The 71,478-nt window shown below is 42.9% G+C and overlaps 3 protein-coding genes and 1 pseudogene across 4 annotated transcripts; 3 read left to right on the forward strand and 1 right to left on the reverse strand.

Moving 5' to 3' along the window:
• The first annotated feature begins 12,383 nt into the window (after positions 1 to 12,383).
• LOC131571687 (post-GPI attachment to proteins factor 4-like) lies at positions 12,384 to 20,924 on the forward strand. Its single transcript, XM_058824469.1, is given in 5 exon segments — positions 12,384 to 12,780; positions 12,783 to 13,385; positions 13,388 to 13,426; positions 13,429 to 13,517; positions 20,898 to 20,924. Coding segments are annotated over 5 exon segments (1,155 nt in total).
• Positions 20,925 to 21,417: 493 nt separating this feature from the next.
• On the forward strand, positions 21,418 to 22,772 carry LOC131571457 (large ribosomal subunit protein mL50-like). Of its 2 annotated transcripts, none has more exons than XM_058824174.1 (2): positions 21,418 to 21,531; positions 22,253 to 22,772. In XM_058824174.1, exons 1-2 carry the CDS (start codon positions 21,443 to 21,445, stop codon positions 22,680 to 22,682), a joined length of 519 nt encoding a protein of 172 aa, XP_058680157.1. In that variant the 5' UTR covers positions 21,418 to 21,442; the 3' UTR covers positions 22,683 to 22,772. The 2 variants fall into 2 exon arrangements, with proteins under 2 accessions (XP_058680157.1, XP_058680158.1); XM_058824175.1 differs by having other exon boundaries at positions 21,443 to 21,531; positions 22,283 to 22,772.
• Positions 22,773 to 25,989: 3,217 nt separating this feature from the next.
• Positions 25,990 to 36,202, forward strand: RIOK2 (RIO kinase 2). The gene is made up of 10 exons (XM_058824010.1): positions 25,990 to 26,154; positions 26,645 to 26,783; positions 27,349 to 27,465; positions 28,279 to 28,454; positions 30,000 to 30,088; positions 31,220 to 31,411; positions 31,796 to 31,888; positions 32,837 to 33,373; positions 34,274 to 34,370; positions 35,952 to 36,202. The coding sequence occupies exons 1-10, from the start codon at positions 26,089 to 26,091 to the stop codon at positions 36,111 to 36,113; spliced, it is 1,668 nt and encodes a 555-aa protein (XP_058679993.1). The 5' UTR covers positions 25,990 to 26,088; the 3' UTR covers positions 36,114 to 36,202.
• Positions 36,203 to 44,943: 8,741 nt separating this feature from the next.
• LOC131571414 (ketosamine-3-kinase-like) lies at positions 44,944 to 49,821 on the reverse strand (annotated as a pseudogene).
• Positions 49,822 to 71,478: the final 21,657 nt, after the last annotated feature.

The following is a 71,478-nucleotide window of genomic DNA, read 5'->3' on the forward strand; positions in this document are numbered from 1 at the left end:
GTTCCACAAAGCATTCTGGTCTTGGGAGTCACTTTGCATAACCCCCCCCACCCTCTCAGGTGTCTTCACTATTCTGGGAAAGGTACAACTTAGCCTTGGGAAGGTCCCCACCCGTTACAGTCTCAGGAGAAGGGCCGTTAACTCGCCCCAGCCAGGGCTTTTACTAATACAAAAACAACCATTAACGACAACGACCCGTGATTACAATAACAAAGGCAGCGGCCCAGCAGCAGTGGTAACTTTTTCTCACAGAAAAAAATATTAACTGAATTTCTGTTCATAACAGGTATGACATGGCAACATCTGATCTCCAATCAAGTTCCAAGAAAGCAGTTTCCACCGATAAATGGCAAAGAAGAGCTGACTGATATACTTTGCGAGGGACCAGGGCTTGATGTAACCCCCAAGGGTACAAAAGACTGAGGATCCATCTTGAAGATGAACTGGCCATGCGGTGTGCATGAGGGGTGTTTCCCAGCAATGTAGCTTTTTCCTTATGTAGTCCTTCTGTTGTATTTTTGTTAAAGTTTAATAAACCTTTTAAAATTTTCAAAGTGAGCAGTTGTCTCTCACATATGCAAGGGATATTTGTGCATGCCTTCTTTCTACCTATCCTAGATACCCCAGACTGTCTGACAGCCACAGTACAGAATGGGGGGGGGGGGGGGGGTGAAGGAACTATGGGAGAACAGAGGACATCTAAACAACAAACTACAATAACATAATTATACATCAATAAAGCTTCTCTTAAAACACGCACAATATTCATCCCTTAATTGCAAGAGAAAATAATCTCATTCTTTATGTATAACACTCTTTACAATTTTTAAAGGTTTAATAAGGGAAAATACGGGATAAGCAAAAGTAACAGCACTGGGTGCATAGCCAGAAGCACATGGTTAACAACTCTTATATACTTTTTCAACAGCTCTTATATACTTATATACTTTTGCATTAGTCAAATGCATATTTATGAGAATTACACATATTCAAACATTCCTTCGAGTTTACATGTTCCAGGAATTCTTTCTCTTAGTTCAACCCCTGACTTCAACTTCTTAGAGTACATGCAACAATGCAAATGTGATTTTGAGAGTCTTGTATTTTATTTCCTCAAGAGGCCCCCTGGTGTGTGGTTATAGTTATTGATAACCAAAGGGTCACTGGTAGATTGCTCCTTGCTCTTTTGGTGTTATGTGCCTGATTCTTTTCAAAGTTATCCTATCACACAGATGTTCTAGCCATTTTTACGAGTACTTCCAATCAACATTAGCTATTTCATTACTTGTCAGTTAGTTACAAAAATAAAGGCATTAGTTATTATTTCCCAGCTACAATTACTTCTGCAAAAGTTAATGTTATAATACACATTATATAGCCAATATTTTGTCAAGGCCTAAACTATAATATATATCACACCAAAGTATACTATCTACACAGGGATTAGGATATTAACCATAAAAGCCTGACAAATTATACTATATCTAAAGCAGTTAAATAGAGATTACAAACTGTACTACATCAAAATAGTTTACTGAAGCCAATAATAGTAAAAGCCAATAACTACATAAATTATTCCTAACAATCAGTTAACAAATGGTTTCTGAATATGAGATTGTGAAGGCAGTGCACTTGGATGGGGGAAGCTCATTTTACAGGGGGATCCTTCAAGGGATTATGGCTGCTTTGAGATTTCAGTGGGACCTCCATATTCCCTGGCACCCTGAGAATTCAGGTCAAGTATGAAAAAATGCATATTTTATGATTGGCTTTTCACAAATATTAAAATGAATATTATATGTGTTATGTTAGAAAGTTATGCTGTAATAATTCTCTTAACTAGTGTGTTAAATATAGTTTTAGGTTATAACATAATGTTAAAATAGAAACTATGCTATGTAAGATACTTTTCAACTAGCTCAAGAAAAGGATGAGATAATCAAGAAATTCTTTGCACAGAGATAGCAGCAACAAGACACTAAAAGAGAAAAATTATTGCCTCTTTATTGTGAAGAACTAGTCTTCTTGCAGACTCAATAGAGTCTGACCATGATTTACAAGAAGAAGGAGAGGAAGTTGACAATAACCAAAAAACACCCTTTGTTTGAAAAGAATTTTTGAATAATGTATGAGATGTATGAATATACAACAGGCTCTTGCTTTTAAGAGTTAATCCTTTGTTAGCGAGCTATGCTTTCAAGAGGAAAGCATCCAAACATACATAATTCTTTGCTTTTATCATCCTTTATTGTCCTCTGATTGTCGAAAATCTTATTGCTCTAATTTGTATTACTGTTTTTATAACCATTTTAGTACTATTAAACTTTTAAAATTTTAAAACAAGTGATTGACATTTTTCACAAGCAGAAAGGACGAACGGAGGAATAAACACCCTTTGAAGCTGGTGACAGAACTAAGATGCCCTGGGCATGGCTTTTGCCATTAGCTTTGGCAAGAATAAGAGCCAAAGCTGAGGGAACATGCAGTTATTCCCCTTTTAATTGTTTGGGATTCTTACCTTGTTCATTTTCAAGCTAGCAGGGAGAAGAAGATGTATATTTAAACCAATGTGTGGCTGTGTTTGGTGAAATCTCTATTGACACAATGCCCAGTTAGCACAGACACTGCCTTTGGACTTTGCAGTTCATAACATCCAACCAGGACTGCAGAGAGAGCAGCCAGGAGAGCTGAACTCATCCGCAGATGGAGGCGCAGGCGGAGCCGCCCCCACCCACACGTGGCCCCGGCAGAGCGGCCGCCTCCCTTCTCGCCCCTGGATGGAGCCATGTCCCAGCTGGTGTGGGTGGGAAGGGCATCCCACATGGTGAGTGTGGGCAGCATGTTCTGTGCCAGCCATGGTGTGGCGGCAGGGCCAGGGCAGTGATTGTCCCCCTGCATTCAGCAATGGAGAGGCCATGCCTCGAGTGCTGTGTCCAGTTCTGGGCCCCATAATCCAAGGACACTGAGGGGCTGGAGTGTGTCCAGAGGAGGGAATGGAGCTGGAGAAAGGTCTGGAGCACAAGTCCAATGATGAGTGGCTGAGGGAGCTGGGGGGCCTCAGCCTAGAGAAAATGAGGCTCAGGATAGACCATGTTCTCAAGAACTCCCTAACTGGAGGGTGCAAACAGGGACCAAATGACAGGAAAAGAGGAAACAACCTCAAATTGTGCCAGGAGAGGTTCAGGTTGGGCATTAGGAAGAAATTCTTCACAGAAGGGGTGATGAGACATAGGAAGAAGTTGCTCAGGGAGGTGGTGGAGTCACTGTTCTTGGAGGTGTTCAGGAAAAGACCAGACGTGGCACTTAATGCCATGGTGTGGTTGACAAGGTGGTGTTGGGTCTTAGGTTGAACTCCATGATCTCAAGGGTCTTTTCCAATCTAAATGATTCTGTGATTCTGCGGAAAGTGTGAAACAGATACATGTGCATACACTAGACAGGTTAGCTAAGACTGAGCTAACAGATAATGCAAGTCTGAAGTGAAATTTTAGTGGTTAGGTTTATTATCCTAATCTTTGCAGAAAAACATGAAAACACCTGTCAACAGCATCAGGTTGACAAGGTTCCTGATTTATTTGCATTTCCCAGAGATGCTGGAGATGTTCCATCCCTGGAATTGTCCAGGGCCATGTTGGATAGAGCTTTGAGCAACCTGGTATAGTGGGAGGTGTCCCTGCCCATAGCAGGGATTTGGAAAAAGATGAGCTTTATGTTCACTTTCAACCCAGACCATTTTGTGATTTGATGTTTAAAGTTTGAAATAGGTTTGCACCTCCTAAGCAGCACAAGGTTTTTGAGGAAGTACAAAGTTTGCTTTCACCCAGCTCCACTGTAACTGTCAGCACTGATAATGCCAAAAATAAGTACAGTGCCTGTGCTGCAAATCACAATATAACTTGCTGCTATGCCCAAGAGCCACAGACTAACTGAATAATACACAACAAGACTTCAGGCTGGATAAACATCTGAGTTGCAACACAGCTGTTGCAACTTTGTGAGTAAGTGTGAGAGCAGCTGGAACATAGATGTTGACTAGCTTGGCTGAAATCTGTTTTTACACAATACTGTCTAAAAATAATAAATAAAATAAAATAAAATAAAATAAAATAAAATAAAATAAAATAAAATAAAATAAAATAAAATAAAATTCGTATAGCAGGGCTGGAAAGCTGGATACCTTGGGGATTTCTTAAAAGGTTGTATTCAGACCTTCACTAGTTAAAAAATACAAGCCACAACGAATTACAAAACATTAGCAAACATGTTTTCCACCTACAGCATTTCTTTACAGCTGGAGATCACTTACCTAAGTCAGAAGTGGTTGATAAGTGATTGATTCTTAGTGCAGTCAGTTGTTGACCAAAATGTTTGAAATCAAAAGGTGCTTTTATGCTTCATAAAATGGACTCCAAATGAGGGTTTCCATTCAGCACACCTTTCAGTTCTTGCTTTTTTCTTGCCCTTTCTTTATATTTGTTTTTCTGTCCTGCATATTTTTGTCTCAGGTGTAGGATCCATGCAGAATAGATTTATGTCCTTTCTGCAAAGCTCTAAGTGAAATGGGGACAGCCACGACCTTTTATTTAATTTCATGCCAGTGTCTTTTATCTCTGTGCACCTTGGCATTTCCTCTATTTCCTGCATAGCACTCCTACCCTCGTACATTCAGTTCCATATCTGTCTTAATCACCATGCTTTAGATAAGCATACAAACAGACTTTGAAGCCACATTTTTATACAGCACATACCACGGACCAAAGTGTTTGGGGAGGCCCTAAAATGGGACTTAAAAGGGAAAGTTCTAGCTGCCAGCTGGATTGCGATGCTAAAAAACAAATGGCTATGCTGCAGGATACATGTGGATTTTCCACACAGCCTGCAAACTCAAGACTGAGGCTCTTGTATCCCTCCAGTAGCAAGAATGTTCTGCTTTCCTCAGTGTTGTTGCTAGATTAACTGTCACCTCCTTGCGAATTGTTGTGCAGAGATAACACAGCAGATGAGGGAAAACAATACAAGAAAAAACTGAGTGGTAAAGAGACAAAGAGAGGGATTAATAATACTTGTATTAATACTTGAGATACTTTTGTGAAGAAGATGGGAGAACCCAAGCAATCCAATGCCAGTGCAGAGGAACTGCAGAGAAAGTCTTGCAGCAATTTGCAATTACTTGGAGTCAGGAGTGTGACAAATGCGGCTGCTTTTTCCTGAACCTCATAGTCCTTCACTTGCAATTGCTACAAGAAAGAGTGGAGCACTTTACAAAATTACAGTTGGTTAAGAATTGTAGTGACTGAAGCAGAGTGTTTCTTGGAAAGGATGTGCACATGTTTTTAGCATAAGCAGAGGGGAGCCTGGTATTGAGAAACCACCAAAGACCCAGAGATGAACTGATCTTGTGTAAGGAACAGCCTACAGAGGAGACAATTTTTAGCTTGCAGTGTTGGTGTGCTCAGGCTGCGGCCACAAAAGGAGACTTGGATGGACTGAATCTCCTGTAAACAAGAAATGCACAGCCTTGTAACCAGGGTGTGCTGAGCATCACCCATTAGCTGTTCCAAACCTCTGTTCCAAATTAAAAGGACCTACAATACCTCAAATACTGTCTTTCCCTCAAGATGCAGGAGTAGTAGTAGCCACCAAATTTGCTATGAAAGCCCAACACATGGGTGTGAAATGCATCCTCTTTGGTAAGGTAGGGAGGTAGAACACAGCATTATGAACTATTCCCATATTACCCAGATATGTCTGCAGATGTGCAGGTAAATTTGGAGCTTTTGCATACCTGGGATGGTACCTAAAGTGATCTTTGATCTAGCAGAACTGTGCTGCTTCCAAGAGGAAAGGCCCTATGGGAAATGGTCTGGGAACTGATCTCTCTCTCACCTGTTGCTGAACCTGAGGTTATCTTGAGCAGAAGGCTCTGCCCTGGAGGGCAGAGGGAAATCCTCTCTTTTGTGAAAGATTTTGTGTGCCTGGAATCTCCTGAGGAAATAGCAGAGCACAGATTTCATCCCAAAGGTGGGAACAGAAGAGCTTTCGCCAATCAGCTCCAGGTGCTGTCAATGGCAGATGAAGAAAGGGATTGCAGGTTGTAGGCTCAAGGAAAAAGGTTGGACAAATGGGCCCAAGAACACAAGAAGCAGCCATCCTAAGATAATAAAGAGAAAAAGTGACATTTTCAGGCAACCAGTGACTAGGAAAAACAAAATAGCAGACCAACTGTGTCGCAGACATTTTTAATGTAAAATCCTTTCCTTAGGATTTTTTTTCCTCCTGAGAAGCTGAGAGGCCTCAGGGACAAAATGTAAACAATGGTTATCTGCTGCTGTGGAATGAAACAGGTGGATCTTTGGTTGGCCCATCTTGGATGTTTATAATTAATGGCCAATCACAGTAAAGCTGTCTCAGAGAGAGTCTGAGACAGCTGCTTTTATTATGATTCTTGCTGATTCTATTCTTAGCTTAGCTAGCCTTCTGACATGAAATCTTTTCTTCTATTCTTTTAGTATAGTTTTAATGTAATATATATCATAAAATAATAAATCAAGACTTCTGAAACATGGAGTCAAATCCTTGCCTCATCTGAAAACCCCTGTGAACACCTCACAGTTGGTGACTCTGAGTGAGGAAATTCATCACTTGGTGAGACCCCAGATGAGCTGCTATACTGGGTAAACCCCGAGTGTGTGGCATTGATGGTCACCTCACAAGTGACCACAGATGTGGATTTGCTGTGATGCAGCAAAACATGAAGCGATGCTTATGTACACTACAGGTTCCTGGGCTGGCTTCTCCCCTGCAGTCACTGAGAAAATAATTTATGTACAACCATTAGGGCACATCAGATTCAGCAAGCATTTGCAAGCACAAAAGCCAGGAGGAACACCCTCCTGCACATGTGAAATCTGCTGATTTCTTGTCTGTCCAACAAGGGCATTACTAATTGTACCACAGATTATTTTTCAGCTTCTGCATTTACCTCATTTTCTCCCCTTGGGGCTCAAGCAGATCACCAGGATCCCCCAGAACCAGGGCATTCCATTCACCACACCTTCCCGTGCAGCATAAACACTCTGGCTCTTGCGCTGTGGGAGGAGGGGAGGAAGAGGGTGTATATTCCTCACGCACAAGTGGTGAATACAGGGAAATCAATAGTTTAGCAATAGTAGAGAGTCTTTTCAAAGAGGAATGCTTTTTATCAATATGATGACACTTTTTTCTTTCAAACAGAGTTTGAATCAGAATACTCTGGCTGTTGTCTGGTACAGTTTTGCATTTTGATTGTTAAATAGCCCGGTCCCAACTGGAAATTTACAGGTGTGTTGTCAAAGACCTTTGTTCACAAATATTCTGTTTCCTTATTCCTGTGCTTTATTCTTCACAGTCATAAACAACAGTAAAGCTACAACATCTGCTACAACATCAGTGTTAGCAGCCATCACCACATCTGTTTCGTTTTCTCTCCCTGCATTCTTACACCTGCAACTCTACTGGCACAGGTGAATTTTTAAGATAATTCATCATTGTGGGAATAACAAAAAGGTGTTATTAATGATTAGATAATAATCAAATTATACTTAATGATAAAAAAATGCAGATTGTGATTAAAGAATAATTGAATTATAATTTAACGGTGATTTAACAATAATTAATAATTAAGCTGTAACTAAATGGTAATTAATTGAACCGTGTTTTAGTTTCTGATTTCAACAATGATTTAAACCGTGATTTAAACTCTGCTACTTACTACACTTCTACACCTAAAGCTATAGCTGGCTATATAAATGTCATGAGGATACAATATACATTTACACTAAATGTAAAATGTGTTACCTCATTATAGACATCAGGTGTTGGGTAAGGTGGTCTTAGCCTCCAGGAGTATCCTTGAGCAATGTCCCAGCTCACGGGGTGATTTCCACCTGGCCACACAGGAGAGCTTGGTGGGCTTGCAGGGGTCACAGGAATCCACAGCCCACAGGGACTGAGGGAGCCAACACCTCTTTTGTATAGGTGCAGGGGTGAAGCTGTTGCAGCTCCAGTTTTGTCTAATCCCAGCTTAGGTGGGTACCTTTAGCTCCTGTAAAACATGGCCTAGACACCTGAATTCCTGGGAAGACAGGCCTGGCACAGTCACAGAATGAGACAGCTTGGAAGGAACCACAGTGAGTTCCAAGTCCCACCTCCCTCCTCCAGCAGGGTCATTCCAGGACACATTGCAGGATTGTGCCCAGGTTCTGAAATGTCTTCAATGAGGGAGACTCCACAACCTCTCTGGGAAATCTGTTCAGTGCCCAGTCATTGCACAGGGAAGACATTCTTCCTTACATTCAGGTGGAGCTTGCCAGACATCAGCTCCTGCCTGTTCCTCTTGTCCCACTGCTGGACCCCATGTCCATCCCCATCCATCCCCCAGGCCCCTCCCCCAACCTCTCCCTGGAGAAACTGACAGACGTGGATCAGGTTCCCTCTCAGCCAACTCTTCTTGAGGCTGAGCAGCCCCATCTCCCTCAGCCTTTCCTTACATGAGAGATGTTCAAATCCCTTTATCATCTTCTGGAGCACAGGTAGCTTTTCCTCCAGCCTTTCCAGTCAAAGGGAAGGGGATTTGAAATCTGGCAAACAAACAAATGGTCACAGGATTGGTGTCACAGCCAGGGGTGCAGCTTGGACCATAGGAAGTACTTGCAGAAACCTGTTGGGACTGCTGGGGTCCTTTGACACAGAGAGGTAATTTCAGTGACAGACTCACCAAGTTGGTAAGGGCCTTAATTTAAACCTGCTGTGGCAGGGGAACTTCAAGCATTTCAGTTTAAAGCCAGGGCTAGCAAGAGAGGCCCAGAATATGGGGAAGGATCACAGATCAGCAGGAGGGCATCTGAATGGCAGCACAAAGGAATTCCAGCCACTCCAGCCACTACTTTGCCTTCATCAGAGTCCAACTTACCTGCCTCTGTGCCATGGCATGAGGAATGAATATGGGAAGCTGGAGTCACAGGCACACCTGCAGGGCTGGCAGCTCCTTGGGATCATGGCAATGTGCTGGGGTGGATCCTGAAACTGCAGTGGTGGAATGGAAGGATACAGAATCTTTAGCAAGGGCAGGTGGGGGAGATAAGGAGGGGTCACTCTCTATGCCAGTGACCAGCTGGAGTGAATGGAGCTCTGCCCAGCGTTGGATGAGGAGCTGTCCAACAGATGATGAATCAGGATTAAGGGAGGACAGGGACAGGTGACTTTATTATGGGGGTTTGCTACAGGCCACTGCACCAGAACCACCGAGTGGATGAGTCCCTCTATAGATAGACAGACTCTTGTGATCACAAGCCCTGGTTCTCTTGGGGCACCTCAACCCCCATCCACACCTACCAAAATCACAGATGGTCCTCCAAAGTCATTGCCTTAAGTCTCTGTGTTTAGCTATTACCTTGCAGACCTCTTCTCAGGCTCTCCACTCCCAGTTCCATCTGATCTGACTGCTGGGTAGCAGCAGAGGGAGCACTGCTTTCTCATGGGATTGCCCTGCAGGGAGGCAGCCAGATGAAATGGCTGTGCATGTTTATGTGACAGAGGAAAATCAATAAACATGAGAAACAAGACAGAAGTTGGGGAAATATCTGTAGTGAATATATATTGAGTTCACAGCTTCTTTCACTGGTGGCATAGTCTTATCCTTTTAGTTCAAACAAAATGGGCAAAGTGTCATTCACCTGCCACAGCTATGTCCCTTGTTTCTTAGTTCAGTAGCTTTCAAACTGTGCTTCATGGATCTCCAGGGATTTATGAACAACCTGTAAAAGTTAACTACACTCTGATGAGAAAAACAAGCCAACCTATGACGGAATTTACATTCAAGTTTTAACCCTGCAGTTTCCTGTGTTACCTAATTGGTCACGGTTACACCCTGAATATTTGTGCATTTTTACTGTTCCAATAGTGCTTAAATTCCATCTCCTTGGACAGAGGAGGTCTGTACATTCACTGACAGGCCTTGAGGAATGGCAGATCAAAACAGACAGCAGTGCCTTCAATTTCTATCTCATGCACCACATAATTTTTGCAAATGGCCACGTCCTCTGCGCCTCTCTAGCCACTTCTCTTACGCTTCAAGCTGTCATTAATCTGTTAACTGTGACAGTGTTACATCTATAGTACACAGACCATAAGAAACAAAAGTTCTGAGAGAGCTGAGAGCTTAAGTGCAGGAGCCCTGATCTCTTCCTGGTTTACCTGATGATAAGATGATAGATGCCACTCATCATCTACAAACAAGCAAAGAACAATTGCTTTCAGCAGTGCTTGAGGAGGTGAGAGATATATTTGGTACCTGCCACTAAAATGGAATCAAATACCTACTGGTCTCTTACCATTAAGGTTCCTCTGAACATTTTTAGTAGCACAGCTATTGCTGGGATGGTTGTATTTTCTGGGGAGTCCAGCTCCCAGTTTGGCATGGAAGTGCAGCAATCAGATCTGTGGATGCTTGGCTTCTGCTGGACACTAGTGTTGTCAAGGGAGGCCTGACACATTGCAGGAATATTATCTGGCAACTGACCTACTAAAAGCTGTCAGAAAATAAAAGGAATTGCAGATGAGAAAAGCTGGCCATCTGGCCCAGTAATAGGGATCAGTTCTTGGCAGGGACCTCAGGTTTTGGAATTTGAAGATATCTGTACAGTCCCTGTCAGCATGCCCATATGTTACAGGAGATCTCTCTATGGCTCCTTGGGAAGCTTCCACTGACTTCCTCAGATTCGAGCAGGACATTTGTCACAGCACCACAAAGGCCTTATCTCTGCCAGAGAGGGTTCATCAGCAGGGGAGCTGGTCCTGAGCTGGCAGCTCTTCTGCATGGTGTTAGGCTGGGGTGTAGAAAAGCTTTTCACACAAAGGTTCCAGCTTGGGTGCTGCTGTAGGTTCAAAAGTGTAAAGCACCATTTGTGTGAGCACCATTACTCCCACTACTGCTATGGCTGAGCTGGGACTGTGACAGCCCATGACATTTCCATGACATTTTCCAAGAGCCTGCCTTTGTTTCCCTCTTTCATCCCTTTGTAGAGAGATGACTCAATGGCTCTGACCAAATGACTTCATCCAGCTGTTTTTATGTTAGGAAAGAAATGGCTTTTCCCACTGACACTGAGAAGAAGTGTAGATAGGCCAAAAAGAGCCATTTAATAATGTAATTGTACAGGAAGAGTTGTGTCTCTGTCTCATGGTGCAAGAAGGAGAAGGCAGATGGTCTCTCTTATATTCTGGAGGAATCTAAAATTTTGCAGCTTTGAAACATAAAGGGAACATTTTTTTTCCAGGAACAATCCAGCAGGTTAAAAGCAAGATTAGTGACATAAAGGAATTCATGTGAACAGTCTAATTGCCCAAATTTTTGTGTAAGCTTCTGAAAGCCAGGCTGTGAGGTGTTCAGGGCAGCCAAAGAAACAGAACAGAAAAGGCAAATATGGCAAACTCTAACTTGTGTGAAGGTGAAGGTTTGCTTAAAGTGAGTGTGCTTGTATGTGCGTACAAAAATATTATATATTTATAGAAATGTTTCAGTTTAAAATTCAAGGCATATACTTTTAAATTGCATTCTTTTAAATAAGAAGTAGGAGTCAATGGCTTAATTACATGTTCATGTTGCTGTGCCCAAGTATTTCACAGAGTCTAGTAAGGAGGAGACATCTGAGAGAAACAGGCACACACATTATCCTTAGCATACATAGACCCATGCTTCAGACTTTGGGGAGGAGAGTGAAAAAAACCACATTTGGAAGTGTGTGAACAGCAACAGGGAAGCATGTATGTCTCCAAAGAGGTAAAAGTTTGTCTCTCCTATATGTGCTAGACTAAGATACAAGAATTCTGGCTTTGCTTTGTGGCTGTGATCTAAACATTATTATGTCACTGTCACCAGAGAGGGGTACCTAACCTTTAACAGAAAGGGATTTCCACACACCCTGCATCCACCTTGCCTGTTGTTACATGTTTGAAGCACAGTAACAAACACACTAAGTCCTTTTGAGCTTGGTTAGATCAGAGTTCCGATGTGCTAAAAAAGCCTTAGGGGTCTATTGCCGGAAATTAATTTTGGCTCATCTGTCCTCAATGTCCCAGGACTATTCTGTGATGCCTCCACCATACAGGATTCCACAGGGGCCTTGTATTTTAGCTTACCCAGAGACTAGTCCCCTGCTTTCTATTTTCTCTGTCAGTTCCTATTTCACTAACCATGCTTTTTCTTCCTTTCTAGCCTTGGACAACCTGTGCAGGTTTGGCAGCAATGGCTCCAGTGGTATCCTGCAGTCCAGGGAGAAGGATGCATTGGAGGTAAAGGATTGAGGGCATGAGCAGTGCAGGAGTGCTCTCTTTCTGCAGTAGTTATGTTCCACCGAGCCTGGCAGCTCTGTGGGAAGTGGTGCCATTGGTCCAGCCCTTTCATTCATCTCCTCACCCTGACTGTGGTGACTTTTGGTGTGCTGGCACCTTTGATCTGCCACCTGCGGTGCTGGCACCTGAACCCCATGAGCCAGGAGTTCCTGGAACAGAACCAGCTGGAGGGCCAGGATGCTCTCCATTACTTTGAGAAGATGCAGATGCCAAATGCCTCCAAGGCCTCTGGCAGTGACACCTTCCAGCCCTTGCTGCTGACCACCATTATCACTGTGCAGAGGCAGAATGTTTTCCACTACATCTTGCAAGTGGCCTCCCATTTCCACTGCCTCCTCCAGAAATGTGGGGCGCATTGCCAGAGCCACCGCATGCTCCTCAGTAACATGGAGGTGGACCCCAGCTGCTGAGCAGCCTCTTTCCTACGGTCAGTCATGACAGAACGGGAGAGAATCCTGACCCCGGCCTGAACCAGTTTGAGAAGGAGAAGCAGGACTACATTTTCTGCCTGGAGCAATCACTGTTGATGTACAGCCCAGAGTACATCCTCTTCATGGAAGATGATGCCGTGCCAGAGGAGGAGATATTTTCTGTCTTGCAGCACCTCTTCTTGGCCCAGTTCTCCAAGCCCTACCTCAGAGACACTCTCTACTTCAAGCTGTACTGTCCTGAGAGGCTCCAGCACTTCATCAACCCTGAGCCCATGAGGATCCTGGAGGGACTGGGCCTGGGCATGTTCCTGGGGCCGGTGCTGAGCTGCGTGTACTGCCGGGCTGTGGGGCGGGCGGGCCCCGGCTGGTGCCTGGTGGCATTCTTCACCCTGTACAGCATGACACTGTCGGAGCTGGTGGGGCAGCACTACGGGCTGGAGCTGCGCCGCCTGCACCCCATGGTCTACAACGTGGCACTGGCCAGTGAGTGCTGCATGCCCGCCATGCTCTTCCCCACTGCCTCCGCCCGCCGGGCCTTGGGATACCTGTGGGGGCTGCACTGCCACAGGGCTTTGCCAAGGACATCGCCCTCTACTCACTGCTGCAGGGCAGGGTGAGAACGTTTTCATGGTGGAGCCCAACCTGGTGCAGCACGTGAGGATGTACTCCAGCCTCCGACTGAACAGCGACCCTGCTGTAAGCTGCTCCTGCCTTGCTGCACAACAACACCCAGCGCACTCACCATGGGGCAGAGGGACAGGTGCAAACTCAGAGTCTGTGCTGCTTGTCTTCACATGGACAAAAATAACTCTCTCTAAAAGTACAAGTTTTCTTAAAAAATCAGCTTTTGTTTATGGAGACCCTATTTAATATGATCTTGGAATTAATGCATCACCATGCAGCACCTGGGAGGGAAGTGAAGGATTCCAGCTTACTCTCCTTAGCCATTCCAAAAGAAAAGCTCTCACACCAACATGCACAGCTTTCCTGCCTACTCTTCCTGGACAGTGGTTACAAAAATCCTCACCTTAGGGCAGCAGCAATGTTGGACAAAGTGAATGTTTCAAATTTAAGCTACTGATGAGGGGAAGGCCTTATTTCCCTGTCCTTACTAAGGTCTTATCTGTGACCTGTCTCCGTTTCAAAGCTGTGGTTTTGAGCAGACCCATCAAAAGCAGAAGTCGTTGCCGGAACTTTCCCACAAATTCTGCCTAGATACTTCAAAGTTTTGAAGTTACTGTCTCCCTATCTGTGCCTTCACCATTCCCACTTCTTTTACTTCAACCAGAGGCTTTTAAAAACAAAACCTCTGCTGCTTCATTAAAGGTCACCTCTGAGAGTAGGGATAGGAAAACAGAATCAGAGCCACTGATGTCACACAGATGGGCTCCAAAGGCACATTTTCATTGATACACAACACACATTCTACACAATGTTTACTGTGTTGGTCAGGGTCATCACTCATTGTTCTGTATCCATTAAAAGAGGTCTTGTCAGCCATTGAGTGAACTTATACATTCAACATGAATTTACCTTGACTTTCCATCAGCACAGAGGCAAAGGAAAGATTCAGTCAGGTGCTGTTGTGCAGGATCCTTGTTCATTCTGGAGCTGTAATTCACAGCTCAGCTGGAGTGGTTCATTCACTACTCCTGGCAGAAAGCAAAATGATGGTGGGAAACAAAGACAGCTGTTCACAAGAGCAAGCAACAATAGCACAGCACATCAAGGGGCTGTCACTCTGACAGTGACCAGTCTCCTGGTTGTTAGGCATCTGGGAGAGGTACTTTGCACCAGGGCTGTGGGCACAGTTAAATAGAAAACCTTGCAACAGACAGGAGATCTCATACTGAATAAAAAAAGGCAAAAATTGGGTGTATCTGATGAATAGCCTACTTTGGCTTTAGTTAGTTTTGAATCAAATTCATTTTGAGGTGGCATCTGGTTGAACAATTTTAAAAACCATATTCCTTGCTTTGGAATGAACCAAGAAAATATTTTTGTTGAATTTAATCAATGGGGGTTGTTTGGTTTTTTCTTTTTGGTAATGGATGGGGTCTGCTTTGAATTTTCTTGTCCCAGCTCTCTCCCAGGTGACTTATGCCTTAAGCTCTTAACAAGTCTGATTGTAGGTGAGAAATACCTAAAGCTCGTGAGAGATGAAACCAAAGAAAATGGCAACCCTCCCTGTATCAGCACGGTGGGCACCAGTTACACAGCACAAAGGCACAGAGCAGGTTATCTGAGAAACAGCATCACAGCAGTGCTTTGCTCTCCACTAATCAGCTGGATACTTTCAGAATATCTTTGGAAATTAGAGGGAGTAAAAACTGCTTGTGGGTTCCATGCCATTCCAAAGGCCCGGCCTTTAGGCCTCCTGGCAAAAGACACCAGGAAAATGGCACAGGCAAAACCACATTTTGTTCCCAGCCACTGGAAGCCCCGGAGATGCCAGGGTAGTCACACGGTGGCAGGTGGGCAAATCTCTCCTCTGGCTTCACGGCCAGTGAAGAGATTTGTAGGGTTTGGGTGTCAGGATTTGAGTGTCACTGTGTATTTATTCCACCAAGTACCTGCTGATACAACCGGTTTCTGGATCTTCAGCTATGAATGTTTCAGAGCTTGCTTTTCTCTCTTTAATGTCCTTGTACTGTAAAAATCCAGGACAGTGCTCTGTTCTTTCCATTCATATTCATTCTTACAAAGAAAATCTCACAGCAAGAAACGGGACAGACAATGCAAAAAGGAAGAGGGGAAAGCAAGCAAGCAAGCAAGCAAGAAGCTGTATCCAGATAATAAATGTTATCTTGTGAGGAAATGATTTATCCATTTGTCTCAAAGTTATTTTCCTGTTTGTCCAGTAGTACTTAATTTGACATTTCAAAAGTCCAGGAGAGGTCAATAATTTCACTAAGCCTCGTAGCTGAAAATTAGGAACATAAATTTGAGGCATCCCTTCTAAACCAGAAGACAATTTTCATGGCATAAGAGGTGACAGAATTTGACTGCGAGACCAAACAATGTGCAGAGGGCCCAGGGCTTGAACTTTCCAGTGTGAGAGTTTCAGATAAACCAGGTGAGAACAAACCCCTTTGTGCAAGAAGCAGGTTAAGAAATTCTTTATGTCCTTCTGGGACAATTTCCTAAAGTACACAACTCACCTTCACAACAGAGGTGCTGCTTTGCTGAGCCTCAGGAAGCTGTTCTGAGTTACTCAGGTACTTGCACAGTGCCCACCCTGCCAATGGAGCATCCCAGGAAAGGGCTCCTGCGGCTGCCTTCCAATCTCCCAGAAGCAGATTGAGTCTTCTTTCTCTTTTCTGTGCTGCATGTTTTACTAGAAATTAGAAGTCAGAGAAGTGCATGTCACACTCAGAACAAAGAATGTGAGGCTACGGTGAATTCTTAATTCCTGTTGGATTCCTGTTGGATTTTGTTCTGCAGTTCAGGCTAAAAATGCAGTATTCAAACCCCAAAAGCCTTTTCCCTCTTTTTTCTGTGAGAGGAGCAGAGCTGAGCTGCCCCATCTCAGACTACAGAAGCTCAAAGCGTGGTATTTACTCCCTGAAATGTGGCCTTAAGAGCTTCATTTCTTTCACTTTAAAACAAGCTTAGTGACTATTTTGAAACAAACAGTATGGATTTGCTTGGGTATTGGTTCGTTCCCAATAGTTCAGAGACTTCTTCAATGCAACAGCTGCTGCTTGCACAAGAGGAGTCTTTCTTGATGGGCCATCAGCAGGACCCAAGGCTTTACTGTCCAAGATAGTTCAGGGGGAGTTATTAACTTAAACAAAAACTACATTTGTTTCCAAAGCATGTCCAACGTAAGCATGACGCAGGCAGAACACAGGGCATAAACTGACAGGTCTGTACTAGATCAGAAGCCCAAGAAGATTTTCGGACTCCAGTAGGCATCAATGTCGTAGTCAGAAGGCACTGAATTTGAAGAGAGAAAAGCCTTCCTTCCTGTGTTGAGGAGCTGTGAATCACCAGATTGGGTATTTCAGCAGCAATTTGGTCTGGATGCAGGCCAAATTTTTTAAAAATGAAGTTATTTACAAGAAAACTTTCTACAAAATAAACAACCTTTCTATAAAAACTCTATTAATAGTCTCTTCTTTCTATGTCCCACTGTTTGTTTTCCTGATTGGCAGATCCATCTTTCCTTACCATATTTGACAAAGAAGGATACTCCCGTGTTCATTCAATGGCACAGATTTTATAATTTTGATCCAACCCCACTCAAAGCAGGTCTTACTAGACCAGATTTCTCAGGCCCTTCTCCAATCAAAATTGAGGCATTTTAACAGGGACCTGAGGTAAAATCAAGCTCTGAGTGCTGGATTTAACCTTGGCTTACTTTTGTATACAGAGGGTACATATTTCACAAAATAAGGAAAGGTAATTTTCTGTGAGAGACAATTGTAGTTACAAAGGCATTGGCAGTTTCTCTCCCAAAGTCAGAGTTTCATTTTGTGTATTTTCACGACAGCTTTACAGACATTGCATATGAATTCAGCAGATGGCAGGGCCTAACATGTGGCTCTGAATAATCTTCAGTAAAACACAAACCTGCCAAAAATGCATGGAGAATTAGGTACTCCATGGTCTGTGCTTCTTCACTGCATGCCTCCATTCTGGAGTAACTTCATTTCCACTGATGATCTGTCCTGACAACTTTGAGAGAATCCACCCCATCAGCCAGTTTATCCATGTACCTACAGGCTAAGGATCAACAACATCAGTGTCCCCTCCCATGACTTTGTTCTTCATGGCAAGCTAGAAATGCCATGTTGGCAGAACCAACATGGAAGCTAGGAACAACAGTGATTTTTAAATGTTGATGAAGAGTTACATTTAATTGTTCTGTTTCTAAGCCTCTGGGCAGCTGTGCCTATCTTCTCTTTGAATTTCTGCCTTGGTGTCCAGTGTTATGGACAGAAACCACATCTACAAATGGTCCTTTCAGCAAGTTTGTCCAGTTCAGACATCTACTGTGGTTTGTGTTTTGCAAACTTAATGCAAATATTAACATGCAGCACCTAATTGTGCTTTTTTTGGAGGGATCATGTACTGCTCAGATAAAGAGATAATAATTAATTAAATGCTTCCCTTCATAGAAGCCAAGTGTTTACCTTTTTGCTTTTTTTAAAACAAAATGTTGGGTTAGTTGTTTGGTTGAATGTAATAAGTGCACTGTGTTCCCCTCATGATGCAAGTTTATTCCTTTGATTGTTTAAGGACACACAAAACCACTGTAAGATATTTTTTAGAGGCACAAGTACCCCCAAAGTATGATTATGTGTCATGGAAGTATGTACTCTTTTCCAGTGTAATTTTAATATCACTGTTATTTCTGCACAGTATGGTCAGTGTGATGGGTCTGCATACTAACAGTGACATCATCTACTATGATTCTTCATTCCATTTTCTGACTTGAAAAGACTCCCATTCCTAAACTAAGTGAAAAAGATCATATCCATTCATCTTTTTACCTCTGTGTTCTCAAATATTCTGTGAGAACCTGTAATCCTGTGCTTGGAGTGCTGGATTGAAGGGTTGGAAGGCCTGGAAAGGCACACACCGGCTATTATCCATCTGGAAATACATTTATGTACTTCTGAAGGGTTAAGAATGCAAGGTGGGCTGCAGGGGATTATTTAAAATGTCTAAATGTCTGACACTGATTTTTTTCAAGAAGACTCCCACAGATTTTCTCTAATAGCCCATGAGGTCATATTGCAGATGACATCAAGAATAAAACACTTCCAAGAACTTCCTTCCTACATCAGCTTCTAACCAAAGCAGGAAAAAAAGGACTCAAACTGACTCTGACTTTGAGGAAGAAGACCACCATTACAGCACCTTCTTTGTCTCAAGAGGGTCTTAGATAAGATATTTAATTTAAAATATTTTTAATCTATATTAGATGCTTCTGTTGTGGTGGAAAAACTTTAATGCACCATGGGGTTTGTCTCTCTGCTAGGATGGGAGAAATGGAATGTAAAGCAAACACTGTAAAGCAGGGAAGGCTTTATGCCCATGTCATGTGCCACAGCTTCCTTCATCAAAAAAACCCACGGATCAGGAGTGCGGGGAATCAGGAGCCCACGCTTACCAAGGAAACCATTGACCGCGGCAACTACGTCCAGATATGGACAACACTGGACAATCCAGATCACAAGAGCTTTTTTTCTATTTTCAGCACATCAGTCTCAGGACATTGTTAGACAATGGAGACAGGATGTTAACAGCCTGCTGATCCACAGGGAATGCCAAGAAGGTGGAGCATTACAGCATAGCATAAAACCATCTCAGCCTAGATTTCAGCCGATCATACATAGAACAACACATATTGACAAGCATTCTATCCAATCTTATAAAACACATGTAATGGTAGTTAAAACAAAGACTGGTTCATAAGAGACAAAGAACAGAGCTCTATTCATGCTAACCTTCTAAAGATATACATTAGATAACCTTGTTGCCATCCATAAGCCAATTCTACAGAGGCCTATTGTTATTTGTCATGTATGCTCTACTGCTTGGGAAACTTTTCTGCTGTATTTGCAATGCTAACAAAACTTCAGTCTGAGGCCTGTTCTTTTTTAGCTATTTCCTAAAATCCCTCTAATTTTATGAATTCCAGCACAGGAGGGGCAGCATGGAGGAAAACAGAGGAGCAGAAGCACAAAGCCTTTGACTGGACTGCACTGTCAGGTCCTTCAGAGGTTTCTCTGCTGACTGGCAGCCTGGCAGGCTCCTCAGGTTTCCTACAAGCACTGACCTTGGCATGCAGCTGCACAAGAGAGGCTCAAGGAGAAAGACAGTGTTGTGGAGAGAGAAATCAGGGTCTCATCTGTCCTTGTCAAGGCCAAAGGGTCACTGCAGCAGCCAAACAAATGGAGAAATGACATCATTCTGCAGGCAAACACTGGGTCTCTCTGCTAAAAACATGCCAATGTCCAAGGTTGCAGAGGGTGATGTTGCTGAGGGTATGACGCTTGCCCAGCAGTCCTTGTGCTATACTTCCCTCCAGGAGTACTGGCCTGCAGGATGGGGAGGAAGAAATTAAAGCAAATAATCAAACCTATAGGCCTAGAGTTGGTGAATGATTGTAGTGTGGATTCATATAAACTGCAATGCTGATACACCATTTATACAGCATCAGTATTTTTCACTAAAAAATTCTGCTAAGCAACTGATGCCTATATGACTTAGATCAAAGTTACAAGGTGCTTATTTAGCTTGAGTTATAAGATACCCATATAACTTGATATATCTGTATGACCTGCTATCAATATAACCTAAATCATGACTTTTTATATATCTATATCACCTGAAACCTATATAACATGAATCGCAGCTTTTTATACCTATATAACCTGAGTCATAACTTTTATATCTATATAACCGGATATAAATAACTTTTTATACCATGTAATGGCTAGTGTATGGTTAACTAGTTGCTTAATACTGAATGGACAAAAAAAAAAAGGAAAAAACCTCACCCCATGGATAGTTTCAGAGACAGATAAGTATAGTACTAATGAAAAATTGGCAAGTGCAAAGTCAATTAGCCACAAAACAAAGAATTTAGGCCAGTTAAGACCAGACAGACCAAGGAACAGCATAACTGTGCATGCTCCAAAGACAAAGCTGAAATGACCCCGTAACTGGGGAGGTGCAAGCACAGTGCAAAACAACTATTTAGAACCCTGAGATCACGCTGTGTCAATTAGTTCTGGCATGTATACGATGATGTTTTAATGACACAGTAACACTAAGCAATAGTTACTATACAAATATACCACAGTACTTGACACAGGCGAGTGAGTTAGGAGAAATCCCCCTCACCTCCAGTACTGCAATAAACAAATACCTGCTCTATAGACACAGGTCTATGTGCTTTTATTTCCAGCCTCTCTTTCAGGCATCACAACAGAGAAGTTTGCATGTCATTGCAATATGGGTGGGTATGTGGAATTTTGGGGAAATTGTCTTGCAGCTGTGCACCCCAATGTGGGCCTTTGGTCTGACAACCATGATTTTCACATGCACATTTTGTTACAGGACATCAGAACTTGCTCCTTCATTTAGCCTGATACTGTAGCATCATGTTTTGCTTTTCCATATACCATCTGGAAAGTATGTTTCCATGCTAGATTTTCCGGTGAGGAAAAGCAGTGTAACACGTAGGAAGTCACCGAAATGGCACCAGCTCCTGATAGAGCTCAAGAAGCATTTGGACGATACCTTCAGGCACATGGTGTGACTTTTGGGAATGGTGCTGTGCCGGCCAGGAGTGGAACTCAATAGTCCTGATGGGTCCCTTACAATTCAGCATATTCTGTGGTTCTGCAAAATTTCAACACCCGGGCATCACTTACAGCTTGTTGTCAGCTTGATTGAATCTCCCTGCTTGTTGATTAGGCCTGAAAGCGCACAAAGACCAAACAGCAAAGAACGCCTTTTCCTAAAGAAATTTCCACACATTCCGTTTCCCAGGGAGGGGGCTGGCTTGAGGGGACGGACTACATTTCCCATGAGGCTGTGCGGGGCGCGGCAGAAATGCGTCACTCGCGGTGGCCGCGGAAGGCGCCCGGCGCGCTTCCAGCATGGCGGCGGTGCGGGCGCTGCGGGTGGCGGCGCGGCAGAGGCCGGGGCTCGGCCCTGCGGGGCTCAGGGCGCTGTGGGGTGGCCGCAGGTACCCGCAGGGCACAGGGTGGCTTCCGGGGGTGGCTTCGGGCCTTGTCCGCATGCTGGGCCTGCACCGGGCCGTGGGTCTGTGGAGGTCATTTAGCCCGGCACCGCCTGAGCAAAGCCCTCAGGGTTTGTCTATGGCTTTGGAATGTCCTTAGGGAAGGAGACTCCACAGGTTCTCTGGGCAAGCAGAGCCCACCGAGGTGCACTGCTGGTGGGGGGGCAGTGCTGCAGGGCTGGAGCCTTTAGAGTTGTTACTGCTTTTGTTAGTAGTGGGAAGTGAGAGATTTCGCGGGAATGAAAAACAGTTCCTCTGTAACATTTTGCGTGAAACCACGCATGGGTTATATTGGGGCATATGAGAAATCAGAATTTTTTACTTAGAAACTAGTACTGATTTTTTTTTTTTACATATGGACAGTGATTTTCTTCTGTAGTTGTGGTTATTTTCTGATATGCTTTTTATTCACAGCAAATTAGAAAACGGAGCTGTAACAGAAAATAAGTAACTAATCTTGTTAAAATGCTGTTTTCACTCAGAGCCATGATAGAAGGTGGGTGGGTGATTGGTCTGCAGAAGTGGCCTGTGCGCGGAGCAGCACTTGGGGAAGGCCTGTGCACTTCTGGCCAATAGACCTGATGAGTCCATGGGATGTGTAGAATGTCTGGATTGAGTGGTTTAAAACACCACGAATACAAAAATGCTCTGATTCTGTCTTGAGTAGCCAGAGGCTGAGAATGTGTTCTGGTGCCAGTAGGAAGGAGGAAAGAGAAGTGGAAGCAGACGGAGCAGTTCTTGAGAAGGAGGAGAGGAGCGAGCCCAGCCTGATGCACTCCCCGCCCTGCCGCCGGAGCTACATTCCGCCCGAAAACCTGCAGAGCTGCCTCGAGTCCCACGTCAGGGAGGTCTTTGGGCCCTCTGTTCCCGAGGACTGGCAGCAGGCTCCCCTGCAGGAGAAGAGGCTGAAGCACCGCCTGCTGGCCCGGCTGGCCACAGAGCTGGGACATGCCGTCCCCAACTCGCAGCTGCACCGCATGCGCTGCGCTGCGGACGTGCTGGGCTTCTACCGCACCCCTGTGAGGGACAGCACCAAGATCGATGAACTCACGGCTGCAGAGCTGCCCCTGAACCTGAAAATCATCTGGCAGCAGTGAGTGCCCCCCATGCAGCATCCCTGTGCCTGGCTGGTGCTGCAGGGCAGCAGCAGAGCTTTCTGGCTGGGGTGAGATCTGTGAATTTCAGTAATAAAGGTTCACTGAGCTGTGCTCAGGTTTGGCTGTTCCTGCTGTGCTCTTTTTTTTCCTGCAGACCAGTTCTTGTGAGGGGCAGCGTGGGCACTGCCCCTGCCCTTGCCCTGCTGCTGGGCACTGACAGGAACCAGTGAGGATCAACAAGGCGGCCATTTCCACAGTTTCTACTCTGCACCTCTGTATTGGTTTTGGCTGAGGTGGAGTTAATTTTGTTCCCAGGGGCTGTTATGGGGCTGTATTTTTGACCTGTGCTGAACTCAGGGCTGATAATACAGAGATGTTTTTGCTATTGCTGAGCAGGGCTTGCACAAAGCCAAGGCCTTTCCTGTTATTCTTTCTGCCACACAGTTGAGGGGATTGGGGGTACATGGAAGGGGACACAGCCAGGACAGGTGACCCAGAATGACCCAAGGGATATTCCAGACCATATGGCATCAGGCTCAGTGTATAAAAAAATGGGGGAAGAAGGAAGCAGAGGACATGTGGAGTGATGGCATTTGTCCTTTCAAGTCACTGAGATGTGCAGTGGCACCCTGCTCTGCTGGAGGTGCTGAACACCAGCCTGGTCATGGGAAGCAGGGTATTCCTTATTTTGCTTTGCTTGTGTGTGCAGCCTTTGCTTCCTGTAATTAACTGTCCTTACCCCAATGCACGACTTTCAAAGCTTTTACCTTTCTGATTCTCAGGACCATGGCAGTGTGCTTCCCACTGCTCACACTGTGGCTCACAGATGTCTTCTGCTTTCCTTCTGTTTCGCTGCTGTGAAAGCCAACGCCTGTGTGGCCACTCTGGGAATGCGCTTGGCAAGCACTGGAGCACAGATTCCAAGCTCTGGAATGTTTTTTCCAGGACTGATGAATGGCACTGTAGCTGTCTGCCTGCCTGGATTTCTTTATACTGTTCCTGGTTGGCCCAGATCTGGGTGTCAAAGCAATTGAAGGAGTTGCCAGCAGGACTGATGAGGATTAGTCTGTACTAGCCTTCAGGATGCTGTGATCTTTCCATTTCCCTTTCTCAAAAGGAAAAAACAAACAAAATATGAAAATTTGTTCAATTGACCTGTTTCATATCTTACTATATGTCAACAAGAGCTCTCATGGACTGAAACACTCAACAAAGTCAAAATTTATGATTTCTTTCCAGAATATGAAGTTTGGTGGGCTTTATAACACACAATTCAGTTGAGTTTTATTTCTGCTTTTCCTTATATTTACTTTCATTGAAAGCATCAGAACACTGCATAATTGCAGTACAGTGTTGCCTAAGTAATCCATGAATTTGTGGAACATGCCGCCAGACTTTACAACTTTACATCCCTGAGTTGTGGATCAGGGATACATTTTCCTTAAGCACCCAGACAATTTCTACATAAAGGAAAAAGTAACCATTTAATTCTTGTCTCTGGAGATCAGCTGTCTGCTTTTAGCTTTTTGTTTTTTTGGTGTTCGGGGTTTTTTTTCACAAATTCATACAGAAATTCCTGTACATGAAAGAGCAGTTTATATTTTAATCTTTACAAAAGTGCAATCACAGAAAGCATAACAAATCTTCATGAAATTCTGAAGCAGAAAACGGTAAGTATTTCGCATAGCATTTTCTATTTCTAGAATGCTGTTAGTAAGTCTGACTCTAATGATTGGGTCTCCTCTTCCTGGAGATTTCATGCCCTTAGAGAAAGACAGATCCCTGGAGAATAATTTATATCTACATAATTGTGGATTCTTTGGGGCTCTTTTTGCTTCTGTTGGCAAATGGAACAGTGAAATATGAGGAACACAGAATTTACTAACTGGTTCTTTAGGCAGTCAGATTATTAAGGAAAATATAGACAAAGGTCATAAATTCATAATGGAAAGCTGGACAAGGACACCAAGCCCCAAGTCTTTATTTCCCTGTCTCCTGAAGCTGGAAGTTTCTTTCTTCCCCTGCTAACCAGGTGGCAAAATCCGCTCCAGAATCAGTAACAGGATCTTTTCAGTTCATGGTCTAGAATCAGAGCAAGGCAGAAAAGCCGAGGATTCTTAAAAAAAAAAAAAAAAAAAAAAAAAAAAAAAAAAAAAAACAGTAAAGAGTAGAAAAAAATGGTCTTCATTTGCTGATAGGTGCCTGGAAAAGGGTAATGCTTGTTTTGTGTCAGCTGGGTGAGGAATTGGGACAAAATCAAAGTACTTTGGAGGATGCAGTTCAGCCTGTTTCCTGTTGTGCATCCATGAAATGGATTCATCTGAGAGTACTGACCATGGCATTAGCACTTGATAAAAACAAAGACAGATAGATAAAATTAACTTTGCCTTTAATCTGTAGCAATTAGTCTCTAAAATTTACAGGCCACAATAAAGGATGGAAATTTATTGAGCAAACATATTGCCTACAAGGGATGTAAGACTCAGAGATCACAGATAGTAAATATGGGTCTTTGTTCACAGTATGTGCACCCGCTGGGGCTGTCTTCTGCTCTTTGGAATGCTTTTTTTTTTTTTTTTTTTGGTTTTTTTTTTTTTTTTTTTGTTTTTTTGGTTTTTTTTTTTCTTTTTTCAAGATAACACAGCTGAACACAGATGGCTGGCTGAGAGAAATGAAAATGATCTTGCCTTCTTATTTTCATATCGACAACAGTGGGGGGAAAAGAGGAAAAAACATGGGAGAGCAAGAAATGTGCCAGATAAGGTTCTAGTATGTTAACGTGAAGGAAACTGCAACAAGTGTTGACAATTTTGGCATTCAGAACTTGCTTTCACAGGGGTCTATGTGACGGAACGCGAACCTTCTTCACTTTCTTCTGGTGAAATACTCGCTATGAAGTGTAAATGAAGACCAAAGAGCTTTTCGCTACATTAGCTTGCCAAAACGTCTGGATTTGTGTTTAAATAGGTTGGCAGCACCGGGTTATCCCCCGGAGAAGACAGCTCTTTCCCAGCAACACCAACCGCGCCGCTCCCGGGCATTCCACACAGTCCCGCAGCGTCACGTGACAAGCTTGAAGCGCTCCACGGGAACAGGTCCTGGCAGCTGCACGGGTGTCCCAAAACACTCCCCCTCGGCAGCGAGGCACGGAAGGGGGTCCCGCCGAGCTCGGAGCTGAGTTTCTCTGCGTTTCGGGTCGGGTTCCCGGCTCGGTGGCGGGCGGAGCGCGGCGGGACCCGGTGGAGCGCGGCAGCGCGCGCAGCTGCCAGGACCTGGCCAAGCGCTGCTGCGCATGCGCGGCCCGTGATCGTGCTTCTCGTCCGCCGCATCTTTCTCCTCATCCTTTTCCTGATCTTTTTCCTTATTTTCCTCTTTTCCCCGTCCCTGCACCTCTGCCGGTGCGGCCATGGGGAAGTTGAACGTGGTGATGCTGCGGTACCTGTCCCGGGAGCACTTCAGGGTGCTGACCGCGGTGAGCGGGCCGGGGCGGGCCTGTGGTGCCTCCGCTGGGGCTCCGTGCTGGCCTCTTGTGGGGAGGGCCCAGTTCGGGCCGGTGTCTCCTTCGGCCCCCCGGCTGGGGGGAATCGGGAGACACAGGGAGTTGTTGGGGATGCTTGGGAAGTCCCCCGGGGATGCCCGGCTGATCGCAGACCCATCACGGTGAGACAGCGTCCCAGCGTCTCTTTCTCGCTGCTCCCCGTGACTGGGACTGAAATCTAATTAGCCGCTCGTGTCGTGGCTGGCACTGAAGAACTTCCCCGGGTGGGTTGTACCTAGGCTGCCAAGGAGCAGTGAAGCAAGTGGAAAGGTTTGTTAAGGCTTAAAACGTAGAAAGTTAAGTCTTAAACTCTGTAGTCTTTAAAAATTGCCTGTTTGAAAAGAGATTTTACTCTTGAGCTGGATCTGTACTTCATTGTACTTCAACACAGTGCTGAAAAATATGTTTTTAATTACTCTTTTAGGTGGAAATGGGCATGAAGAACCATGAAATAGTTCCTGCTAGCTTAATTGCTTCCATTGCCAGCCTTAAACACGGTGGCTGTAATAAAATTTTGAGAGAGCTGGCGAAGCACAAACTTCTGGCTTACGAACGAACTAAAAGTAAGTTTGAATTTTTGTTGGACTCCCTTTCTTATCTTGTCCCCAGTCCCTCACAGTGGCACCTGCCGAACAGGTTGGGATGTAGGAGTGCCCAGCATGTTTGCTTTGCCTTCTCTTGGACTCAGCCTGGAAATGTGCGTTTGTGCAGCACCAGATGCTGTGTCTGCTTGTATCTTTAGAAGTAAGAGACAGAAAAAAGATGAACAGTTAACTTTCTTTTTTGCTCAGAATAAGGTAAAAAGAATCTTCACTTGAAGCAGTATTTGTTATGTGACAAGGTGGTGCAGGTCTTTCCCTATTCCCTTCAGCCTTTTAGTTGGATCTGGCCCTACAAACACAGTGGGGATGTCTGTGTTCTCCCTTTTATCCCAGTTCTTCTGAGGATTGAAGGATTGCTCCAATCCAATTTAAATGTTTCACCATTCAGTCAAATGGGGGTGGTAAGAGCCAAGGGGTGAAATATTACTTGGGTGCTGTGTACTGCAAGAAACAAGACTAAACTGACATTTATTTTAAATGGTATGTGTGCATAACAAGGAGTGAAATGTGTTTTCTTTTTACCCAGCTGTCCAGGGTTATCGGTTAACTAATGCAGGATATGATTACCTGGCTCTGAAAACTCTCTCTTCCCGACAAGTCATCAGTTCTGTGGGGAACCAGATGGGTGTTGGCAAAGAATCAGGTAAAGTAAAATAACATTTTTTAAAATTTTTTAAAGCAAACACATCTGTAATACTGCAAATATTTTGCTAGAAGCTAGGGGAGTTTTCCTCTGGGTAGGCGATCAGTTAATCTGTCAGACACCAAGATGTATTTGAACAGAGCATGTTCAAGTACTCTGTGAGGCTTCTGGCTGCATTTGAGTATTTTTTAACAACAGTGTAATTTCATTTTGCCCAATTTGTTTGTTTCTTAGTTCATTATTTCAAAAGGTACTTTGCAGGCGGATGCTGCTTGTGTTGTGCTTTGTGAAGAGTTTCAAACCATTTAACAAAAAGATAATTTCAGCTTTTTCGTGCCACTTAAAGATAAGGTAGTAAAGTAAAATAGGCTCAAAACTATTGGAATGCTATCTTGGTTCCTGCTATGTTCATGTAGTTTGACACAGAATGTGACTTTTGTAGTTGGAGAAGGGGATTATTTGGGACAAATACTAGAAATTAAGTTTAGGGTATTTGTTAACACAAAATTAAGTGTCTGGTCCCTTGGGTTGTCTGTCTGTTGCTCAGGAAAGAAAAGCTCTTCCAGGATGTAGTTAAAAGCACCAGACCACTGAAAGATACTTCAGATCCCATCAGCATTTCTTCTACTGGAGTACCTTGAACTCTTTAACAGTAATTTCTTCATGTTCAAACGCTGTATAATTCACTGCCTTTGCTAAAACTTGTAGGTCAGAAAGGGTGAGGAGTGAGGTAACAATCTTTCACTGCCCTTTTTCATCTGGCTTGTTAGATATGATTAATTTCTTAGATCTGTGCTGTGACATATTTTCTAGATATTTATATTGTTGCCAACGAAGAGGAGCAACAGTTTGCACTGAAATTGCACCGGCTGGGGAGAACCTCCTTTCGCAACCTGAAAAACAAACGTGACTACCACAAGCACAGGCACAAAATGTCCTGGCTGTACCTGTCCCGGATAGCAGCAATGAAGGAGTTTGCCTACATGAAGGTAGATGGTCATTCACACAGAGCCAGCAATGGTGGGACAGGCTGGAAGATGCTTCTCAGGCTGTCTTTTGATCACTTTGTGTTCACAGTACTGGCAGGATTTATGCTTCATTTTATCTCTCCCTTCATGGACTTAAAGTATACATTTCAGAAAGTTTCAATGCAACATGCTTTGTACACTTCCCAATGCCAAAATTAAGCTTTGCCATTGAAATCACATGGAACAGATTCAGGTATCATGAGAGAATTTCAAATTAATGATGTTATTTATGGATAGATAATCTATATATCACCAGTTCTGCAGTTTTTCCTGCAAAATTTATTGCATAAACCGGGAAGCGCTTGTCGTTTCTTAAAATTAACCTGTTTTTTATTTTACCAAGCTTTCACTTGTTGCTGTGCTGTTGAGGGAGACCTTCCACATCAAAACTAGGGTTTTGATCTAAAAAGGCACACTTAGTTCTGTGCTGTGAGAAAAGATTTCATTATATTGCTAATCCTGAATTCTGTGGTTTTTTTACCTTCTTCAAAAATCCACAGATATTGTATAGTGATGAAAGATGATAGCTGAAAACTAATTACTAATAAAAACCTAGTTTTTGTTTCTCCCTTTTGTGTTATTCAAGAGTAATATTTACATGAAATTATTTTCTTGTTCCTGTAAATAAAGAACCATGATTAATTGTCTCAGTGGCCTCCACAGAGAGAGAAAGAACTAACACCATCATTTAGATCTTCTCTCCAGGTGGTCCAGCTGGTAAAACCTTATGTGGTCAGAACTTGTAGGAATGTTATTGTGGGGGTCAGGTTCCCTGAGCAGAGGACTGGAAGAGGTTTAATTGAGTGCTGAAAAGAAGAAATACTTAAGTAACAGATACTGTGTTTATGTTGCTTTAACTTAGGACTCTCTAGAAAAGTTCACTGGTAACAACAGAATGAGTAAAAATAGAATAAACTCATAAAAAAGTTGAGTAAATCCAATGAATGACTAAATTAGTGCTAGAAAATGCAAACAGGAGAGCTTCAAAATATTATGACATATCTTTGGTTAATCTTAGTGTGGTATAAAGCTGATTATTACTGTTTAGGAATGAACTTGTGTTCACATACACAAACAAACACATACTTGTATTTACAGCAACTGAGTATAGATTGGCTAATCAGGCAGGAGTGTATTGGCAGCAGCTTAGTGTGGAATTCTTTTCTAACGCCAAGCACCCCATTTCCTATTTCTACTACTGATTCCACAGGCTAATGTACCAGGTGAGGTTGTGTCATTTCTCCAGTTTGTTATGATTTTCTTCTAGATGCATGATAATTAAACTGTAGGCAGTGCATTCAGTGTCTAAACTTCTGAATTTTATTGTCTTTGCAGTGGGAGGTCCAGTGGCTGTGAGGCTGTTTTCCTTCCTAGGCATGTGATTTGGGCAATATTTGCTGCTATCACAGTGATATGTACAGCTTACCTTAGGTGTTGGTTTGTCAATATGTGTAATGTTTCCTTAACAATTTAATTTTAATTTTTCATTGTGTTGTCTCTTTCCAGGCTTTGCACGACAGAGAATTTCCTGTTCCGAAGCCCATAGACTACAACAGGCATGCAGTTGTTATGGAACTTGTTGATGGATATCCTTTGTAAGTAGTGAAAGCTTGAATCCTCTGTGTTACAGAGACCCTGGCAACCTTAGGAAAAGTAGCAGGGTTAGGGTTTTTTCTTGTTTTCTACAGAGAAATTGCACATTCTGTATGTTACTTTGTATATAGAGTATTAATATCCCTTTTGTTCTGATCTCCACTTTATGATCCTTGCTCTGTTAATACAGATGAGTTTGTAACTCAGTTCTGCACTGTTTATAACAGACTACCATGTCTAATTTGGTTTTGCACCTTTGAGAAAGATTATTTTGCTTGAGCTTTTCAACCTCTAGAAACATTAAATATTATTGAGGTTTTTAGGTGAAGTGTTGGTTTGGATTTGAGTGCAAAAGCATTCAAAACCAAAACCTGTCTCTTTCATACAATAACCCAGGTGTAATCCAGAGATTTAAAGTTTCTAGTTACAGAATAAACAGGTCCATTGTCTTGTATAGGATTCAAGATCTTAAGTTTAATCAAAAGGGAATTAATTCCAAAGTAAAATAGTAGAAGAATAATGTGGAAAAGACTTCTCACCCTCATTTGTTAAATAATTCCACATCCATTGTGTAAACAGAACACTTCAAGTTCCTTGTGGCAGTCTGCAGTGGAAGTTTAATTTTTCTTCTTTTCCTAACATAATCTAGAAAATCTGATTTTGTGTAAGAATCAGATTCTTATGCGCCATTTGAATTTCAGCGTAAAAAGATTTAGCTCCTACTGACACGATTAGATTACCTAAAACAGGAGAAACATATAAGTTTGCTGATCCATTATTTACATAATGCATTATGACAGCCGTGCTCAGTGGGAGACAGTGAGTGAGTTCAGGTGAGGTTTAGCCTTGATTTAAGGAGGTATTTTCTCCTCTTGAGGACAGAGAGGCAGTGGCACAAGTTGCTTGGGAAGGTTTCACTGTCTCTCTCCATTCCCAGAAGTTTTCTATCCCAACCAGACAGAGACCTGAGCAGTCTGGTCTCTCTCTTTCAGGAGAATGCTGGACCAGAGACCTGAGGGCCCTTTTAATTTGAATTACTCTGGCATTCTGTCAAATGTATTTCATATACTTTATCTGTATTTTTAAATGAAGTCTTTCAAGGTTGAGATTATTAATTTTACTTAACTTTTCAGGTGCCAGGTGCGCCAAATTGAAGATCCAGCTGCGGTCTACAGTGAGTTAATGGACCTGATTGTAAAACTTGCCAATCATGGTCTGATCCATGGGGATTTCAATGAGTTTAATCTCATCTTGGATAATAACGACCATGCCACTTTGATTGATTTCCCTCAGATGATGTCAACATCGCATGCAAATGCTGAATGGTAGGTTTAGATCCAAAGATGTTTTCCAGGTGAATTGACAAATGCTGATGAAAGCAAACAGTCAACCATAACTTGTTTCCATGAGTCTTCTGCTGAAGAGAAGACATTTTCTATGAGTGTTGTGATGCAGCACAAGTAATGTTCCAAACAAAGAATGAGTAGAAATGTCTCTGCAGAATAAATATGTGATTAGTTCCTTCTCAGAGATAATATTGTTTGGTTTAGTGACACTCAGAAATGAATTGTATCCTGTTTCCCTTTATAGCCTTTTGGCTTGAGATCACTCATGGAAATAATTTTCAAATAAAACCATGTTGGAAAAATGCTTGTTGTTGCAGTAGACTTCACTTATTTTTTGTTTGTACAATTCTGTACTTTTTACAGGTATTTTAACAGAGATGTTAACTGTATTAAGGAGTTCTTCAAGAAACGCTTCAACTATGAGAGTGAGCTCTTCCCAACTTTCAAAGACATCAGGTGGAAATGACCAGATGAATTTGAGTTCTACTTATGGCACTAGTGTTGGTATTCTGAGAAAAGTGAATTCCTGTGAGAGATGCCTGTGGGAGAAACTAAAAAAAAATAGGCCCGACTATATAATTTTAAGTTACATTTTTCTCATTTCTATTGTGTTTTCCTCAAAGTTACTGTAAGTGGTTTTCAAGTGTGCTTTAAAATCCTCTGCTGCCTTGTCTTTCTGCAACCAAGGAAGAGAGGTCAACCTGAAAGCTTGATCCAAATGATGAATGTCCAGGAAATTTTAACAGTGATGCAGAATCAGACTGTTTGATTTTAATTAACAGTTAAATAATCTAATATATTGAAGATTAATTTGGGTTTCTGTTTCAAAATTATTTTAAATGCTTGTAAATAGAGTGGCTACTTCCTTAGGGATTATTACATTTAAACTTCCTAGAGTCTTTTGCTCCTTCTGAAAAGTAAAATTACTTTTCACTTATTTTAAGACTGAAACTTACACTGAAACTGTGTAGAGACTGAAACTGTTAAAATGAAAACTGTTTTATTTCATTCTGAGCACTTTTCCTAAGGATTTCTACACTTTAATCAGCCTTTGTATGTCAGACCCTTTAGTATTCTGTTTGTTTAAGCATGAACATAAACCAAAATGTTATTCCTGCTAAAGTAGAACAATTTCCTGAAAAAAACCCCAAGCAACTATAAATGCAGGTTATGGAGATGCAGTCATCTTCTGGAGGAGTTTTCTTCTCTTGAATTACATTCTAAGTTAATATTTCACCTAAAGCTCAGCACCACCATGTATTTTGTGTGATTCAACAGTGTATCTTTTTTGTTAATAGTGGGTAATTTTAGTCTAGCTTAGTTAGCATTTTAAGCCCAAAATGTAGTATATTGGTAACTTGGCTTATTAAATTTAGCTTAAAAGAAAACATTCTTTTTCCACAGGAGAGAATGTTCTCTTGATAAAGAGATTGCTGCCAGTGGCTGTGCAAAGGAGATGCAGGAAGATGGTGAACTGCTTTACCCCACGGGTTCTGATGAGGATGACAATACAGAGATGTTAGAACTTCCAGAGGATGCTGAGAAAGGGCTCAGCTTCTTCAGCAGAAATGAACAGAACAGTGAAGACTTCACATGTGAAGTGGGTGATTTCTCTGAAAGCAGAGCCTCTGACAGCACTGCAAGTAGCAGTGAGGAGGAGGCTGATACAGCTAAAAGCAGGGAAAATATGCAAAGACTAAATATGGCAGAGTTGAGTTCAGCCTTGGAAGAAAACGAAGGGCCAGCTGTGCCTTGGAAGTCCAGTGAAGGTGCTGAGAGTTCTGCAATTACTTCTTTTAAGGGCAAAAGACTAACTGAAAATGCTGCTGAACTGGAAGATCAGGCAGGTCAAGGAGGGTGCCATGAGGCTAAGGAGAATGAAGAGGAATGCCCTGAGCTGGTCAACTCATCAGCTTTAAATGAGGAATTCAGTCATTACAGGTAAAGATTCATTTACTGTCTTGAAGTCTCACCCTTTCCTTGCCTCCCCAAAGTAGCTCAAGAAGGACTGCTCTTCAGCTGCCCTTGTTTAAACTGAAGACTAAAAATTAAATTTATTTTGAAAATGTACCAATAAATACCCTTCCTATTGGTGGTGTGGTTGTCCACCTCTGTTGTATTTATCTAATGAGAAAACAAGTTTTGAATTTCAAAGACCAACCTATTTTCTGTGGTGGATTTTTTCCCCTTTTTCTTCATTTCAGCTAATATTGATAATGAAGGAGTTTGTGGTGTTAAAATACTACTTCTAAATAACTTCCCTGACGAAGTTTATAATTCAAATACTTTGTGTCAAAGGCAAATGTTCTGCTATTCACTCAGCTGAAGTTATCAAGAACAAGCTGTTTGGAGTGTTTGATTCAAATATATTGTATTGTATGTTGTTCCAGCTTTTAATTCCTTTCCTGACATACTTAGAAATTCCTGCTTGCCTTCACACTAACCCCTTGTGTGTGAAATTATATTTCTTGAGTTTGCCAGCCCACCATGTATGTGGATGCAGAAATCATACTCCTCCTCATTTGTTTTTGCTTTTCAATTAAATACCATCAAAACATTCTGCAGGATCTGAAGTGTTTTAGTGCCCTGGGGTTTCTCTTCTGGTGCTTGATACTTACATGGCTGTTATGCAACAAATTCTTCTTTCACAAAGTGCCTGTCTTGAACAACCAGTGTTAATGTTTAAACTGGTTGTTTAAACATGTAATGTTTAAAACTTGCGTGTTTTGTAGCAAGTTTTCAAGTTGTAGCCCAGAAAGTGAAGACTCAAACAGGGTGCTCATAAAAGCAAAGGTGTGCTTATCTTGCTCATGGGATAATACATTGATTTTTGTGTTTCAGTAATGAGGAGTGTATTGTTCCCATTGCTGGGCACAGGACAAGGACTAAGAGCATCACATCAATCAGAAGTGTTGGGAGCTGTTCAACTATTCCTCCGGTAAATATTATTTTGTTATGTTGTCATCTAGTTTACCCTCAGACCACCTTAAATTGCGCATAACTGTTAGCCCCTGTTTCTGAAATTCTTCTCTGGCATGAATCATCTTTAAAAACAGTTACCATCTACCTCTCCAGTGTCTATCTCCATTCCCACAGAAAAATAGGACTGATACCGTTGTAACTGCTTACAGGGAGTGCTTTCCAGCACTCTTCTTCATATTTTGATTTTTGGTCTCTCACTGAAGCTCCATATCAACACTAACAACTCTTATTTACCCAATAACTAATTTATATTAATAAATGTTAATGTACTAACAGCATCAGTTCATTGATTTTTGTTGCTAGCGACAATTAATATTATTTCTTTTGAATGTGGATCCTTGAGTCTAGATTTAATTTTGGCTTTCTCACCTCTCTTTTTAGAGATTTCTTCAGATTCTTTTCTGAAAGATTTCTGTGAACTTGCCATCAACAGAGATCTCTTTGGCAATTTGAATTTGACCTTCTAAATTACATAAATCAGGGCATTTTCAGCAGAATTTAATGTGCTTTTCTTTAACTCCAGAGCAGGCAGTAGGTGATAGGTCTACTTGGTATTAGGAATTTTGGAACACATGTAGGATGTGATGGTGGAAAGACTGATGAGTCTTTACACCAAGTGCTGCAGTTCAGCAATAGAATTTGGTGAAATTACATTAGATTACATGTGATAATGGTATCTGCCTTGCAGAATTTATTCTAGCGGGTTTCCAGCAAGAATTGACTCCACCATGATTGAATAGATGAAAATAATTTGATGTCTCTTTTTCATCCAAGAAAAAATACGCAAGTGTGCACTTGGCATCAGTCCCAACTTGAGCTGGGACCATGCCAAAATCTGCAAAATCATGGCTTTGTTTTTGTTGTGGGCAGATATTGCCATCACAATGGAGAGCAGAACTCAGAATGAGCCACAGTGCAAGTAACAGATGAGATTTCATGGAACTACTCCACCTTGTTGGAATGGGAAAACCTGGAGGAGGAGCTATAAATCACTAATTCCCCTTCTCCCTTAGCCACACTTGTGTTACAGAGTTGTTGTTTTCCCTTAGAATCAGTCATATTTTTGTAATCTAAACTCCAGAATAACCAGGGTGCTAAAGAAACAAGCACAAACCAAACAATTACTGCTGGGCATGGAATGATCTGCAGTATAATCAACTTTTACATTTTTGTGTAAGGCCTGTGTTCTGCACTGAGAGGTGTGGGTCCTTTAGCATCTCAGTGGGAACACACTTGAAGATTAACTTCAAAATTATAAATATATTTAAAATTCTATTTTTTATAATAAAGACTATCAGAGCACACACACAGCACTCCGTGCAGACCTTGTCCATAGCAGAGGATCTCCTTTTTCAGTCAGTTGAACTGTTTTATGATTTTCTTACAAGGAAAGAACTCTGTTCATTTCTACAGTCAAGGTGAAAATCATGAATCATGAATGTTCATGCTGGTCCTGAAAAAATTCTGACATCATGTCATGTCATTCTGCTAAATGATTTAAAGAAGTTTTGATGACAAATTGCCTGTTTCTTTGTAGGAGCTTGTGAAACAGAAGATAAAGCGTCAGCTGACCAAGCAGCAGAAATCTGCTCTGAAACAACGGCTGCAAAAAGGGGAGGCAAATATTTACACCAAGCAGCGTCGAGAAAATATGCACAACATTAAGTCAAGCTTGGATGCAGCCAATTTCTGGGGATAATTTATTAAAGCTCCTGTGGAACATGAGGAATGTATACAGCTAATTTACCAATAATTCTTTTATGTAAAGGAGCAATCTCTGCTATGCAAACCAGATGTTTTTCTGGGAGTTAATAAATCTCATTCTCATTCCTGTGACTTTGACTGGGAGGTTGTGTTATGTGTTTCTGGTCAAAACTGTTGATTCTAATTTACATTATATCAGTAGTATTGATTAAGATTATGACAGGAATTTCCAGTAGTGTTTTGTCTTAACTGAGTTGTGGTGTCTTTGTTGTGCAGAGGCACAAAAAGCCTTTTTCTTCAACTGTAGATGCACAATTATTTCCATAAATGTAAAATGGAAATAGTTTTTGCTAAGTTAGTGACAGGTGACATTACCTTCTTTTAGCTTTTTTTCCAAAACTTGGGAACTTAGTTGTAACAATTCCATTGGCTGATTCCATTGGCTGAAATAATCATTTAGTGCACAATGCGCCTTGTCTGCTGGAGCTTAGAAACATAAATAGTAGAAATCATTAAAATATTTATTGGCACAAGCACATTTTGAAGTGCTGTTCTACAAAACAATACTGAAGCACAAAAAATCCTACTGCCATCCAATTACTTTATTCTAAAGATTAAAGTAGCTACAGTAGATATAAAAAGTTAATCTTAAAATAATAATGAAATACAGCTGACAGAGATCTCTAAAAGCAGTATAGAATTTTTTCAATATTTTGCTTGGCAGAGTGTTCATCCCTCATACGTCTCTGTCATTTGCACAGAGTGCTATCTCAACACGATTCCATTAATATTTCTGTTTTAATCATCAGTACTGGCAGAGCTGACCAACAGGAATTTAGTCTCATTTGTGTATCCATTCTGATTAGTTTTGGAGTTGTTTGGTTGATGGTTTGTTGTTTTCTGTTTTTTTAATATGCATGTTAATATTATTATTCATGTAATATTTAATATTCTTTTTTTTTTTTTTTTAATATTCATGACCTGGACAGTACTCAGTAGGCAAGAAACCCCAAACATTAAAAAACCCTAGAATACAATCCCTACAGACACAGTGCTTATTCTTGATGGCAGGAGCCCTTCACAAACACCAGAACATTTATCTTCCTAGGCACCATAAGCAGACACTGCTGCTGTTTTACAAGAAGTAACAGGAAGTGATGTAACTGGCAGTTTGGGGTGTTAAATGTGAAAATTCCATATTCTCATTTTTACTGACACTGTCGCTGGATATTCTCACCTGCGGCTCCCAGTTGCCTTCACTCTACCCACGGCCAGGGTGCGGCAGAGGCTGAAGCCTTTCCCCGCCGTGCCCCGAGCCGTGCCCCTCCCCGGCTGCTCGCCCGCCTCCCCTTCCCGCCGGGATGGCCGCGGGATGGGGAGGTGGCGGTGGCTCTGGGCTGCCTGGCGGGGCCGCCGCCGCCTCCCTCACCCGCTGGCGCACCGGGAGGAGTGGGCGGTACCGACCGGCTCAGCCGGCGAGGACAGCGGGACGCGCTCCAGGGGTAGGGACGAGCCGCGCTGGCAGCCTGAAACTCCTCCCCGGCCTCCCTTTCGGTCCCCCAGGCATCTTCCCACCCAGAGCCCCTTCCCCGCTGCCGCCCGCACCGGGGGTCTTCGGGCATGCCCCCGGTACATCTTCCCTTCCCTCGCTCTTTTGTATGGCTAAGGAGGGATGTTTGACAAGTGAATCCTCTGTTTTCTTCCTTGCTCAGAAGTTGCATCCTCAGGCTTGTTTGCTCTGTAATTCCTCTCAAAGAGGCAGTGTTCTAGGGATCTCTAGTTTCTGGAGGTTCTAAATGCAAAGAAGGGAGGGTGAGAAGTTGTAAATGATAGATAGGCATAGATGACAGATATTTGTCTTTCCATACAGTGGAAAGCGAAGTGCTAGCAGAACTCTAAAATAGCTTTATTTCTTACTATATGATTTAATTGTAATAGATATTTACATTATTAGATCAATATTAAATACATTCCTAGTATCCTAGTACAGTTATAACTTTTCATGTTCTATTGAAGATAAAAAGAAAACCATGCTGTATTTAAGGAAATTCCTCCTTCACAACACTGGTTTCAAAAGCCAGTTGCTGACCTTTTCTCAGATGTCTCTTTATAGGGAAGATTTTTTTGTTATTTAACCACTACCTTAAATTATCCACTATCTTATGGAGGAATCTTTCAGGTGTCTTTTTCTATGGCCATAAATCTCTGGCTTCAGAGAAGCAATTCCTTTCTAAAAACATCCATCTCTCTGCTGTTACAACATGGAGCCCTGTATCCTGCATTTTCCTCTCTGTGCTGCACTCCCTCCCAAGCAATCCTGTCACATTGGGGTGAGATACAGAGGAACCTGCTCCTGTTATCCTCACTCTTCCTTCGGTACAGGTGTGTCTTTCCAGAGTGCACCATCCTCCAAGCTCTGTGTTACTCTGAATCTGAAGTTTTCTTCATAGGACTGACAGTAAGTGACCTTTTTGAATGAGCTAGAATTTTGCCTTTCATCTGCTTCAAGACTTTTGAGTTGTCCCTCCTCTTTGCATCTGAAATATAAAAACTCATATATTTTGAGATTGTTTCACCCTTCATGTCTTGTACCATAAATGACAGAAAGAATATAAAAGAATAATCCTGGTTATTTTTTGACCTCATTTTAGTTAAACTGATGGATCATATTTTAATGTGACTTTTTAAATATCATACTAACAGAGATATTGTGTACCTAACGTCGCAATCTGAAGCCCATAAAGTTTCCTGGCTTCTGAATATGTGTAGAATGCGATATCCACAGTAAATTAAAAGTTTAAGGGAGGCCTCCCAGCTAAACCAAGGAGACATGAAAACAACAAAAGCTAACAATAGAAGAGACAGATACTTTCTAGTATTGAAATTGTATCATTGTATCAGAAACTGTAGGATGTTTTCTTTCTTGAAAAACTTTTTTTTTTTTAATTCTTGCTGATTAAAAGCTGGAGATCATGATCATAAAATTAGTTCTCGGTGCAATTTAGAATTTAATCTTGTCTTCACAAAGTGGAGAATTCCTTTCATTATTTGACTGCTGTGAGCACATATGACAGGCAAACTTAGGCGTGAGTATGAAAGATGTTCCCTCTCCATGTTAGAGTTGAGTATAATACATCATAAGCAGAGTAAAGCTATCTTTTTATCTCCTTTTAAAAACACAGTGTGACTGTGGCACTAAGATTAAGTGGATTTCATTGTTCTTTCTGTTGTTCTGTCTGCCTGAGAATAATTTCACTTATCTATATTAACATATCTTAGCTAGTGAAAACTTTCGTAATGTTATTATCTTACAATATAAAGCATTACAAGTGTTTTTTAAACTACAGATTTTCACACTAGTTAAACAGAAATACCTTACCTACTAGTTAAACAGAAAATGAAACTCTGTTTCATTTTCTGAAACAGTAACTTTTAAAGGAGTAGTTTTCCTCTGCTGTAATTGTCTGTATTTTTTTCTTTTTAATATTAATGGCATTTCACCCCAAAGGTATAATTTTATTCCTCAATTGTGTTATGCTTTTGCAATACCCTTCTTTGCCAGTCCTCCACCTGAAGTTACTCGGCTCATTGTCTAAATCAAACCTATAACTGACCCAAAGCCATAGTGACTTCTGATACACCCCATTTCTAAAATACAACACAATAATGACAAGCAATATTTTTTCAGTACTTTCTGTTAATATTTTGTTGGTATTTTAAAAATGCAACTCTGTGATGTCTTTCGTTCTGTCTCTTCTCACACTTAACACTTCCAGAATTTAAAAAAAGAAAAATATAGGAAGATGTATAGAATGTATTGGGAGAAAAAAAGGGTGGGAGCTGCTTCTAAAATAAGCAAAAGAAAAAATCTAACATGGACACTTGTAACAAATCCAGTTTTATTGATGTCTCATGGAACAATTTCTATTTATTTCAGCTGGATTAACGAAGGTCTTCCATGGAGAAAAGGAAAAGCTCCTGAATGTATGGGACCTGCTTTTTGCTTCAATGTTTTTTTTTAGTAATAAATTCAGGGTTTTGCTATAGCTTGGTGAAATCTTGGTGCAAGATTTTAGAAAAAAAGCAATACAGCAGAGTCACATGGGGTCAAGAACTCTGTAAATATCAGTTAAAAATTTAAGGAGGGAGTTATGCTGAACAGACAAATTGGGACTGAGGTACTCACTACTAATCTGCAAAGAAATATAAAATCTTATATGAATATAAATCTAATATTTCTGTGTCAAACTGATCCTGGTTACCAGAAGCTGGGTGGAGAGTTTAATTCCAACAGGAGGGGAAAAGGATGGTTGATCTGTGGACAGGTGGCTGTATGAAATTCTGGGCGTGCAGGAACCATAAGCAATTCAACAGGAAGGCAGGTTCTTGCAGAGAGGTGTCTGCACAAAAATGACAGTAAAGCCCAGAGTGGCTGTGGAGACTCGATTCTTGGAGGGTTACAAGACCAGGCAAAGACCTGAGTGACCTGGCCTGCCCTTGTCTCTCAGCCTGCTCTAAGGAGAAGATTCTAATAAGCAACCTTCTGAAGTCTATCCCAACCCAAATTTTTCTAAGATTCTTCCCATTGAGTTCCGATTTCCACGTTTCCCTTCTCCGACTTCTCTCCAAGGCAGAAATCAATGTTACTCAAATTATACATAATCATATCCCAATCCACCACATAATTCCCTCAGGAATTAATTTCAAAATTTAGTTTAAGTTATACATGTGCTGTGATACATCAAGATACATCTTGGAACTATTCTTTAGAGGACATTATAACTGCTTACAACATAAACTACAAATACACTGTATATTCCAGAAAAACCCAGTGGTTTGTTTGTTTGGGTTTTTTACCCTTTTTCATTGTCCAAAAAAAAAATAGAAAGTCAGCAAAATTAGGACAGAGAACCAGGACAGAATGAGAGCATGGATATAAGGAAATGTGCTCATCAGACTAAGAAATTGCAGAGGGAGCCAAACCAGAGGAATAGGTGAAAAGCAGGACACAATCTTCAAAATGTGACAGAAAAAGGTGAATACTAATAAAGGCATGCCTAGAACACTTAAGGTAACAGAACAATCTCAGGAGAAAGAATTCTAAGAGCATTGCAGAACTACAGAAAATGTATTAAAAAAACCCCAATTAACTTGTAGAATTGCACTATCTTTTTGAGGAACCACCAGCACTCTGCCTTCAGGAGAGATTTCATTCCCTTCTCCAGTCCCAGATTCAGCTGTTGTCTAGAAGTGCTCAAAGACAAGGGATCCACAGAAAAAGAGAGTTTGCTGTTACATCCCATTTGTCTGCTTCTTTATACCCCTTCAAATTTTAATGACAGCATAAAACAGCTTAGAAAAAATGAACACAGTATCCCTTACATTAATGCTGTAAATACAATTGTTTACATTTGTGTAGCTTAGAAATAACACTATTTTTCTTCAATGACAAAAATACTTTGATTCAGTTCTATTAGGAAAAGGTCACCTCTGAAGACTTACTGTTTGTATCAGCAAGTTTATTTCACATCTAAGACTTTAAGAAAATCCACTTTCATATTTATTTTGCCCTGCTAATAATAAAAAGTATTTGGTATTTTAGAAAACTCAACATTGTTGTGGAAGATTTGTAAAGAGAATGACCTTGTTAAGTAACTTCTAAGTTTATTATGGAGGAAGATGGATCAGTTAAGGGATCTAGCCAGGCTGACTACTGGCTAAAGTTCCACAGCATTTTCTCAACAAACTGGACTAAGTCTGGGTGAATGGATCAAGGAAAAAGGCACAGACAGAACATTTTATCATCAACATCCACACACTGGTAAAATACATAAAAAATTGAAGGCAGAGTAAGTCCTGAAATTGCACTGTTATGAACAGCACATACCTTTTCTTCAGCGACACACTGCTCCAGACCAGTCCATGACCATGCATATTCCCATAAACACCTCTGATGATCATAACCCTCTCACATAGTAGGGATTTTTAGCAGGTTGGAGCAAGCAGCTCCCCAAGAATAAACACAAGATGCAAGGCTTTAATTTAAGAAACAGAGACAACCATAATCAATTGGAAAATTTTTATTCAAGCAACAAAATTAAAACCTATTTTACCACCAGACTTTGTGCAGGAAGAGTCAAACAGCCAGTGAGACAAATAGCAGAATCAAGGAGCAAAAACTGTAGGAAGTGACAGCCTTCTCCAAACTTACTTCTACTTTGCGTAAATAACTGCAAAATCAGCACCCAAAAAACCCTCAGTAATATGTCCATGTCCACTGCAAAGCCATTTTTGTTAATAAAAGTAATTCCCCAACACTCAAAGTGCATGTTAGATATCATGCATCTCTCTCACCTACCTGGTATGCTTGCACAGAAGCACTGCAACTAGCCTACATCAGGAAGTGAACAATTTCACTATTAACACCTTGAACGTGTTATTACCTTGGAGTTATTAATACGTTGGAGCCATAGTCTGTGGAACAGTCATCATGGGCTTCTGACACTGGTGAGGCGTTGTTATCTGAATTACTTATTTATCTTCTTTGGTTTCACGTCTCTTACCACAAGAGCTACAGCACATGCACTCAGTAGGGACTGTAATGTAAAAATGTAGGAAAGGAAGACCTTTTTGCTTTCCAGGTTATCCAAAGACGTTCTGGGCCCAGAGGTGTCTACATCTTCCCCTCCTTAGTGTGTCTGAGTCCCTGGGAGGCCTTCACAGATAATATTTTACAGTAAACAGTGCAGCACTCTATGTCTGCCTTAGGACTCTCACAAACACAGATGCACAGAAGGTGTACAATCAAGAGTGGGCACATTCCCAGTTTCAGAGGCATAAACAGTGTTGCTTACTGATCATTGTGACAGAATAAGGGTCATAAACTATCCTTGATAAATACACTGAAATGAGAAAGCACAAGCAGTAGAATCCCTTGGAATAAAAGTTACCTGACAGGCACCCTATAGTATTTGCTGAGACCCTCGTGGCAGGAAGAAATGATGAATCTGACTCCATGTTCTCAGACGGCTAATTTATTATTTTATGATACTATATTATATTAAAGAATGCTATACTGTACTAAAGAATACAGAAAGGATACTTACAAAAGGCTAAAAAGATAATAATGAAAACTCGTGAGTCTTTCCAGAGTCCCAACACAGCTTGACACTCATTGGCTCCTGAGTCAAAACACTCACAGCAGAAACCAATGAAACAATAACCTGTGGTAAACAATCTCCAAACACATTCCACATGGGCAAAACAGAGGAGAAGCAAATGTGATAAGAATTTGTTTTCCTTTTTCTCTGAGGCTTCTCAGCTTCCCAGGAGAAAAATCCTGGGTGAAGGAATTTTTCAGAAAATGTGAATGCCACAGCACCCCTGTGGAGAAGCAGCTGGGTGCAGCCCATCAGCCTTCCAGTATACACAGGGCAAGTCTCATCTGATGCCCTCCCCTCCTATGCTGTATTTATAGTTTTCTTTGGGGGTGGGGAAAAGAAAAAGTTCCAGCTGATGTAATTTTATGATTACATGGAGACTGAGTGATTTTAGTTCACACATGTAAAGCACGTAGAGTCTTTACTTTATTAGCATATGCAGGTATGAAAAGTTTTTTGTATTTTCAAGCCAATAAAACAAAATTCAGCTTTTGGTGACTGGTTGGGCCCTTCCTTGGCTTAGCTCCCTTTGGCTGCATTGCTTTAAACAGAGCATGGCCACAACAACTCCATGCCACTCCATCCTTTGTTTCCTGTTTCTCTCAGGGCAGCACACCAAGCTGCCTCAGTGTCCCTGCTCCTGGGGCTGCAGACTTCTTGTTTCTGTTCAACTACTGCTACCATGGACTTCTCTTTGCTCAGACTTGTCTTTTAATATTTCTCCACAAGGACTGAAGTAAAATGTTAGCTCATGGCCCCTGTAAAGCTACAGAAAATGTATGTGAAGACTCCATCACGACCAGATGGCATTGTTGAATGGGCAGTCACAACAGTAAAAAAGCATCTTCTGTTTGCAGTGGTGAGAGAATACACCTCCACAAGATGTGTATATGCAAAGTGTCTTACCTGGAGAGTTCTCTAAGAATGCATACTATTCAACATAAACATAATCTAAAAAAAGAAAATAACTAGTTCTCTTCTGACCAGAAAGAACAGAACAGGCTACAAGCACACTAGGGGGCACCTAAATTTCACTCCACTTTATAAGAGAATAGTCTCCATCCACAAGAATCATATTGGCAACACACTGGAGGTCTTTGAAAGCCTCTGGACACAACCTTGAGTAATGTGCTCTACAGGACTCTGCTTAAAGCAGAGAGGCTGGACTTGATGACAACCACTGGTCCCTTCCAACCCCACCCATTCTGTGATTCTGTGATAATAAACAGCAAGTCCAAATCCCTTCTCATAGTTCCTGTTCGCTTTCAAACCATGTTGTTAACATTGCTCTCATGCTCACAACTGCATGAGAAAGAGGGGGAAAGACACAGCAAAACACAAAGAGCAACTTTTTTAGGCATTTCCTCAGTATTTATTTGTATTACTTTGCATAATCTCAAGTACTTTCTGGATGCTGAGATTAGTTTATTCACTATGCAAATGAAGAAGCTCCTTCTGCAGGTATTTACATGATAAAGCTATTCCCAACAATCCTAAAAAGTACCTACTTGGTACTCCATATGACTCACTAATTCTAAGGTCTTCCGCTGAGCAAGAAGGTCAAGGATCTCAAAGGGGTTTTTTTGATATCACTACACCTTCAGCTGCACTAACAAGTCTGGGGTTTTCCAAACAGCACAAGAAGTACTTGGCTTCAGCAGCAACTTACTTTACAAGGTTTCTCATAATGTTTACAGAAGACCCTCTGTACCCTGAACCAAATGGTTCCAGTGGTTCATGTAGTGGAACAGCGATAAAGCTTCAGGTGTTTCTCAAACCCTGCGGCTCTGGAGATTTTACTGTGATAAGCAGAATAAAAAGAACTCTTGAAGCCACCAAACATCCCAGCTATTGCAAGATCATACTCTGAATGGCCTTAGAAAGAAGCTGGATCAAAGATAACTGGACTAGAATCATCCTCAGCTACATTTCCTCCCCAGAGATCCCCATGCAGGAGAGAAGGAATGATTTCTACACCACAGAAAAAACTGGGTATCTTCACCTGCAGGGGGAAGCGCAAGACATGTAAATTACCAACACCATTCACCTTAAAATGTAGAGGTTTATCTGCATACTTTAAACTTTTAAAAAGTCAATTAAATAAACCTGTAACTTCAAACAGCACAGGACCAAGTTAACAGAGATGCTGAGCAAATCCAGAGGATTTCTGGTTTTCATAAAAGCCAACTGCAGAACAGTCAATCAAATCTCTTTTAGGAAGACAATAAAGAATTTTAAATTGCATTTGGTGCTGTAATATTGACCAGATTCAATAACAACAACTACCACCACCTCAGCATTAGAAGGCTCAGGCATCTCTCAGCAACCTCGAGGAAGTACCAAAGAGCTAAAACTGCAGTCACTTAACAAGATGCAAACAGAAAATCAACAATATGTAGAACAGCCCTGCTTATGTACATTTCTCATTGTAGAAGTGTTCCAGGGAGTGAGAAATATGATTTCCACCTGTAAGATTTCCCAAACAGTCAGGCAAAGCGCTGGCACTTTGGAATTCACTCTGTATTGTTAGCACAGGGTGATGTGGCAAAAGCCATTACACCCTAGAATAAAGGGCATTTTGATCCCTAAAAACTGGAGTCTCCTACCGACAGAACCTGGTGCACACCAAGGAATAGGAGCTTTGTTTTAAGAAAATAAAATCTAGATAATTGATACCCAGCTGTCACTGTAATGAGAACTGAGAGAACTGCTTGTACCTGAAGCTGTGCCTAAAGTTCCCTTGCTTTCCTGTCTCCTGAGCTCCTTTCAATCAGGTCCATCTGGGGGCTGGATCCTTTGTCTGGCAAAGAAACTCACCCAGTCATTGTGCCAGTTGTTCACCTCAAGGACCACTGTTGCAGATGTCAGTTCTATACCACACAAAAGGCAGATTTGCTTCTTTTTCAAATAAATCTTTTGAGGACCACACAGCCTTTGTGCTGGTACCATCCAGGACAGTAACAGCTACCATTTAATTGAATGTTATCTTAAAATGTTAAATTGGAGGAATAATTAATTTTCTCTCAGTGATTAAAACCCCAAAAATTGAAGAGCCATCTGTGTCCAATGCAGCTACAAGTGCTGTCCAAAGCACTATTTTTCTTAGCAGGATAAACCATGATTTTCTTATTCATGGCTCCACAAAAATTAATTTATTTACATTATGATAATTTTGACCCCTTTTTTGTCACCAAAGGAGAAATGAGACAAAATTCTATCAGTCTGATGAAATACAACCTATTTGTGGAAGATAACCACAGCAGGTAACTGTATAAAAGCCAAACTAATCCACAAACTGGACTTCCATTTGCCCTTGTCCTTTACCTTTCAATCCAAAGACATAAATTCAACACCAATGACAAAATACTGAGCATCCAAAATGCAAATGAACCTTAAAAACTATGCAAGGGTACGATGCTGCTTCCATTGAGAATAAAAAAGTTGCACTTTAATATTCTTTTTTTCACAATGGTTAATGTTCTTTTGTTACAATAGTTACTACTCCTGGTAACCATGTTATACTGCTTATTTTTGTATTTTGAGGTGCTGTATCTCTTCTGATACCATGTTCTTGTAGAGATTGTGGTTTAGGCTTCCAAACTGAACTGATCACAGACATCCAAAACAGGGCAAACAAAAGCAAAAAGAAGAACACTCCCACCTGTGTGTTTCGTCCCAACCTATTCTCATACTATCTTTAGTGGAAGAAGATGAACGTGTCCTGAAGTGGCAAAAGCTATTTTAATTATTTTGTAAATTATTATTCATTCAGTTAAATTTGCAAACAGCTGTGTACTGTACCAACTGCACTCCTTTTTTTCATCATCTCTCTAAGTTGCTAGTTATGAAGGTGAAGATCAGCCAGCCAGAGTTCCAAGCAATGCTGAATATCTAAGAAACAAAGATAATGTTAGCAGCTCTGACACATGAATGAATCCAGGTCTTGATATTCCAGGAGTTACTTGAAAATGTCTATCAAGCAAGCAGTAGTTCTTCAGCTCTAACAAAATATCTTCCCAAAATTTCCCAGTATTATAAACACCTTGTCTTCATATCACGACTGCATATTAATACAGATAAAATGTACTTTCCTGGCTGTTTCTGACACCACTATTGAAAGTGAAATCATAAATTTACTTACAATAATAAACTATCAATTCTAATCCCTGTGTGGTATCACTTCCCTAAGCATTTTCAGTAAGGTATGTGTAAGAAAGCATGCACATAATGTGGAACATGTTATGCCTTTTTTTTAATTTCCTCTGGCAAACTGTCTGTCAAACCAAACAAGGCTGATCCTCTTCCTTCTATCACTGTCTCTGGCTGCTCTTCTCTAAAAGGCCTCAAAGAGGGGTGTCAGGTAGGCCTGGTTTATTATCTATTTTTAAGAAAAGCTGATCCTCAACAAAGTTCAGGAAAATCTTGTAGTAATTGCAAACAAGACTTACAGCCAGTTGCTCCCCAAATTATGTTCCTTTTCCTTTTCTTGACCTTTCTGAACTTTCTCTATTCTAAAGGCAATGTCATTTAAAGCAAATTTAGTTCCTCATTTTGTTCCTGTTAACAGATAGTAGCTATCCCCCAGAATCTGCACCCCAAAAATACCACTTGAAATCCAAACCAGCAAGTTCTCTGTCTTTTCTCTGGGGACTCACTGAGGGCTCTTCATGAATCAAACCCTGGCAATGAGCAGGATGAGGGACAAGACTTAAAAGTGGCTACAGAAGTTCTGAAAATGAGAAAAGAAACATTGGTCATGATCACCTCCCCAGAGGAATCAGATGGGATTCATCATATTAAGTGCTAGTCACAGAGAAGGGTCAAAAGTTTGAAACTATCGAAATGAAGGTTAAGAGTTGCAAAAATATTGAAATCAAATTAATTTATTTGGGAAAGTGCCTCTGCAAACTCATGGCAAACATTACAGCACTGGTTCTTATATCAAAGGCAAGTACACAAAACAGGTGATCATGTTGGTAATTTTCCCTACTGTAAAAAGAAACCTTATTGTAAAAACCACTAATTACCTAAACAAACAAACCAAAAGTAACCAAAACCCCGAGTCACTTCTTGATATATTATCAGTTTGCTAGGTGAGACATTATAAAGTGTTTTATACAATTCTCTGCAGTATAATTTATCATGTCCCTTGACATGCTTTATAAAAGCTTTTCTTTTATAAAGGCAAGTGATTTAATTGTCATAATAGCCAAAATTTCTGTTCAAAGGAGGCAAAAATAACTGTTTTCCTGTGTAAGCTCTTCATTTCCAAATGTTCCATCACCTCCACAGTATTGTCCCCAGGCAGTTCTACAACCTTGATGGGTTTAGGCACTCTTACTGTCTGTGTTTTCAGGATGGCTTCCAAACTTGCCATTTCTCCCAGAAACATTTGTCTGACCTGCCAGATATTAAAGAAAATCATTGGTCTCTATAAGCATCGGTCACAGTTAAAATAAAATAAAATATAAAATAAATTAAAAATTTGGAACAAATATTTAATGATGCACAGGATACAGACAGAATTGTACCATCAGGCTTGATGATAATTTTACATCATTTACATTTTGCAGAAATTTTAGTTTGTAAAACAAAGTGAAAATCAAGTTAGGTTCTAGCATTCTCTATAACTTAGAAACTCTCTTTACAGTTGAAGGAGTGCAAACTGCATACACACAAAATGTGTGCAGTATTCTATTAATACAGCAAATGTCTAGGAAGTCATGGACAATATACACCATCAGTTGGCAGGCTAGAAGAATGGCGCTGACATTCACAGACACCATGACTGTCCAGACCGAGAAATAGAGTCAAGCTTCAAAAACAGCTCTGTTTGCAGACACAGAATCACAGAACCATGCAATCGTTAAGGCTGAAAAAGCCCTCTAAGATCCCTGAGTCTAACCACTAACTCAGCACTGCTCTGGGCACTCCGTCAGTGCCTGACAACCCTGCATGTGAAGAAATTTCCTCCAACATCCAATGTAAGCCTCCCCTGACACAACTTGAGGTTGCTTCTTCTCACTTGTTTCCTGGGAGCAGAGCCTGACCCTGGACCCTCCTATCAGGGGTTGTGCAGAGCCACAATTCCCTCCTGAGCCTCCTTTTCTCCAGGCTGAGCTGAGCCCCTTTCCCAGCTCCCTCAGCCGTTCCTGGTGCTTCAGCCCCTTCACCAGCTACGCTCCCTTCTCTGGTCATCCTCCAGCCCCTCAATGTCTTTCTCGTCATGAGACGCCCAAAACTGCCCGCAGGGTTTGAGGTGTGGCCGCATCAGTGCCCAGCACAGGGGACAGTCCCCGCCCTGGGCCCGCTGCCACACCTGGACTGGCACAATCCAGGGATGCCGCTCCCCACGGCGGCGCCCGCCCAGCCCCGGCAGCCCCGATCCCCACCCTGCCACAGCTCCCCCTCGCAGCTGCTCCTCACGAACCCCCGGCCACGGCCCGTGTCGCAGCTCCAGCCTGGGCTGATGCAGCCGCCGCCCGAGGGCCCGGTCGGCCGCAGCACCGCGGTGGCCCCAGCTCGCTTCAGCGCATCCCCCATGGCGGCCGCTGTGAGGGGAGCCACGGGTGGGAAAGGAATTAAAAGCACGGGAAAAGGCAAGGAGAGAAGGAGCGGGCAAGGGGCAGCTGGTGCCGAGAAAGGGCGCTTGAGGGGGACAAAGGGAGTCGGAAGGGAGTCAAAGGGCAGCTTAAGTCAGCAAAAACGGCAGCAGAAGCGGCTGGGGCGGGTAAAGGAGCTGGGCTGATGACCCTGGCCACTGTTGTCAAAGGGCTCTCTTGCTCCTCATATGCCAGTTTCAGTTTGCCTGTTCAGTTTTGTTCTTGTGCTCATGTCAGAATCTATTACAGAATCGCAGAACATTCTGCGTTGGAAGGGATGCACAGGGTTCGTCAAGTCTGACTCCTGCCCCTCACAGGACACTACAACAATCACATCGAGTGCCTGAGAGTGTTGTCCAAATGTACACCTTGAGCTCTGTCAGGTTGGTGCTGTGACCACTTCCCTCTTCCAGTGCACAAAGACCTTCTGGGGGAAGAAGCTTTTCCAAATATCCAACCTAAACCGCCCTGATACAATTTCAGGTCCCCTTCGGTCCTGTCACTGGGCACCACCAAGCAGAGATCAATGTCTGTCCCTTTGCTTCCTGCGCAAGGTTGAAAACAGCAATGAGGTCTCTCCTCTGACTAGTTGGGAAAGAGCTCTGAGATCATCATGTCCAGCCTGTGACCAGACACCACTTTGTCAATCGGACCATGGCATTGGTGTGTCACAGACATCTTTTCATAAAAATCCTTTCTTTTAGGATTTGTCCTTTCTGGGAAGCTGAGGCCCCAGAAGAAAAATGTAAACAATAATTATCTGCTGATGTGAAATGCAATAGGTGCACCTGTGATTGTCTCATGTTCCATGTTTACAATTAAGGGCCAATCACAGGACCAAGCTCGGGGACAGATTCTCAGAGAGCTCTCTTGTTTTTAGATTCTATTCTATTCTTAGCTTAGCAAGCTTCTGAACTTTTCTCTCAATTCTTATTAGTATAGTCATAATGTATTATATATCATAAATTAATAAATCCAGCCTTCTGATCATGAAGCAAGATTCTCATCTATCTCTCTCACCCTGAGGAACCCTCACAAGTCACTGCAATATTGGTGTGCCATGTTCCTTACATACTTCCAGGGACACTGACTCTGGCACCTCCCTGGGCAGCCTCTTCCAGTGTTTAATCATCCTTTCTGGAAAGAAATACCTCATAATGTCCAACCTAAACCTCTGCTGGTGCAGCTTAAGACTATGTACTCTCATCTTCTCCCTTGTTCCCTGGGAGCAGACCCTGACTCCCACCTGGCCACATCTTCCTGTCAGGAGTTGTGCAGAGCCAGAAAGCCGCCTGAGCTTCCTTTTCTCCAGGCTAAGCCCCCCAGCTCCCTCAGCTGCTCCTCATCAAACTTGTGCTCCAACACTTCACCCATCTGTTGAGATGGTGGGTTTCTTGGGTTGGTGGCCATGAGCTGGTGATTACAATTTCCCCCGCCACAATTACACTTTACCCAGTTTGATGAGTTGCCCTTATTTTGTTCCTCATAATCTGGCCTTGTCTTGCCTGTGGAGAGTATTATTAATAATTGGTTAGCTGAGAAAGGCCACGCTGAAGTAATGCCGCTGGTTAAGCTGAAGGAGAAAAGTCAGCAGTCAGCAAGCTAAAAGGAAAGGTCAGCAGTGACCTTGCTGCAACATGAGGAAAGGGAGTAGAGATTAGTCCTGAATATATCCTGAGAATATGTGAAAAGTATCAAAAGTAGAACCATAGGAATGCAGAAGTAGGCGTAGGTGCTGATATGTAACTGACCAATCCTGAGCTCAACTTTTGCAATATGTATGAAGCTTATTATTAACTGTATTTAACCCGCCGTACTGATCAATAAAATTGGGCCTGTGATGATCAAACGGATGTCTGGGTCTCCTTCCGTCGACACTTGCCTGTTTGGCCATGTGTCCTTGATTTGAAGATGTCAGCATTGTGTTATGTTTGGTTTTAGTTTACCTCAATTTACTTGCTTTTATTATTTTTCTGTAGCTTCTGCAACTGCTGAGACATGTTGAAATAAACAGGGCAGGAGACTTTTTCTCCTTTTAATGCCTTTATTAAAAGTGATCAGCTCAAGATTGGGCAGCTCAATGGGTCTGCAGTCTCTGTTGTGTCTCCCAGGGCGACTCAGAGGAGGAGGACGAGGACATGAGCAGCTTCGTCCACTAGCGGCAGAGCTGGGGGTCCAGTCCTTGTGGGAGCCTTTAGGGCGTGGTGACCCCTGTTGAACCCTGCAGCCTCCCCTCTCGGGGGATGCTGAACCCTGCAGCCTCCCCTCTCTGGGTCCCAGTTTTGGGATGACTTTCGTGGTCAGGGTGAGGAGCCACAAAGATCTCCAGCATCTCTGCAGGCTCAGCACTCTGTTCCTCAGGTTCAGACATCACTCCGATTTCCCAACTCTATATTGGCTCGTTGTTTTGGGGGTCTTTTCAGTACGTTTGGAGTAGTAGCCTCTCATGGCATGCTGGTCCTGAGGTTATTTTGCTTTCTCCCCACCCCCCATCTGTCCCTTCTCTTCATTGTCTGAGGAGAAAAGCGGAAAAGCCATCAAGGTAGCCCCAGATGGGGCTTTTACTGATACAAAAAAAGAACCATTAACGACAATGACTTGTAATAATCATAACAAAGTGGTAACATTTTAGCAGCAACAGTGGCCTGACTAGTTTTTGCAACCTTTTTCTTCACAAAAAAAAATTGGCCGATTTTTTTGTTTATAACATATTTTAAACATAATTTATCTATCTGGAAGCCTGATGGTGCATCACAATCAAGTACTTGATTTCTGCCATGAGATTTAGTTTAGTTAGTCTGATCCCAAGGATGGAGCTCCTTTGCTATGGAGACAGATGGTGAGAGCTAGGGGACTCAACCAGGAGAAGGGAAGGCTTCAGGGAGACCTCTGAGCCCCTTTCAGAGCCTACAGGGACTCCAAGTGTGCTGGAAAGAGACTTCAAAGTCTGGAGTGACTGGACAAAGGGTTACATCTTCAGGCTGGAAGAGGGCAGGGTTAAATTGGATATTGGGAAGAAATTCTTCCCTGTGAGGGTAGTGAGGCCCTGGAATAGGATGCCCAGAGAAGCCGTGGCTGCTTCATCCTTGGAAGTGTCCAAGTGCAAACGGGACAGGGCTTGAAGCAATCTGGGGTAGCGGAAGTTGTCCCTGCCATGGCAAGGGGATGGAGTGATGTTTAATCCCCTTTCAACCCAAACTATTCATGGATTCAATGAAAGCAAAAATCCACAGAGACCTCTGCCTGGCACTGCCATTTCTTGTGTCCCCTTTGAAAGCTTTCAGGTATTGCAAGTCTTTTCATTTTTTGTTTTGAGGACATTTCCCACTCTATCCTTCCGTGGTGCTAGTGAGGATGGAGGAGCAAGAGTGGGAAAAAGTGATGGGAGCAGTAATTGGCAATAATGATATGTACTTGATAAAAGAAACTCTCAATAGAAGTTTTTTTAAAGTTTTTAAAATATTCATGTTTTATGCAAATGAGATATAAACCTTCTGCAAATGAGGTATAACCTTCTGTTTATACTCATTTACCTCCCATTATATTTTCCAGTATGCTGAAACTTGCAGAAGTTTTAGATTCTCAAAGTTTATGCTTTCAAAACACAAGATGTTCAAAGCCTATTTTGAGTTTTCAGACAAGTGATGCAGTTAAGATGTATACCCTCATTGAACAGAACTGCCAGAAAGACCAAAGGCAGGTTTCCTGTTGATCATGTGGAATGTCTTGAGTGGAGTGAGTTCTCTGCACTGGCTTGATGGTGGAGAAAAAAGAGCAGAGAGATTCTGTTTGATCACTGCTAGATACCAGCACAAGGATTTACAGCAGCCAGGATCAAGGATTAGTGAGATCCCGTGTGGAGTTCACCTGTCTACAGCACCTGCAGCATTGGAGTGGTGATGGAGTGGAATCCTGAAGGAATAGCGCTGGATTTCCAGCACCTTCTGAAGCAGCACACTTAGCCAAACGTGCCAGAACAAATCCCCTCTTCTTCACCAGCACATCTTTCCCATTTCCCTGCATGCACATGACAGCAGCACTCTTGCACACTTTATCAGCCACCCCAGCCAGCATGTCACCACAGGCAGTGTTTGTGTGTCTGTGTGAGCAGGTCAGGTCTACATGGCAGGCAGTAACACCATCATGAGCCCTGCTCCAGTGGGCTCCCAGCATTTGCTGAACAGCAATATCCACATCAGGTACACAAGAGAGATGCAGATTCACTGTTTTGCAGCACACAGGCTGTTGTGGACACTCACAAGACTTCAGAAATGCCCAGTGCAAGTGGAGTAAAACGTCCCATTAAAGCCTTGTCAGGTCCAATGATGAACTGCAGTGCAGGACCTCTGCAGCAGCACTGACTTCCAGCTGCAGTGTAGGCACAGCTTGTAACACAGAGGTGCAGGCAAGTACAGGTCAGTGCTGTTAAAAGTAGAAAAGTTGCACATTTTTTTAAAAGCTTGCAGAGTTCACAAGTTGGGCCAGTTGCTGCCAGGGTGGAGTTCTAACTGTTTGTTGTTGTAATCACCTGTTGTTAATAGGTGATTACACCTATTCACAACATAGGTGTTAATAGGTGATTACACTGGTTGTTAATAGTTTTTTGTTAACTACCTGTTATTGATGTTTGGGAATTCCCCTTTTTTTGTCCAGTAACACCCTGCTGCTTCCTGGAAGATGGTACCCTGACGGTGGAGAGGACATCTGGGTTGGCATGCAAATGAAGAAGCCCCTCACCAAAACTAATAAAAACCCCTAAAAACAACGAGTCAACATGGAATTGAGAGATTAAAGTGATGTCTAGACATGAGGAACAGAATCCAGGGTCCATTAAGACCTTTTTACCCCTCACCCTAACCTAAAAAGACGTCAGCTAGAAAGAGGACCTCGAATGTCATACTGAAAAATGGGGAATCTCTTGGTGCACTCATGAGGATGGAAGCTCCAGCTCTGCCTGCATACCAGTGGACATAGTTGCACTTTTCCTCCTCCTCCATGTCACTCCTGGGAGCAGTGGCGGCGTGAGCGTGACCAGTCAGTTCTTCCTGCCCAAACTGATTTTTAATAAAGGCTTTAAAAAAGGAGAAAGATCTCCAGCTCAATTTATTTCAAGTGCTATGAAAGAAGGGTGAAGAAAAGAATCCATCAGCTGTGCTGGGTCTCAGTGACACAGCAACAGGTCTATGAATGGGCACACACAGAGGTGCTGTGTCCCAAGTGGCAGCTCACGTCAGACCCAGGCATGTGGCTTAGATACAGGGCAGGGTGGATCCTAGTATGGAGAACTGCCTGTTTTCTGGAAAAGAAACATTTTCTGGCTCACAATGACACACAACATGGTAATTTGGTGCTAGAGATGAAGTCAGGTAGGCATACTACCAAAATCTGTGTCAAAAGCACCAAAAAAAAGATTTGAAAACATAAGGCTTCCCTTTTCACTTGGCAGCATTTTCAAATGACAAACGCAGTGAGACACTCAAAGGTTTGGCTCAGTTTTGACCAAACAATCTGTGCTTTCACAGGATAAAGTAAGCAGCAATTTACATTAAAATAAACCAAAAAGCTGCAAGAAATAAAAGTTTCTGCTATTTGGTAATCACAGTAGTTAATTGTTATAGACATGTCATTTTTGTTATATTTATGGCACTCAGGACAAAAGTCTTTCAATAAATATTTCATGTAAACAATACCTTATTTTCCTCTCTCTTTTCAAAAAATACTTGATAATAGCATATAAATAGATACTAACATGTTTAAGTTATAATCTTGCCCAAAACCTAGATATGTTTCATTTTTGTAAAACACTCATTTCCCCAATATTATTAAAGCTGAGGAACTACTAGATTGTTGAATGCTCTTATCTTCCACAATGGAAGTAGCAATTTTATAGGAAAAACCTACAGCTACAAGCAAATACATTTAGCCATCACTACAATGGGGGCTGAAGTTGTAGGGGTGAGTTTCTGCCTCTTTAACCCTCCAAAACAAGGTAATTTCTTGTTCTTTTCTGCAAATTTCTAGTCCCTCTATCACTCCAGGCAAATAGTTATAACAAGAGAGGAGAGAAAACAGACTTAGACTTATCCTAAAGTATTTCAATTTCCTACAATATTTTTCTTAAAATGTGCACAACTTCACAGGAGAATTATTGTGCCTCCAGTGTCTGCTGATAAATTTATTTCAATGCACAAAACCTAATGAAATAAACAAGGGCCAGGAGACTTCTTCTCCTGTTTAATGCCTTTATTAAAAGTGATCAGCTCAGGATTGGGTAGCTCGCCGGGGCTGCAGTCTCCCGTCGTCTCTCCCAGGGCAACTCAGAGGAGGAGGATATGCACAGCTCTGTCCACCAGGGGCAGAGCTGGGGATCAGATCCTCTTGGGAGTCTTTAGGGCTTGATCCCATAAGATGGTGCCTCGGTCCGGGTCTCCAGACGCCCCCAGTCCTGGCTCGGGGGATCTCGAGGACAGGGTGAGGAACGATGAAGGTTTCTCGCATCTCTGCAGGCTCAGCACTTGGTTCCTCACGTCCAGACATCACTCCAGTCTCTCAACTCTTAGGTGGCTCGCTGTTTTTGGGGTTTTTCCGTGGGTTTGGAGATGGGGGTCCCACAAAGCATTCTGGTCTTGCGAGTCACTTTGCATAACCCCCCCCACCTTCTCAGGTATCTTCTCTATTCTGAGAAAGGTAAAACTTAGCTTCGGGCAAGGTCCCCACCCAGGAGAAGGGCCATTACCTCGCCCCAGCCAGGGCTTTTACTAATACAAAAACAACCATTAACGACAACGACCCGTGATTACAATAACAAAACACACAGAACTTGGGCAGGGCCAGTGGTCTGGCTGCCTTTTTGAAACTTTTTCTCATAAAAAAAATATTAACCGAGTTTTTGTTCATAACACCTAAGCCTTGAAAAAGACAAGAAAAAAGCAGCTTGAAATATGGCATAAGCAATAACAACAAAAGTAGTTACTGAAACTTCTTTAATACCAAATTTGGACACTAATTAGCATAATCTTAAATAATTAAGTTACAATTAAATAATGGCATACATAATCTTACAGGTATTAATCCTGAATTTTAAGTAAATAAGCTACCCTTGATAGACTGGCTGGCTGAAGCAGATGACTGGCACCAGGACTCCACTTCCTGATTGTCCAGTTCCTGTATTAATCTCTTCATGTTAACAGCTTGTTGTGGAGATACTGGCATCTATTCTTCACCTCAGAGTAGCAGTGGCCAAACTATAAAGGAGAGACAAAATTAGGGCATGCAAACATTTCTGCAGAGTTTAGAATTGCATGTTCTTTGCTTTAAATTAGCCTTGAGCGAGACTCAGAGTTTACTCCCTCCCAGAGACTGTTTTGTCTTCTGATACTCTAAGACTTTTCTAAGAAGTATCTTCAGGACAAAAAACCCCTATGAAGTCAATACAAAGAACATTTCCACCCTACCAGAAAATGTAAACTTACGTAAAACACTAAAAATACACTAAATTTGACACAAGGTATTTGCTTCTCTGTGAGCTACCATTTTCCTGCTTTGCAAAAACAAATCTCAACCCCCTGTGTCACCCAAGATCTGCAGTTAAACCTGTCAATAGGCATTCAAAACAGCTCATGCTTGAAGACTCTCTTTGGGATGTATCTCATGCTGCTGCATATCCACAGACAGCTCAATCAGGTGGAATCTGAGGGCTGAACAACTTTTTTGGCAGGGTTTTGCAAAAATCTGAGGCAGCCCTTGGTTTCCCTTTGTCTGCTGGAGCCAAGCCTGGTACTCTGCCCTGCACAGCTGCAGACCTAAGAGTGTAGCTGGGGCACAGGACTGGCAATGCAAATAAGGCAAAAAAAGAGTATTGTATGGAGATCTAGTTCTAAACTTCAGAAGAATGGTGTGATGGCATATTCCAGGTGGAACTGGTACTCAGGAACACCCACCACTTCAGGGTGCTCAGAGACTGTAAGAGAAGCAGAGCTCTTTGCAGAATTTTCTCTTTTCTGCTTTGAAGTTACTGGTCTTAAAACTAATGGCTATATTAAAAATAGAGTCCCCAGAATCCTGTGGATCCTCAGGTGATCAAATGCTCCAGCCTCTGCATCTCTTCTTTGGTCTGCTGCGGGTGTTACATGTGTAGCACATTTACCTGCAGGGTGCTCCCTAAGGAGCTGACATTGCTATGTGCCAGTTCTTAGTTATGTCCTTGCTGTGAACCAAAAGGTATGGCTAATGTTATATATGGTAGAGATAATTCATGCTGTAGAAATAGATATATGTATGTATGTATAAAATATTAGGAGAAACCAAACCTATGCTTGTAACTACTCTGGCCGGGAACAGCATTCTATTCACATTAAAACCAGCTCCTCAAACTTGTTACCATATGAATAGGGGAGGCCTGCGCCATGAGATAAGCCTGCAGTCACTCTGACCTAGGACAGAGTTATGCACCTTGTAACCAATTCCAATGGGACAATACCATATCAGTTACCATATGAATGAGACTGGCTTGGGCCATCAGAGGTTTCCTGTGGCACCATGCACTTAGAAGATATCATCTGGATCTTCCTGGAATAGAATGGCCTGAGGAAGCTCACAAGACTGGCATCTGGAAATGATTAAATCTACCGTGCTCAGAAGCTGGCATCACCTATTCCATGTGAATACACCTTCTGCCGGGGCACTCAGACATTCCTCTGGGTTTGCACTTCGCCTTCGTTTGTTTCTACACATGTATGGATCCAAATTTGCATACAAAGGGACACAAAAGAATATGTGGTCATCTCTGCCTCAGGCAGAATAAACTGTATATAAGTTGGCTGCTGAGAGCAATCGGTGTGAACTCCTGGGGACACGCTGTCACTTTGTCAGTGGACCCTAGTTTACCCAGCGCCTGTTTCCGGGGCAGACGCTGTCTTGGCTGTGGCTTGTTTTTCAAAATTTCTGGTTTTTTTGTTATCAATCTAATAAATCTTTGTTACATTTTTCATGAATTTGGCTACAGATTTGATAATTTATAGCACTAATTATATTATTGAGGTTTTTACAGACTAGTCTAAGAGAAGGCAAAAGTGTTCTATTTAAACTTTTTTAAAATTCTGTTTTGGAAGATTATTAATATTCAGAAACATTTTCTTTTTCACTTTTTTTCATAGTCTGCATTGTGTTTCAAACTTGTGTTTAGGACACCAATAATCACATTTTGATATTTGTTCATCATTGTTTATGAGGTGACCAAATGCCATCCATGCATTTTGGCATGAAGAGGAATCACATCACCAGAGACAGGCAAGTACCTTTTATTTCTAGTTCTGCTGAAGAAAGACCAGACCATGACTGAGCATTTTGAGAGGGGATAATAAAGAAGGTTCTGATGGCTAAACCTGCAAGTGCTTAGCTAGCCTTGGTGCCACTGGAGTGCCTGGACAATGCAGTTCTATAACCACAAAAATTAAGGACAAGCCGAGCTTGCTGAGGGTGGTGTCTGTTCCAGCTTCCAGGTCATTCACCAGGACATTAAATAATGTTTGTCCCCAGTATTGATCAACTGGACGCTCTAAGTATTGGTGAATAGGAAAACTTTATGCATTTTTTTTTTTAGGATTAGTAGATGGTTTCATTTTTTTCCCTCTGGAGGAACAGTGGAAATTATTTATAAATAAATCATGCTAAAAAGCACAAGGAAAATCACTGCAAAACAGTGAAGAACAGAAGCAAGAGTTTCTGAGATGGAACCACTAGCAACACTTACAAAACTCGTCATGAGACTTTTCTTTATTATATTTCAGAACTGATTGTGATGTTTGATATTGGACACCTTCTCTAAATTGCCTCAAGTCAATAAGAAATCTTCAAACTTGTCTAATGAAACTGACTGATTCTCATTACCTTTTAAAAAAGCCTGAGCTAATTGTAGCTTTTAGGTTTTTAGGGAAAAAACTGGGAAGGAGTTTACAATTACTTAAAGAGAAAAGAGAGAAAATCTATGTTTGAGCATCTGGGGATTTTCCCAAACTCAACTCCCGAACCTTTTTAATGGGTAAGCAAAGCAGAACAGTTACACAGTCTCAGAAAGCAGCAAAAAGTGTCCATGTGCCATCACCATTGATCCAGCAGGGTTCTAGAGATGACAGACTCTGACTTCAAAAAATCCTAGGAAAATCTGGTGTGGGCCTGAAAAGCCTGGATGTGATGGTCTGTCCGGGGGTGGGGGGAGAGAGGAAAAGCCCCATGAATAGAGACAAGGGGCTATCATTTGAGCAGGTGCTACTTGAGGCTGTCACTTGAGCAGAGACAGTGCCTGCGCTGCCCCCCCAGCAGTCCCAGCTTGCACCACCCAGCCCTCAGGCTCACAAAGTATACTCTTCTAAATGTGAAAAGGAGTGGTAGAGTGCTAATGACTCAAATGTGCTGACAATAGCTCGAGGTAAGAAGGGATGAAGGGACAGTGGGACCAACAATGGTGATGGTTCCTGGGCACTCTGGAACAAAGGCCCTTCTACCCTATTCAGGAAGGCAGCAACTCCAGCTCCTTCCTGTGGCTGTGAGACCAAGTTCCACTGCTGGTGGGTTTGAGGAGGACCAACACACTGGCTTCTAGAAACACGGAGGCTTGGGAAGTGGAGAGGGACCTAGCACTGTGGGCAAGTGCCAGTGGGGGTGGATAGGGCTGGAGTAAAACATTCCTTTCTGCTTCTCCCTGAAGCAGGAAATCAACCCACAGGGGTGGAAGACTCACCCAGGGCTGGCCACTGACCACCCAAATCCTCCTAATCCCATCACTGAACATGGAAAGGCAGTTAGGGACAGCTGCAGACACTCCATGCGTCAGAAGCAGGGTCAAGACACGCAGCCATGGATGTGTGACACAGGTGATGAAGGGAAAGCAACATGGAAATGTAGAAGTTCAAAACAAGAAACTCCTACTTCCTTTTTCCTCCTGGCACTGTGCACTTGGAGGAGAGAGCATCTTGTCTCACATCCTGATGACATCACAAGTGACAGATTGTGACCTCACCAGAGGATGGATTCTGACATCCTGTATCTCACTGCTGATATTTGGGCACCAGCAGAGCCTGGGCCAGTCTGGTTTAAACCTTGACTCCTGCCAAGCATTTGTACAAGTGGGAGCAGCTCATGGTCCTCACTTCTCCCCAGCCCTCTGCAGAGCACAGAAATGGCCACAGGGACAGAGTGGAGCTGCCCCATCTGCCAGGACACTCAAAATGATGTGGCTTCTGCTTTGCCCTGTGACCACCAATTCTGTTTGGACTGCATCCTGCGGTGGACAAGGAGAAGTCCAGTGTGCCCACTCTGCAGCAGGCCAGTAGAGACTGTCAGGTTTCCTGGTCATGAAGAAGATGACTATATAGACATGGTCATCAGAGCCTCCGAAGAGTCATCACAGACCGACAGCCAGGCAGGGGCAGCTCCCTTCCTCCTGGATGAAAACAGCCCCAGTCATGCAGCTGTGCCACCTCTGTCTTCTTCACAGGAAACACTGTCCCCAGCGGAACAGGGGGCTGCAGGGCCAGAGCCTGTGGGTGGCCTCCTGCCCGAGGTGTGGGCTGGACTGTTCCGACAACAGCAGCACCTCCTGGACCCTGTGCAGCCATGCCTGCGTCAGAGGCTGGAGGGAATATACTGGGACCGGTGGTGGCTGGTTGAGGACATAGAGAGCTGCATCCTGTACAGCCTTTGCATCTATGGTCCAGATGTGGAGATGCTGGTCCAGGTGCTGCAGCCTCTCCTCAGCGAGCACACAGTGCCACTGATTCACGGCATCAGCAGTGTCATTGTGGGCCAGTGCAGCCAGGAGGCCCAGAGGCTGCTGTGCTCTGGTCCCGTCAGGGATGAATACATCAGCCCGATGGCCAGCTCCAGCTCCAGGAGCTCCAGCAACTGTAGAAGATCCAGATCCAGATCCAGCAACTCTCAGCCCAGTAGCTTCTGGGAGGGGACCCCTACCAGCAGCCCTGCAGCCTCCAAGGTGGAGAAAAAGCCTGATATATCAGCATCTACCTCCTCTGGGAGCCCCAGCTGCTCCTCACCTGCACCCAACCCCTCAGAGTGGGACCAGAGCCAGGAGAGACTGCAGCAGCCGGTGGTGGCAGGTCCCTCTGCCCAGGGCTGCAGCCACAGCCCCTCTACTCTCAGCCACAGCAGGAAGCTCTTGCACAAGGGGTCCCAGGACCCCCCAAAGAAGAGGGCCCCTAAATCCCAGGATTCTCCTCCTCCCAGCAGGAGCCCGCCTTGACAGCAATGCTAGCAGGACTCCTGCAACCCTTTAGTCAGGAAGTATTAAAAGCAAATAAATTGTTGTTTCACTCACACAGTCTCTGGGATTCTCTCCCTACTAATGCCTTTATCCTTCCCCTTGTGCCCCACTGTTGGTGGCATCTGCATGCTGAGGGGTACAGCCATGGGCTCTGGAGCCTCAGGGCCATATCAGTGTGCCTCCTCCCACAGAAAACCCTGTTGCAGCCACGCACCCACAGTGCAGCAGATGACAAAGGCGGAGTGTGCAGGAAGGGCAAATTATCTTGGCACAGGTACATTGAGGATCCAACTGGGCATCACCCTTGGCTTCTGCTGGCAGCTCCCTGATGCCCCACTTGGTCCCAGTGCCTGGAGGTCATGCTGAGCTCTTCCCACCCAAAAGGAGTATCCCTGGAAACCTGGGCACCACCCTAAGGTGTCAGCATGGGGGTCACAAGGAGATGTTCCCCCACACCAGATGTGCCTGAGGGGCCTGGCAGGGGCTTCCTCTTGCAGCTGAGCACAGTGGCCTACATGCCTACAGCTGGAGGGGATCCTTCGTCTCACCCAGGGCTGGCCACCCCCACCCAAATAGTCCAAATTCTGGCATTGCACAGGGAAAGGCAGTGAGGGAAGGAGGCATCATCCAGCCACAGGCAGTCCATACTGATTTCTCCCACCAATTCCTGCTCATTGGGACACCTTGGCAATGTGTAAGGAGAAGGACAAGAGACACAGCCATGGATGCATGACACAGATGACCAAGGGAAAGCAACATGAAAATGTAGAAGTTCAAAACAAGAAACTATTTTTTTTCTTTCCTGGCTCTATGCACCTGTAGTGGGGAACATCCCATTGTGACATCACCAGGCTCTGGAAGGTGACATCCCAAGTAGCAGATTGTGACAACATATCTACTGCTAATTTTATTTGGGTACCAGCAGTAACTGGGCCAATCTGGCCCAGGCCTTGACTTGTGCTGAGGAAGACTGTGGGGTCTGCAGAGTCAAACCAGGCTTTTCCCAGCACTGGGGGTGTGTTGGGGGCTGCCATCAACATCTCTCCTAGAGTGCCCATCCTAGAGCCATCACTCTTATTTCCCTGCCCTGCCTGGTTGGGGCAGCTGGGTACTGCAGGTGCAGCGCTGAGTGTGAGCCGTGCACAAAAATGTCCCACTGGGGTGGCCATGGGGTGAGTGATGGGACCAAGGGAGGCGGGAGAGGGCTCTTCTTCAGGGGCCTGGCCGTTCCTTCCTCCCCTCCCTGGGACAGTCAGTGACTACAGCTTCTCCTGCAGTGTATGACACCAATGAAGGGGAGCAGCTCCTGATCCTCAGCTCTCCCCAAAATGCTGCCAAGCACAAAAATAGCCAGAAAAAATTACAGTAACTGCCTCATCTGCCAGAACACTCCAAAAGATGTGGCTTTTGCTCTGCCCTGTCACCACCAGTTCTGCCTGGGCTGCATCATACGGTGGACACAAGCAAATCCATCATGCCCACTCTGCAGGACACTGATAGAGACTGTCAGGTTTTCTGAGCGGGGTGAACAGGACTATTTGCTGTTTGCTGTCATCTCCCCTGAAGGAGAGACACCAGAGTCACCAGAGACCAGCAGCCACACAGGGGAAGCTCCCATTCTCCTGGATGAAAACTGCCCCCATGGGCCTCTGGTGTCTCCTGCACCTTCTCCACAGGAAACACTGTCCCCAGCTGAGCAGGGGGCTGCTGGACCAGAGCCTGTGGGTGGCCTCCTACCTGAGGTGTGGGCAAGACTGTTCCAACAGCAACAGAACCTCCTGGATCCTGTGCGGCCCTGGCTGTGTGACAGGCTAGAGGGAATATTCCAGGACCAGTGGTGGCTGGTACAAGTTGCACAGAGCAACATCCTGCATGATCTCTGCCTCCATGGTCTGAATGTGGAGAACTTGGTCCAGACACTGCAAAATTGCCTTGGGGAACACACAGCACCGCTGGTCCATGACCTCATCACTGTCATTGTAGCCAAGTGCAATGACGAGGCCCAGAGGCTGCTGCTTTTCATCACTGGCAGGGAGGAGATTGACAGCCCTCCAGCTGTCAGCTCCAGCTCCAGCTCCATGTCTAGCAGCTCCAGTTCCAGCAGCTCCTGGGAGAGGATTTCTGCCAGTGTCCCAGCAGGATTAAACGTGGAGGAGGAAGCAGGAGTAACAGAGGCCGCCCTCCAAGGGGGTCCCAGGCACTACCCACCTGTGCCCATTCCCACAGAGAGGGACAAGTCCCAGGAGGAACCAGAGCAGGCAGTGGTGGCAGGTCCATCTGCCCAGGGCAGCATCGGCAGCCAGGGGCAGGGCTGGGACCGGTCTCACAGGGAGCCTCGGTGTGCCCGAAAGAGGAGAGCCCCCAGCCCCCAGGATTCTCCCCCACCCAGCAAGAGGCCAAGGCAGGCATCTGTGCAACCCTGCAGTCCTGACGGGCTCTCATCAGAGGAAGAGATGAAACCTGGACCAAGCAATCCTACAGCAACTTTGGGAAACAACTGCATCTTCCCAGGTCTTGCTTCCATGCAGTGCCTGGTGAAGTCCCTGCTGGGGCAGTTCTCTGGTGCTGGGGGGTCCAAGATCCCTCAGTAAGTGACAGAACATGACGCTGAAATGTGAGCACATTTGAAAATGTAGTCCCAGATACAGCAGTGGTGCTGGAATGAAGAAGTTAACTTGAATAAATTAACCTTTTATACTCTTATACAGTAGGTGATAGTTTTGTTATATTACACTGTAATTATTGAACTGTAAGGAGTTCACTCAAGGGGAATAATGCACAAGCAGTATGTGGAAAACTTGCTTTCCTAAATGAATGCTCTCTTCATCTAGCTTGCTGAAAAGCAATTGCTGTAATTGAACTGCTTGGTAAAATTTATTACAAAGCATAGATTTAATAATGATATATATAAAGCAAAATACAAATGTTGACAAAGAGTCTACTACTGTTCTATATACATTCTATGGCTGGGAAAAATTCTTCTGGTCATTTTTTCAGTCCCACAATTACAAAGCATGCTACAAAGCAAATTACAACTGAATACTTCAGATAATGAAAAAAAAAAATAAAATAGCAGAAACAGTTACATTTGAGCTGCATTTTAAAAGCAGGTGGTTTGCTTTATTGCTTACATTAGAGAAGAGAAATGAGAGGATCTGCATGTTGAAAAAAACCATACTAGAACTGTGTAAATGCATTCTGTTCCTCTCCCAAATGAATATTCTCATATTCAAAATATCATTGAAGACTGAAGCAAAAAAATTCAAGTAACTTTATTTCTATCAACAGTGTTAAAACATTAATAAGAGCATTATTGGTCTGGATTAACAAGGGACTCAAAGAATTGTAAATTTTGCACATTCTGATACAACAGTGTGAGAGTCTGTCCAAATTTTCCCTCATCTGCCTCACAATTGTCCTTGGGGACCACTGAAGAGAAGACCCCCCCTGTCTAGAATATGGCTCTGAAGGAAAAAAGTCATATGCCACGGGCCCTGAGACCTGAAAGCTCAGTGTTAAGCTATTGTTTTTACAAGTGTGTTTGCTGTATGCTAAGAAGAGGGCACCATGCCCCGTTTGCAGCAATAGCAGCTTTGGAAGCTGTCCCACCTCTCAGCCTGGCTGCATTTCTCCTGAGTTTCAGGTGATCTCCCACCGAAGACCGTCATCTGTTTTACAACCACCGTGACAGACAGACGGAGATGTGAAAAGCTTCTCCACCAAGGAATGAGACATGAAACTCCTAACAGGCCCCTCTGCTCCTTCCAAGGACTGGGACTGAAACCCCCAGCCCAGGAGAGGTGTGTGTGGGAGGCAAGCTGACCGAAGTGAGATGTTTGCCTGCAGGTTGTGACCACTGGAGCAAGAAAACAATGGCTCTCGCTTACTGCTGAGAATATGGACTACCTGTTACATCTGTTCCCTATTGTATCTGTTTCCCCCCACCTCACAATTTTCAGTAATAAAAACCTCTGAGTTAGCTAGAGCCTTTGAGATCTCCCCAGCGTAGCAGGCGGACCCTCGACTGGACTGGACCAAAGGACTTCGTTTCTGCGTTGGTAGCTATATCCCCCCCCCCACCTCTCTCTCTTTCTCTCTCTCTCTTTCTCCATCTTTTTCTCTCTCTTAATCCTTCTATGGCATTTTTGCTGTGGTTATTTCAATAAAACTGCATTTGATTTGATTATCACTGCAAACCCCCTTGTACCATGTTGGTTTTTGCACTCTGAGATCATTCCTACGAACCATCAGGTCATCTGTCCACCAGGACGGATCCTGACAAACAGGTGTCACAAAATGTTACTTCCTTCAATAAGTCAGATTTTTTTAAAGAGTTCCACACAGGTTGAATTAGGTTTGAGTCTGGGTTTTTTTCCTCCTCTCTAAAAAAAGAGGCTGAAAAAGCTCACATCTTTGTGTACTCAGTTCAAGGCAAACAGGCTTTGAGGGATCACTCAGCTACTACCAAAGCAAAGTCAGAGACTTTGGATTCTGAGCACTTCCAAAAAGATGTCCATGATTTTCAGACTTTTAAGACAGAAAAAAATGTAATTAAAACAAAAATGAAATCAGTTGAATTTGGGCACTGCTTTGCTCTCCATTAAACCACAAACCTAAATGCTATCTTTCTCATTAATACAAACACAGAAACACTGAAAGCCTTGGTTTGCAGAAAAAAGGAAAGGAAAACTGTCAGTACCAGTCACCTCATCATGATGAGAGCAGTAATTGCTGGCAGTGCTGTGCTGCATTTAAATCTCCAGCCATTGCCTTGACTTGCTGCACTCAGATTCTACATCTCTGCCACCCAGGCAAGGTACTCCTGTCCCTCTCTCTGAGCTGCGAGTTATTTTAACACGTGGGCCTGAGCTTCACAACTTCCTTGGAGCTGAAGATGTAACAGTTATGGGCAAAATGTAACTCTGTTAATGTTCTCTTTGACTCCTTGCATTGCCCTCATCTTCCCCATTCTCAGTGAGCAAAGCTCAGACCTCTCTAAGGCTGAATGTGGGGAAGCAGAGTAATTTCTGCCAAGTCTGATACCAACAAGACAATTATCTACTGGGTATATGAAGAAATTTCTTCTGCTGTTGTTCTTCAGGTAGTGAGAAACAGCTACTGCTTCCAACAAGAGGTTTATCACAAACAAATGCTTCTTATAAAAATTAAAGGGTGTCATGAGTTATGTGTGTGTGTGTGTGTGTGTGTGTGTGTGTGTGTGTGTGTACATGTGTGTGCTGAGGAGGGACTGAGAGCTGTATAAGGAAAACTTCTGTACATTTTCCATACAAATAAACTTTTATAAAGGCACAAGCTTACACAAATACAGTACTGGCAAAATTGCCACAAGATGATTAGGTGGTTTAGTTCATCTGCTCTGAGTCAAATTATTGCCACAAATCGGTTATATAAAAGTCCTTAACACCAATTAAGCAATAAGAAGCAGGCATTCTTTATTTAGCCAGATACACAAGGGGATATCTCCTCTGAAACACCCCACATGCTAATATAGAAAATCTTCTGTTAATATATTTTATTTACATAATCATTGATTTTCCTGTAATAAACATACATCTCATAATAATTTTCCCCAAATCATTAATGGGATTGTTCACTCTGTCCATGTGATCTTCTGTCCCAAGGGTCTCTTTGTGGGTCCCTGGTGGTCAGTGACCCCCAAGTCATAACTGACCACCCAAAAATTGGGTACTTATTTCCAAATTAGCAGAAAAGTTGGCATAACTGGGCTGTTTACTCTCCTGTTCAGTTAATGTTCAACATGGTCCTAGAATGAGCATTGTGCAGTTCCATAGGCTGGTGATTTTTGAAGAATAAGCATTGTATCAGCCCACCAGCTGAGCAAACAGCTATTCATCTGGTAGAAAGTTGATCATGTTGTGATAACTCTTGATGGAAAATACCAGTCTAATTTTTTTGCAATGTCACAATTCAATCAGAGCATTGGTTTGGTTTGGAGGTTGGCTGGGGTTTTGTTGATTTTGGGTTTTTTTTTGTTTTTTTTTTTTAATTTTAAGATGGGAGAGTAGTGTTCTGCAGGCCAGACATTTTCGGCAACTAACCAGATTCTGGGAGTTCCTGTGCAGACCTAGAGAGGCTGTGCACTCTCCTTGCTTTGAGTTTTCAAGAGAAACTGGACAAAGCCCTGCGGAATCTGCCATGGTTGATGCAGTGTTGAGGAGGAGGCTGGGATAAAGACTTCCTGAGGTCCTTTCCCACCTCATTATGTGATTCCAGTGCACGACTTCAGTTTGAGTGTTCCTACCACAGTGGCAGACTCTGCTAAGTCTGGTCTAGCAGCAGCCAGTTCCATTCCCCTAGACTGTCCTTCGGAGTCCTTAACTACACACGAGAGTAAAGGAGCTCGATGTAGGGAGTCAGGCTTGCAGGAGGATGCTCCTTGGCAATCAGGGACCCACCACATGACTCAGAATGATATCAGCCCATTGTGAGATGTTCTGCCCAGGGGAGAGGAGCTAAGCATCCCCACCTGAATATTATCTGGGGTTTGGGACACAACAAGCTGCCCTTACCCACTGGTTTCCAGAACCACAAGAGCTACCAGATCTTTTCTACAGGATCACCACTTCAACAACACCATTTCATCTGGACTGCTACCACCACCATAACTAGCAGGGTGTCAGGTTGTATTTTGACTCTGTCAGTAGTTTTTCTTTTGTATTATTGCATGTATTTTTTTTCCCCTTTTCCTAATAAATTGTATTTTTGGGGTAGTGTGTTTCACTGGTTTTGCTTACCAGAATTAAATAACATGAGCTTTTTAGCATTTTACAGTAACAGAGTTACCTTCTGGTCCATCAACATGTAGCTCCCATTTATTTATTTAACTGAATCTTGGGGGTTAGAGTTAGCAGTTGGTCACAAGTACTGCACTGAGAATTAGAGTTTTTCCTTTCAGTTTCTGAATACCTGTAGTAATGATAAAAATGTTCTGCAGGTACCTAGAGTTTTGCTTGATTTACAAATAAACTATTAAACAGAAAGCAGGAAGAATGGTGGACCTTCAGTGTAGTGAATGTGAACACAGGTTTCAAATCTGTGATCACTTTACAAAGTGAATTTGATGTTAATGGATTTGGGTTAGGGGAGTAGAAAAATACAACAGGAAAAACAGTCTTTATGAATGAAAATAAAAATGTGTGAGAAGTAATGAGAGTGGTCATTATTAATCAAGTTCAAAGTATGACATAGTGCTGCTGAAATGGTGAGTGTAGAGCTCCAATGAGATTCCAGTGGAAAAGCAGTGTGGAATCTCATTTGGAAAGTCCTCCAAGCAAAGATAAAGAAAACAGAGAAAGAAAAAAAAAAACTTTAAAAGAGAAAGGTTGCTAATCTTACAGTGACAGGACAAAGGGCAAAAATTACTCTCCAATCACATTCACTTGCCAATTTAAGATATACTGGAATTAAACCCTTAGGATTTAAAAATGGCAAAATCGGAGATATTAGAACTGGTTGCAATATAATAATAGATTTCTTTGCTGTGAGTATATGTAACATTTGGAAACTATTCATCAGGGACTGTGTCATCAACTGTTTTCCAATGGAAAAAAAAAAAACAACTGCTTTCTTCAGCAGTAGTTGAGAGATTAGATCTTTTTAAATGAACATTTAGACATTTAATTAGAAAGAAGATAAAAATTACTGTTTTGAAGAAAATATTCATTAAAATGTTTATTTTATACATCCAAAGCAGAATGCCAGAAATTAACAAATCCTAATGAAAACAAAAATCATCTGGAATAAGCCAGTCCAGACATAACTAAATGACCAAATAACCAGCCAACCAATCAAAGAATCCACAGACAAAATGAAGACACTCAGCTATCTGAAGTTATTTTCAGGGCATTGCCAGCTGTCCCTGACTAGCTGGTGACTTCTGGTGACCTTTCCAGGCCTGTCTCCATGGCTACGGCTGCCCCTTGGGCTGGTCCTGCTTTTCAGAATGAATTTTGATTCCTTATTTTAAGCAGGATTTCTGCTTATAGATCTACTTACTCAGTTTGATTTCTGCTTTGTCCTAATCCATTTCTCTCTCATTGAGGGGAGGCATCTTGGGGGGGAACTGTGTCAAAAGCCTTACAGAAATCCAAGTAAATCAGCAGACGGCTCTGACACATCTTCCAGGATAACCAAGTGGTGCACAGCACTCCTTTTCTCAGAAGTTCTTCCACCATCACAGCTGCAGGAAGATTTCCTGTGTGAGGAGGTGTTGCCAAAATGGTCCTGGGGTTCCAGACGTGTCGGGAGTTTAGTTCAAGCATGGCTTAAAGAAAAAGGCCATGAAGCCATGCAACTGAGAGAAAAGTAACAGGTAGCTGTGAAGCAGTTCCCAGCCTGACTTCTATAAACAATTAGTCTCTCTCAGGCATCATTGTATAAACAATAAGGTTCTCAGGCAGTCTTCCCATAACAAATGTAACATCCTCTCTGGGAAAAGATGGCACCCTGGGAACAGATGTGGAAGTTTTGGGAACCGTTCATATCACAGTGGGAACACTGGTTTTATTTTGTGTAAACAATCAACGGTATTGTAAAACAAAAGGAGTGGTTAGAGTTTTCTCTGTTAGCCTATCGTAAACCTGGATTTTGGAATATGCATGAAGTTAATTAACACTGTTATTTAAAGTGACTGATCGATCAATAAATTCGGAGTTCGATGCATTATAGGATGGTCGTTCTCCCCCTCACTTCAACACAGAGGCTCTCAGCTGACGGTGGGGCGTAGGAGTCAGGCAAAGACATTAGAAGGAGAGGAAAGCAGGAACTTTGTCAGAGAAATAGAATTTATTTACTTTTTCTTGGCTAAAGGGTTCCTGGAATCTCACTAGTGCCACCATCAGAGCAGCCTCTTGCTGGGCTAAAGAGAATCCTGGGATCTGGGGGCTCTCCTCTTTTGGACATGCAGGGGATCCTTGAGAGAGTGGTTCCTGCCCTGGCCAGGAGCAGAGGGGCTGCAGATGCTGCCCTGGGCATATGGACCTGCCACTGCTGGTTGCTCTGGGTCCTCCTGGGGCTGCTCCAACTCTGCAGGGTCAGGCATAGTTTGGGGACAGCTATGACTCCCTTGGAGGCTGGCCTGTGACGTTCCAGCTTCCTCCTCCGTGTTGAAGCTTGCAGAGCCAGTGGCAGTAGTCCTCTGCTGCAAGCTAGTGCAGTTGGAACTGCTGGAGCTGGTGCTGGCCACAGGCCTGTTGTCCTCTCTGGTGTGATGGAAATGCAGCAGTCTCTGGGCCTCCTCACTGCACTGGCCCACGATGGTGCTGATGATGCCATGGACCA

The sequence above is a fragment of the Ammospiza caudacuta genome, chromosome Z, assembly GCF_027887145.1.
Source record: "Ammospiza caudacuta isolate bAmmCau1 chromosome Z, bAmmCau1.pri, whole genome shotgun sequence".
Classification (NCBI taxonomy): Eukaryota; Metazoa; Chordata; class Aves; order Passeriformes; family Passerellidae; genus Ammospiza; species Ammospiza caudacuta.

Coding starts and splice junctions, on each gene's coding strand:
- LOC131571457 (XM_058824174.1), top strand. CDS start 21,443: ATGGCGGCGGTGCGGGCGCTGCGGGTGGCGGCGCGGCAGAGGCCGGGG. Junction 21,532..22,252: donor GCGCTGTGGGGTGGCCGCAG/GTACCCGCAGGG, acceptor TGTCTTGAGTAG/CCAGAGGCTGAGAATGTGTT.
- RIOK2 (XM_058824010.1), top strand. CDS start 26,089: ATGGGGAAGTTGAACGTGGTGATGCTGCGGTACCTGTCCCGGGAGCAC. Junction 31,412..31,795: donor TCGCATGCAAATGCTGAATG/GTAGGTTTAGAT, acceptor TACTTTTTACAG/GTATTTTAACAGAGATGTTA. Junction 33,374..34,273: donor GAGGAATTCAGTCATTACAG/GTAAAGATTCAT, acceptor TTTGTGTTTCAG/TAATGAGGAGTGTATTGTTC.